Source organism: Furipterus horrens, unplaced genomic scaffold (assembly GCF_987537825.1).
Source record: "Furipterus horrens unplaced genomic scaffold, mFurHor1.1.pri manual_scaffold_6, whole genome shotgun sequence".
Lineage (NCBI taxonomy): Eukaryota > Metazoa > Chordata > Mammalia > Chiroptera > Furipteridae > Furipterus > Furipterus horrens.
Genome location: NW_028327176.1, coordinates 153450940 through 153523028, shown reverse-complemented (window position 1 = coordinate 153523028; position 72089 = coordinate 153450940). Strand labels below are relative to the sequence as shown.

The following is a 72089-nucleotide window of genomic DNA, read 5'->3' as shown; positions in this document are numbered from 1 at the left end:
CTTGAAAGAAGTGTTCCACACTCTACAGAGCCACATCATCCTGGTGGAAATAGCCCAGAGAGAGGAAAGTGTAGGAGGCCTGCAGATGCAGGTTGGCTAGGAGGTTGATGGCAGCCTCTACCTCGGTGGTATAATTCTGATAAATTTGGGAGCTCATGGTTATTCAACAATGAAGAGCTAAAGTCAAAAAAATGATGTTGGCTGGTCTCAGAGGCTGAGGTGGTGACGAGAAAAGAGGGTGGAGGGTAGTTAGAAAAAAGGGGTGTCCCTAGGTCTGTTCTGCCCAAACCCTGTTGAAGCAAGAGACAGATTGCAGGACCACTGAGGGCACTGTCGAATTTGAAATTAAGGAGGAAACATAGCATTACATGGATGTGGGAAAAAGTAAGGCGGGATTAGATTACAGGATAATTAACAAGGTTATGTGCTCTCTTGAAGGTTGTTATTTCAAAGGTATGTTAATGTAAATGAGCAGAAACAATGGATAGAACTTGCTTAGAGCAGAAAATAGAGTTTATGAAGAAGTTATATGCCTGGGGCATGACTACCCACTATGAACAGCCCAGTTAGGAATTTATGATCAGATCACTCTATAGGTTACTTTCTACAGAACCACCCCCATTTTTTGTCCATGTAATCTATCTAAAGGTAAACTGGAAAATATGGAAAGAGGCATACGTAAAGATCTTGATTGGAGAATTATTTATTACAAACAATTCAAATTTCTGTCAAAAGGAGACCAACTATGGTTACATCTACACAAATGGACTATTATATAGCTGTAAAAAGTGAAGAGTAATATCTCTATATACTCCTATGAGCTCCTCAGGATATATTGCTAATAAATTAAAATTTAAGAAATGATCACTAAAACAAACAAAATGAAAAATTGAACCTAGCTATATATTGAGTTGATGGTTCATATTTTGAGTGACTTTAAAACCTGAGAATTGAGTATAGATCCCAAGTGGGATATATCATCAGAACACAGGAAGTACTAACAAGAAAAAAAAATCTTTAAATGTTTTTAGTAATTATATTGTAGCTATCATTATTATGAGACTTTTGTATACATTTTGTGGGGTGAAACAAACAAGTAATTATGTAGGTGTTTTTGGGGAATCAGGATTTTGGGTATGAAAGGAGATGTAGATGTAAGATAGACAAGATCAAACAAAAGCCCTGTAGTCCTGAGCTAGAATTTGCATTGGAAACCTTAGTATAAACTTGTGATGCTTTGTCTACATCTATCTATCTCTAAATTCCTAGTTTTGTTCCCTAAAGAAGCCTAGAAACAATAAGTAACCCATTAGGAGTGAGCATTCCTAACACAGAGATTATGACCTCCTAAGAACTAGGGCTTTGTACCTGGAGGTCTGCACCAAGAAGTGTTCAAGATAGCCCTAGCTGGTGTGGCTCAGTGGACTGAGCACCAGCCTTTGAACCAAAGGCTTGCAGGTTTAACTCCCAGTCAAGGCACATGCCTCGGTTGCGGGCCAGGTCCCCAGCTGGGGGTATATGAGAGGCAACCATACGTTGATATTTTTCTCCCTCTCTTTCTCCTTCCCTTCACCTGTCTCTAAAAATAAATAATTAAAATCTTTATTGAAAAAAAAGAAAAGATGCTCAAAATAAACCTTAAACATCTGGTCATACCTGAAAACAAAAACACTATTGACAGCTACTATGATTGTGCCAAAAGGAGTCAGGAACCCACTTGCAGGGGGTTCTATTTGACTGTCAATGAAAATAGTAACTGCAGTCAATTGAAATGCATCAGCTATATTTAAATCTATGAATTTATAATGAGTATCCAAAAAGAAGTTCCCTGGGAAGTGATGTCAGTGTGGTGACAAATTCCAAGGCAGGTAAGAAACAGCCCAGGCGGTTCAGGGCAGCAGTGTGAGCATATCCGTGATGGCCACCAGGCAGCAGAGCAGGGCTCCAGGATTGACATTGGCGTGGCAGCAGCTGGCAGCAGGAGCCTCCAGGCAAGTGGCCTGGGACCTGGCCACTGTGCAGGAGGCCAAGCAGCAAGAACTGATGGAGATGGAAAACCACAGGTGGTCCTCCCCATTACGTTCACCTCTATGTGATTTTGTTCCCAAAGCTGTGGTGTGGGAAATTATACTTAGCGCATTAACATCAAGGCAATTGAAGTCAGTTACCCTGAGGATTTTGTATTATTGTAGAAAAATCTAAACACAGAATTTTATTATTAAAATCAATTGATTTTAATAGAAACCAAAAGAACTTTCTGCTCGTTTATTTCAACTAGAACGCTTGCCTGAAAACTAGGCTCCTCTGCAACCATCTTGCTGGGATTCCTTTCTGAGAAAGTGTTTTTACTCCCCAGTGGAACTCTCCGTAGTTCAACAGGAATTCCTCTTCGCCCCTGCTCTTCGAGAGCTACAAGACTGACTTGGCTCAGTTTGGCTTTAAATTGTAGATACTATCAGTCTTTCTGTGGGGGTCTTTCTGAGCAAGGACTGGGCTAAAGTTCCCTTGGCTCACAAGATCTGATCAATTTTTCCTGACTGAGGTGTTATGATTGAATTTATATTTTTTATGACTTCAGGCTTGTTTCCTAGTCTTTCAGATTTAAAGAAACTATTGTATTTAAAATAATAGACTTCCTTCTTCCTTGTGATTGAATCTATAGCGGTAATAAAAATAAATAAAGAACAGCTGTGCAGAGAGGTAACCATAACTCCATAATTTCTAGTCAACTTTGCATATCAACAAAAGAGTGAGATGCAGGAAAATTAAAATGTTCCTTGGAGCAAACATTCTGGTCAGCTTCAGTGTAACCCTTGTCCACGGTGTCCTGTATTTGGGAGAAAGCAGTGGTTCACAGAGTTTAAACCAAGAGACCTAGGAGCTGGGAGAAGCAATTGGTAGCATTTCCTATTATTTGAAATAAATACTCAATTTGACCTGTATCTAGTGGTGTGGCTTATTATACTGGTGGTACCTATGTCTTAAAAACAAGGTTCTGGAATGCCCATTTGGCCTGCATGTTTGATTCTCTGAAAGGCATTTGGGAACTTAAAGTCTGGCTCACTTCCCCACTGAACTCACCTGGTTATACATTATTTTCTGAAATTGAGCAGGGCCAATTTCTAATGTCTGCAAATGGTTTGTATTTACACAAAGGCTGAGAAGATTGCTGAAATGGTTGTACCCTGGGAAAGGTTTATGAGAAGATTTATGAGAAGTGTTTGATGAAGGAAAAAGATAGACAGGTGGAGAGGCCAGTGGGGGGTGGGGGAAAGGTTGTAGAGGACTTGGCATAGCAAGAATAGGTGTCAAGTGACAGGGAGAGGTAAGTGGAATTTCCTGGCTAGATCAGACATCTAGTCTATGTAGTTAGGTGAAGGGATGCCATGAAAGGGGCAGTGGGCTACTAGCCTCAGACTCGTGATTAAGAGCCCTAATTTAAAGCAGCGGGAAATTAACCACTTGGATTTGAGGAATGATGGAGTAGTAGCTGTTGCTATGTTCCTGAGGGAGGAATGACATCATCTAAAAAGACATGAGAAAAAGCATTATTGGCTTCTATAAGTGCATCTGGAGGGAAAGAGTCTAAAGAAGGTTGAAGCATCTACAATGGGGACCAGAGGACTCTGACTGGAGTCAGGCCAGTAGCAAGGGAAGGAGTGTGAGAGAGCAACTCCAGGGTTAGAGATGAGGCAAAGAAATATTTTGGCTCAAGGAAAATGCAAGATAATAAATCAAGGAGATGGTAGGAAAGTAATGCCACCAAGGACAGTGGGGGAGGCGGGAAGAGAGGGATTGCTGTGGTAAAGGGAATGACCTCTGGATGTGGAAAGTGACATATAACAACTTTTTGAGAAGTAAAAGTTAGCAGAAAGTTGTGGTGCATAAACATTTTGTTGATGTCTAAAAACTATGTTTGAATTTCATGTAGGTTATATTGAAGACTTCTCAGAAAGGAGTTTATTCTTGGTGTTTACATTACTGATGGCAGTTTTCCTCACAAACATGCCTGTTAGCAGTTGCTGGTTTCTTCCAGAGAGAAGCAGTTCCTTGGCCCTGAGAGGGCACATTTGAAGAATTGCAAGGACTTTAATGTGAGGGCATAAGGGGCAAAAAGTAAATGAAACTGGGAATGCAGGGAGATTTAAAATGAATGAGAGTATGTACCATTGAGGTTTAGATTTTTCTCACTGAGAACTGGAGAATAATTGATGCTCTTTCAAGCCAGGGAATCACATGGTTAAATGTACATGCTACCAAAACCCGACAGGCAGAAGAAATAATGAAGGTTTAAAGTAGAGGGGACCACACAGGTGAGACTACAGCCTAGAAGGGAATTATTTAACTAATCATTGGGTGCCATTTACTAGAAAATACTAATATTAATTATGAGGCTGCCTAAATGGGAACACCTATACAACATGGGCTAAATTGCCATGATTTTTAGACCTAACAGTGCTAGGTTATTTGCTGTATAGCTAGAATACTAAGGGTCATAAGATAGGTAGGAGTTAATTTGATTCAGAAATTGCAAAGAAGAAAGCAAGCAAGCATTTGAGTGTACAGAACCTTAAATGGAGAAAGGATAAAGAGTACTCTGCCTAAGACGGTAAATTATGGAAATTGCCTGTGTCCAGCCAGGTTTAGCAACAGAAGCAAAACTAGTAGGATGTGTGTGTACATACAAAGAGGATTGGCTTACACAATTGAGGGGCTCTCTAAAGCAAGCCCCAAGTCCATAGGACAGATAGTCAGAAAGGAAACAACTAGCCAGCTGGAAATCCATTAACTTGAGCTTGAGCTGAAGCTTGGAGTCTCTAAGCTTTAAGGAGGGCCTAATCACTTTTAAAGGGCTCACACTTGACTGTGTTAGACCCAACAAGGATGATGTTCTTTTTTTAAAATCAGCTTTTATTTATTTATTTATTTTTAGAGAAGGGAAGGGAGGGAGAAAGAGGAGAAAAATATCAATGTGAGAGAGAAACACTGATTGGTTGCCACCCATACGTGCCCCAACCAGGGACTGAACCCACAACATAGGCATGTACCCTAACTGAGGATCGAACCAGGACAACCCCCAACCAACTGAGCCACACTGGTCAAGGCAATGTCCCTTTTTTGATTAATTCAAAATTAACTGATGGGACTCTATGTCAGTCTAATCCCTTTATAGCTGCACCTAAATTAGTATTTAATTTAGTAATTGGGAGATGGTGTGTGTACACTGCAAAATGGCCACTGCCTTCTTCCTTCCTCTAACTCTCATGAGAGAATACCCCTGTAGTCCACCCTATCCAGAATGCACTAGAAAGGGAATGCTGGGATTATAAGAATGTAGTTCAGATTATCTATGCTGACAGATCACAAAGCCATCACACTATCATTCTCAACCAAAGACAGTTTTTCAGATAGAGAACATTATTCTGAAAACTTTGAGAGATGGAAATGAAAATTATATTCCCTCTGCTTTCAATAGTCGTGAGGCTTAACTTTCTCCATGTATTATTGCAGGCCTTTACTACTATGAAATGAGAACATCTTATTTCAGAAAATATTAACATTTTTATATATTTATTTTGTATTTAATAAGATATACACTCAATTTAATAAAGTAGAATAGCTATAATTCAAGTAAGGGATAGTCATATGATAGAACCAAACTTAAAATCAGGACATTAGATCTTCCATGGATAAGTCAAAAAGCCTCTATTTTCTTCCATGGCTTGGCTTCTAATTAGCTTAGTCACTAGGCCAAATCATTTACCCCAAAACCCATATCTGAGTTTTCTCATAAATAATATAAGGTGGCTAACTAGATGCAATATAAATTCTCAGATGATCTAGAAATCTACTGGCAACATTCATTAGAAAAAAATTAAATTATTTCTTAAAAACTATCTTTCTGAATTACTAAGTTACTTATATAGAAATCCACACAAATGATCCAATATCTCCTACTAAATTAGCATTATTTCCTATTATTTTTTTATGTATATAACTTCCTAAAAATTTGTATTTTTACCATGGATCCATGACTTCCTACAAGTTCATCTTTTTTTTTTTTTAATATTTTATTTATTTAATTTTTAGAGAGAGGAGAAGGGAGGGAGAAAGAGAGAGAGAGACATTGTTGTGTGAGAGATACATCAATTGGTTGCCACTGGTACACCCCCAACTGGGGACCTAGCCCACAACCCAGCCATGTGCCCTGACTGGGAATCGAACCTGTGACCTTTTGGTTCGCAGGCTGCCGCTCAGTCCACTGAGCCACACCAGTCAGGGCCAAGTTCATCTTTTTAGGGCAGTTTTAGAATACTTCAGACTTCAACGGATCAGAAATTTGAACTGCAGAGGGTTCTCTATATGAAGACTGAGCTGACAGTCATTATGCATCAGACGACACCTATAGAATAAGAGAAAACACCTTGTAGCTATTCCTATGTTCTAAACTACTGTACATCACAGATCAGATCATAACTGCTTAGACTTGAATAGTTAGTCTGTTGTAGTCAAGTTTGGGTGGGCCCTTTCCTGATTTGCTTCAGGATTTCGGTAATATAAATTAGTATTGTTTCCCTAGAGAGGAAGGTGCCTGGAAGAAACTTCACAGCTGATATTTTGGTTCCCATGAATCAATCTCCCCACCCCCAGGAGGCTATCTCTCCATCAGGGGCTGTGATCATCACTGTGTTTCTGGGATAGGCTCTCAGCACTGTCCTTGGTTGAGAGCAATTTCTTTCTTTTCAAACTCAGCCTATATTTTCATAAAATAAATGAAAGTAAAATACCAAGTCCGGCAACATATTAAAGATCTCAAAGACTAGACAATGTAAATAAGGATGTACAAAGCATGAGACTGCTGAAAGAAAAGAGAGGAGAAAAGAAAGAGAAATGAAAAGAGGAAGGGAAGGCGTCTAGGATAATGTTTGACTGAGTAGACACCTGGTTAGCTCTAGCTCTATTGCTACCCTCAAGTAGGTTGGACTTTTTATGAAAAAGAGTTTGAAATATGATAAGCAGCCCTTAACTTAAATTTCTAAAATAATTCACTCATTCAACAAATATTTATTGAGCCTACATTGTGTACCAGGCATATGGCATGTACAGAAGCTAGGGAAATGATAGTGAACCAAGGAAGACCTTGCTGGTTCTCTCCACTACTGTGTTTTTCCTCAGGCCTGCACATAATCTAAGAGGAAACATATATTTGAAATGTGAGATATTTTGGGCTCCTCGGGTAAAATAGAAAGATAAGGAAAGAACAAAAATTATATATTTCTGATGCTTCTATGTTTTTATTTTCATAGAAGGACGAGACATCTTTAATCAAACATTATATGGTATTTCAAAATCTGCTGATCCAAAAAAAGAAAAAAGAAATTTCATGTAGGTAACAAACAGACATCCAGTAATGATGTGATGATTTTTTTTTCCCAATGTCAAATATTTGCAATTGATAACTTCCCTTTTGCCTTCAGAAGTAGAATTTGTTTAAAAGCTTATAATTACTTTTCAAAGAGGCCCTGTCCTTTATATATATAGACTTAAATATTTACAGATAAAGTAATGTGCTGTCTGGAATTTTTCTCTAAATAATCTAGGGGACAGAAAGTGAGTATAGGACAGAGATGAAACAGGACTAGCCAAAAGTTAATAATTATCAAATTTGAGTCATGGGTACATGTATTTCTTATACTGTTCTGTCTACTTTATATATGTTTGAAAATTTAGTAAAACATTTTTAAACTATCATATATATATAATAAATAGTCCATTACATAACTTTGAATGCTTAGAATCAGAATGACAGATAAATTGAATCAACAGAATAAGAACACTGCCTGACACAATTGTTCCTCAACAGTGTATTCAACCCTCTGAATCAAATCAATGGCCTTTATAATGGTATTTCATATGTGATAGCCTTGAGGGTTTTCAGGGTATAAATATATAGACTCTTGAAAAAAAAATAAATAAGAAAAAGGAAAAAGAGAAAAATAAAAACTTGTAACATTTTCAGCTTTTTAACTAATTTGGGAAGAAAATAAACAATGGTGTTTAAACAGCCAAATTGAACATTTGGTGTCCATGAAGGAATGAAAACACTCTGTGAATTGAGATCATGGATACAAGACAAACAATATTACTTTCCAAATGGAAAATCGGGACTATGAGTTATCACATGCAAGTTTTCTAAGTACTCACTTGGTGTTCTCACAGACCATATGTTTAATAAAAGTATTTCTGTCAAGTGGGTCTATAAACACTGAGTGTATGAAGAACTGTGGTTTGTGAGACAATGTCTAGACAATAACACACACCTGAGTGGAAATTTTAAATTATAATCAATTTTGATGTTTTGGACCATCTGAACTTCTGGTACTTTGCAGTACTTCTTGTACTGGTAATTATTGGATGCTTGCTGTGCTTTAGGCCCTGTTTTGGGAGCTGGAAAGACCAGAAACAAAATAAGCAAAACTCCTGCCCTTGTGAAGCTTAAATTCTAATAGAAAAGGTTAGAGACCTAAGTGTTGAGGAACAAAGTAAAGCAAAAATCGGGAATACGCAGCAAGTATAGGACTTGGGGGAAAGGACGGTGTTGTTGTCAGAAGGGTGCTCAGAAAAGGGCTCAGTGAAGAAGAGCTGAATGAGGGAGTCAGCCACAGAGACATTGGGGGAAAGGATTTCAGGTGGAGAATAGCAAGTACAAAGGCCCTGAGGTGAAGTGTACCTGGGGTGCTAGAGAAACAGCAAGGAGGCCAGTGTGTCTGGAGCAGGATGAGCACGGGGCGGACTGAGAGATAAGGGCCTATGATCTGACTAGGTGTCTCGACATCCCTGTAGGAATCTCTGCAGCAAAGACTGCCCCTTAGAGGAGTCCAGGGTTAGTGAATAATGGGGAAGGCCCTGTGCCATCGCCCGATCTCTGGCGGGACCACTGACAGCCTGAGTTCTCTAGAGCTGAGGTGGAGCTCCATGAGCTCAGCAGTAGGAGGCTGACACAACCCACACCCCACAGCCCGGCAGCAAGTTCTTTCTCAAAGTGGTAAGCAGCTCCCATACTTCCAAAGGCAGAACCTGATTTCAATAAATAAAATGTCCAAACTAACAGAAATATCTCCAAACTCAGTTCACACTGAAAGCTTTAACCCTCCCTTGGCGAAGGCCTGCTTTAGGGTTGGAAGCCTGAAGGGGAAGAGATGAGAAGCTTGGCTGGCTTTTCTCTCCATTGCTCACCTCCTTCCCCACCTAATGAGACTAGCTCAAGAGGGGAAGGGGTTAGAGGAAACAAGCTTCCATCCAGTGTGGAGTTGGGGCCTCTGAGTTTAATGAGTGTTCACAGTGGACTGTCTCAGAGGCAGGGCCAGGCGTACGGAGGGGAGAGTGACATTTGATTCAGGGATGCAAAAAAACTCAATAGTCAAAATATATACTATTTTAATGGGATATTTTATATATAACTATACATATTTTTATAATATATTATAAATATAATATAAACGTGTCTTTATGCAAACTATTAAAAATTGATGAGTCTGGTAAAGGAAATACAAGAATTAGCTATACTATGCTTTCAACTTTTCAGTTGGTTTTAAATTATTTCAGGATAAAAGATTACAAAGAAGTCTAAAGTGATTAAAGTGTCCTTTATAAATTACATGTCAAAATGTAAAGCATATCAAACTATGCTCCAAAGACATCCCATTTCCTGCTTCTCAGCAAAATTCTGTCTGCACCCCATGTCTGAGAAAGTCTATGACATCGGCAGAGCAAAGCAAGGGAAAGATACCTGTGGGTGGTGTTTGAGGAACAGAGCTCCAGTGGGCTTGGGCGCCTTCTCTTAGATTGCTGGGTCACTGCACCAAGGAAGCAGCTTGGTGGTAGAAAGACTGCTTCCCTGTGACTCAGCCGTGGTTTGAGATTCCACCTCCCGTTCTTGGAAGCTATTGGCCCCCTGGGTTACTTAACCTGTGAGCCTCCTTTCATCTTTTGAAAAAGTGATAGTGTAATTCCTTGTTCCCAGGACAAGGGTAAGTATCTTCTTGGTCTGTCTTGTCCTGTGACTGGGCCTCAGTTTCTTCAAGGAGACCCTCTGTGATTTCAGGGCTGCTGACTATAGGAAGAGTGACCATAACCAGGTAGAGAGAGCCATGTGGGTGGAGAAACAAGCCAGTTGACTTTAAGTAGAAAAGAACCCTAGTGACAGTGACGTTCTCAGAAATGACTGCCTTGGTTATGGGGCGTTGATATGATCCGAAGCTCACATGCAAAAAAAATAAAAAATAAAAATAGAAATAAGAAAAGCACATGGTGAGGCAAGCTGGCTGGCTCACTGCAGGGACCTCAACCCTCCTCCACCTGCCGGGTACCCTCTTCCACTTTCCTCCATCCCCCTCTTCCTCACTTTGGCTGCCTCAGATCTCACATTCACAATGTTGATTCGTCCTGGTCTAAGGATGGTCCTCCTTGGAGGAATCCAACGCAGAACTATTGCTGCTCATCACCTTCCCTCCTCTTCTTTCCTCTTCACAACAGCCTGTCTCCCCAGCACTTACACTGTGCTCCACCGAGGAGGGCACTCAGCAAAGGTCGTGGCCCAGTGTAGCCTCACCTGTCCCAGGAAGGTGCAGCAGCCAGTCCTGATACAAACCTCTGGTGGGGAGCTTGTCCTAAATGATGTGCTGTCCTGCCAAGAGACATTTGCATGCTGCTTGTTCCCTTCTGGGGCCAGACTGTTCTCAACAGGCACCACTTCAAGTTTCTAAATGGTAAGGGAAGTAGCTTTTGCTGCCAAAGTGGGAAATTAAATTCTTGGAATAAAAAAAAAAGTATGCCATACAAAGGATTTTTAGGGCAGTGAAACTATTCTGCATGATACTGTAATGGTGGTTATGTGTCATTATACATTTGTCCAAACCCATAGAATGTACAACACCAAGAGTGAACCCTAATGTAAGCTATGGGCTTTGGTTAATTATGGCATCATGTCAATGTAGGTTCATCAATTATGACAAATGTATCTGTAAAGGGGGAGGCTGTGCCTATGTGGAATATGGAAAATCTCTGTACCTTCCCTTCAATTTCACTATGAGCCCAAAACTGCACTAAAAAAAAAAAAAAAAAAAAGCCATCTTCAAAAAAAGCAGGAAAAAAGTGTGCCATATATAAAGAAAAATAGTACATTTATAGCAGAGAGGTCTCAAGGAGATAAAAAAAAAAGTTGAAAGAAACCACTTAAACAAGTAGAGGTACTCTTGTTCTCCATTAGCACTTAGGAACCTTCTTTTCTTATCTGCAATCTAGGCCACCTACCTTTAGAGCCAGTTCTGTTGCCAGGCCTTCCTGTAGTCCTCTCTAATACCCTACTCCCCTTCCTTTTATCAATTGCAGTTTTTATCTTCACTCACTTTAAAGTACAAATACCCCCACATTCCTTGACTTTGCCAATTCCAAAGACAGGGTCCCCCACACCAGTGGTCATACACATTACTGTTCTTCAATGATTTTGGAGCCAGGATATCCAAACCCAAACATCTTTATCCACAGCTGTGTGTCCCTTGCCTTGTCCCTCCCCCACAACACATACACACACACACAGATACACACAGACACACACACAGAAGACTTGGCCCCTCACTTCCCTGATAAATTGAAAGCCATCCCACCATTGCTCTTCACACCTAGAAATTTTTAGTGTCCTCACCCATTTCTTTTTCTTTTATTTCTGTTTAAATGATGAAGTGTAATTAGGTCTTCTCATCACCCTTTTAAAAAGTAAACCTTTTCCTTTTGGGGTCTCCCACCACAACTTCTCCAAGATCTGGCTTTATATTTTAATCTTTCTTTCGGCAACTTTGCTTTTTCCCTCTCTGCTCACTCCTTTCTTTAAAAATGATAGAAATTCTTCTCTCCTTCAAGACAAAGATAGCATTCCTGTAACCACACTGCCCCCTCAAGCACCTGCCCTATTCCTCCTGTCACCACCAAACTTCCTTTGACAACAGCTTGTGTTGACGTCCCAGCTCTCACTTCCGCCTTTCCAACCACATCTCTGCTTTTGTGCAGTAGGGTTTTCTGCTAACAGCTGGGCTAATTTGATCTGGTATTCAGTGGACTCTTGCTTTCCTCCAATGAAAAATTTTATCCTAAATTCCCTTCCCATTTACACCATTCTTCTTGATAATTTCATTCTTTCCTTAAGGCTTCTAAGATGATCTCTATTTGTATCATTACATCTCCATCCCTGAATACTTTTCATAGGACATAGACATGACTCACAAATAACCAAAATGTAGTAATGTACAAAATTCATGAATCGAAAGTGTAGACAGATGGTCCCAGATGACAGATGGTAGGTATGATTAAGGCCCTGAGGGTGACAGAGGTGTGGAGGGATCCTGACCACCCTCCCCACCCCCATCTTGGCTCCTTCCTGCATCATATTCCCTGCCAAGGCTGTGTTTTCATTCTTTCCTCATCGAGATCATCCTTTTCTCCATTCTGTCACTTTCTCCCACATCTAGGATTTAGAAACTGCCTCAGATGCCTCTTGTACACCCTTCCCAGGTGTTATTACAACATTCAGTTCCACATGAACGGAACTAACTCCAGGGAAGCGCTGAGAAACCTGGCGCCACCCCATGGGACGACTGTGGGGAACCGCCGGCTCTGTGTGCAGGCAAACTGGAGGTGTGGAAGAGGGAATGATTAGTGCGACAGTTGTTGACCTGGAGGATGGGAGCTGATGGATAAATGCTTTCTATTGTCTTTTCCTGCATGGACACCTGTGAGCCGCATTTTATAAGGCTTCTCGGAATGCCCTATAGGACTGAGTGCCAGTTATCCACAGTGGTGGCCAACTGATAAAGCATCTGCCGGGCTTCCTCTCCTTCCTGTTCCTCATTCCTACTCTCTGCAATCATATTCCCAAATAAAGTGACACAAAGCCTTTGTTTGAAGCTCTGCTTTGGGGAAATCCAAGCAAAGGTATGAAATAAGAGTTAATATCATGTAGCCTGTAATTCTTGTTATGATAAGTACAGATTACAGTGAAAGCTCACAGGGAAGACACCAAAGCTATACGCAGGAAATTAGAGAAGGCTCCCAGAAGGAAGTGATGTCTGTGTTGAGAGTAAAGGATGAGTAGCCAGAGAAAGAAGAATGGAAATATAAGGGAGAATGAACTTACATGGAAAAGGATGTGTAAAACCTTGGAGTTGGTAAAGAATATGACACACTTTTATTAATGGTATCACAGTAGTCCCGGTAACTCAAGTTCAGAATGTCACTGTGACACTAAATTCCTCCTCTCCTCGAAGCTCTGAGTCCTATCAATCAGCAGTTTCCACTGTTGCTGCGTCCCTCACTTTTCTTGCACCATCTTTCCATCCCTGTGCAACACCCTTGGCGCAAGCCTTTGCTCTCTCCCCTTTGACCATCTCATGTTCCCGAACCAATTCATCATACACTTTGCAGTCTGAACAATAGTCCTAAAACTCTGACCAGGCCTCGTCCTCATTTGAACAGCTTCAGTGGCTCTCCAAATTTAACACCGTCATTCCCTCCAGTTTAACCCTCTCTCTTCCTCCTTACCCATTTAGGTACTGGCTCAGATTTCTATTTTCCCATTATGTCCCGTGCCTTCCATCTTTTGTGCCTTTGCTTAAGTTTTACAATTTCCAACCTTATAAACAGTTATTTTTTTGAATAGGTCATCTCCCTACATTTAAGGGAAATCAACATCTGCCTTCTACTCTCAACCTTCAGATATGCACTTCCCTTCCCCAGAGTCACTCCTCTCCCACCCCCCGCCCGTCAACCAGCTCCCTGTATATCCTACCAGGTGTAGATTTTGCCTTAGTACAAAAACATATAAATTATGTAGTATATATAACACACATAGTTTTAAATTATTTTATGTAATACTTTTTGAATGTGTTTGTATATATACATACACACAACATTTTCATGCATCTTGGATTTTTTTCTCAATAATATACTTTGGACATCATTGTTTCTTCTTTTCAGCCATTGAAACTATTCTATTAATGTACCATAATTTGTTAAATAGTCACCTAAAGTTGGTTATTTAAGTCTTTCTAAGTTTTTGCTATAAAAATAATATTGCAATGACTATCATTGGATTTCATCACTGCATACGAATGAATGTTTGATCAACAATTCAGTGACAAGGAAGAGACACGTTTGAGATTTCATTCAAGCTTTATGTTTGACTGAGACATCATGAGCTTTCTAGTTTTCACTATATAGCACTCTCTTTAGTTTTTCCCCCTCTCTCTTATATATGCTGGCTCATAGAACTAATTGTTTAAATCCTAAAATAGTTTTGACAGAAACAAACAAGTTAAACATCCCTGGCATCTTTTTCTTTATTTCTTTATCCTATTTTTTGATGAGGGTGCACTATGAAGTTCAGCAAAAAAAAAAAAAAAAAAACAATAAAAGAAGAAAAAGAGAGAAAATACAAAGTTCTGTGACTCCATACTCCATGACTCCAAGGTGTTTCTGTTGAATGACTTCTGGGACAAGCAACTACATGTAACTTTTTGAGTCTTGCTCTTCATATTTAAGACAACAGAAACACATGAAAACAATTACACAGAAAAAAGAAAAGTTGAACAAATTTTTAGTATAACATAATGGAGCAAAAACACAAGTTTAGAAACAACTTTGAAATTCAAACTAGATTTCCTAAGTTATTTTGGAATGGGTGAAGGCAGATGGCAAGAACCACACATATGACACACCAACAAATCTCCCAATTCTGTTGATGTTTTGAAAGGGAAGTGTGTGTGTGTGTGTGTGTGTGTGTGTGTGTGTGTGTGTGTGAAGAATATAGTGTTCAAGAAAAAATTATCAGGCCAACTGTGTATAATCAAATCTCTCCAAGTTCCAAGGATTTTTTGAAAAACTTTATTACCTCAGAATATCAAAGTCCCTAAGGACAAGCTAATTAGCTGAAAGCTGACCTCAGAGATCAGGTGTTTCAAATGCCCATTGCACAGTGACAAAAATGGGTATACGAACACCCTTTCTGCACTCCTCTGGATATTATTACCCCATGGTCAGCTCTTCAAAAATGCAACATTAACAGAGAAAGTTTCACATTTGGGGGTCACTTACTGACCTATCTCCAGACTCGGCCATGTAAAATAAAATGGTTCGTTGGACTGCTGGTTTTCACCTGGAAGAAAACTTTCTCCATGAAGCAGCACTTGCTTTATTGTCCCTCAGATAAATGAATATGTTCCAGGGGACTCACTTTATACTGCTTTCCTCAGACCTTCAATGTGAGCCATAGTGACAGCTTGGGAAAGCCCCCAAAGCATATAGCTTCTCAACATGGGGTGAGGTGGGAAGCCTGTTTGCAGGTGAGCATGCAACACTGTGGTTCACATCCTGGCATTCCTGGACTGGGACCAATAGAGACAAATAGATTCCCACCTTCTTAGTGCCCCTTTAGTTATCATTTCCACCCTATCCTCACTTTGATTTTCTGTGACCTCTAACTTGAGCCCTCTCCAGTCTGACACACTGGAACAAGTATAAGTTTTGCAATCAAGCAGATTAAGTCCTAAACTGACTCTGCCACCAAAACAGTGTGCGACGCTGGCCCATTATGTCATTGCCTAGAAAAGTTAGTTCCTAGCTCCTCTCTCCCTACCCTAAACCAAAAAAAATGTCCATATTACTATTTAAAAAACCTTGCATATTCATAAAGATAGTCCACATTGATATATAAGACACTCATACAGAGGTTACCTACTGGAGAGGCATAGGAACTGGGCAATCTGGGGGCAAATATGGAAAGAATACTTTTTGTTGTATATAGTTTTATATTTTTTAAGTTTATTTACTTATTTTTTGTGGCATATAATTTTAAACTTCTACTTTTTGAATCATATAAATACATTATCCAGTCAACAAAACTAGTAAGAAAATAAGAAATATATCTGTAGAAAAACATTATTTTATGCAAATCAGATCTGTCTTTTCCATAGATAAAATATTATAATAGGTTTATTTTGTTTAATGTATATTAGTTATAACAGGTTTTTTATTGAAATGGCCAAAAATATTAAATATAATAAACTGTATTGTATCTGCATTGTAGTATGACAGTAAATTTTTAAAAATTATATCACATCCTCTTTTTATTCCATCCAATGTATCATAAAAATCTTTTGAGTAAAATGTTAACATTTGTAAAGCACTTTAAAGTTTAAAAAGTCCTTCATATGCTCTGTATAATTATGATTCCACCCACAGAAGCAGCCAGGGCCAGCACAATTCCTCACTTCGCAGCTGAGGAAATGCATTCTGACTCGTTCAAGGGCACAGAGCAAGCAACTAGAAGGACTGGAATTTGAATCCACTTCTCTTGGCTCTGAATGATACAATAATGTTTCCTCTAATTTCAGGGCAGAATTCATACATGAAACATTTACATATAGCTTGAGATACTATGAAAATAAAAGTAAAACTTAAATAAGTCCCCTGTTGACAACACCATCATAATTCAGACATGCTGTATTTCACACTTCAGGGGTTTCATTTCTCTATTCTTAGACCTCCAGTGCTTTGCTAGGAACACTTGACACAATCTCAGAATCCAAAAATACATATTTTAAGAGTTTCCCTACTTTGAAAGGAGTTAAAAGAGAGAGCTGGAAATAGTTGGTCTGGATAGAAAATGTAAATCAAACTTTCTCTTACTCTGAAGAGTGTGATGAACTAGGATTGATACTGTAAATGGCTAGACACGATGTATAGGACCTTACAAAAAGAGGATACCAACTTCTGGTCAATGTGGCAGCATAGGTAAACATGGCTGGCCTCCTCACACAGCCACATCAAAATTACAACTAAAATATAGAACAACCATCACTCAGAATCATTATCAAGTTGGATGGAAGTCTGACAACTACAGAATTAAAAAAACCACATCCACCCAGAGGGCTGGAAACATGGAACAGGCTGGTTCCACATTAATGTGTGGAGGATAAAAATTCAGGAGGGGGTGATATCTTGGAGTGAGAAGTCCCAACCCTATACCAGATAGCCCAACCCAGGGTTCCAGTACCTGGAAGGTAAGTCCCCATAACTTCTGGCTGCAAAAACCAGTGGTGATTGAGTTAGTGGAAGAAATTTCTGGAGTCCCAATCAGTTCCTCTTAAAGAACCCACACACAGACTTACTCAGACACTCAGACTCATGCCTTCTGAGCTCCAGCACTTGGGGTAGCAGCTTAAAAGTCACCAGAGGCATACAGGAGGAACTGAAGTGTCTGACATCAGTGTGAGAGCTGGGGGACAGCTTTTTTCCAGACAGAAAGGGGGCAGAGGCCATTGTCCCTTTTTTGAACCCTCCCTGCACAGAGGAACAGAACTGGCAGTCTGGTGCCATATCTGAGACTCCATCAGCCTGGCTAAAACTGTTTGCCCAGTCCTGGAGTTCTCCTGAGACTCCTCCCACCCAAACTGTTAACAGTGGCTTTTCCATATGAATTGCTGGTCTTGGCTCAGGCTTCACAACTTCTTAAATCTTATCAAACAAGCAACAGCCAACCTCAGTAATTCCCTAACCCTTGTACCTCTTGCTAAGTGGCCTCAGGCCTGGCACTAGCTGGAGTCAGCCTATATTCTCAGCTTGGCTTTGCCTGGGAATCTCAAAGCCCAGCACTAGTATCAGCCATCTCAGATTGCTTTATAGCTCAGGGAGAGTGGCCATGGGCAAAACACCGGTGTGGGTGGGGTGTGATCTTGGCCTGCACCACCCTGAAAACCCCAGAGCCTGTACAGTCAATGGAAAGCTACAGGCTATGTTGGAACACCACCACCCTGCCCCAGCACAGCTGATCCTCCACTGACAGTAGAGGTTGGTGGTCAATGGTCACAGCCAGTCCTTACAGATAACTGGCTTGGGTAAATACCTCCCATTGATCTGCCGACAGCGACCAAGGCTCAATTACAAGAGGAGGGTGTACTCAGCCCACATGAAGGGTGCACCTTGAGTACCCAGCTTGGGTGATAGGAGAAGCTGTGCCACAACCCTATGGGACACCTACTACATTAGGCCATGCTACCAAGATACAGAGTCATAACAGCTCTACCTAACATATAGGAACAAACACAGGGAGGCTGTCAAAATGAGGAGAAAAAGAAACATGGCCCAAATGGAAGAAGAGATCAAAATGTCAGAAAAAGAACTAGAAATGGAGATAAACAAACTATCAGATGCAGAGTTCAAAACACTGCTTATAAGGATGCTCAAGGTACTTAGTGAGGACCTCAACAACATAAAAAAGATCAATATAGAAATGAAGGCTACACTAATGGAAGTAAAGAACAATTTACAGGCAAACAACAGTAGAGTAGATGAAGCTGAGAATCAAATTAATGGTTTGGAACATAGGGAAGCAAAAAACAACCAATCAGAACAACAAGAAGAAAAAAAGAATTCCCCCCAAATGAGGATAGTGTAACCAGCCTCTGGAAAAACTTCAAGTGTTCCAACATTTGCATCCTGGGGGCACCAGAAAGAGAAAAGAAAGAGCAAAAAATTGAAAAGTTATTTGAAAAAATAATAAAAGAAAACTTCCCTAATTAGGTGAAGGAAATAGTCATGCAAGTCCAGGAAGCACAGACAGTCCTAAACAAGATGGATGCAAAGAGGCCCACTTCAGGACACATCATCATTAAAATGCCAAAATTTAAAGATAAAGAGAGAATCTTAAAAGCAAGAAGAGAAAAGCAGAGAGTTATCTACAAAGGGGTTCTCATAAGACTGTCAGTTGATTTCTCAAAAGAAACTTTGCAGACTAGAAGGGATTGGTAAGAAATACTCAAAGTCATGAAAAGAAAGGACCTAGAGCCAAGATTGGTCTACCCAGCAAAGATATCATTTAGAATCAAAGGGCAGATAAAGAGTTTCCCAGACAATAAAAAACTAAACGAGTTAATCATCACCAAACCATTATTATATGAAATGTTAAAGGAACTTATTTAAGAAAGAAGATCAAAACTATGAACAATAAAGTGGCAATAAATACATATCTATCAATGATTGAATCTAAGAAAAACAAACTAAGCAAACAAGAATAACAAAGACAGAATTATGGATACAGAGGGCATTTTGATGGTTGCCAGATGGGAGGGGATGTGGGTGAATGGATGAAGAGGTGAGGGGATTAAGAAGTATAAATAGGTAGTTACAGAATAGCTATGGAGATGTAAAGTAGAGTAGAGGAAATGGAGTAGCTAAAGAACTTACATACATGACCTATGGACATGAACAATGGTGTGGGTATTGCCTGAGGTAATGGGGGTGCTGGGTAGAGTGAGGGCAGAGAAGGAAAAATAAGGACAATTGTAATAGTGTAATCAATAAAACATAATTAAAAGAAAAAATAAAGATAATACCTACATATTTAGTTTAATTTAAGGGAAAATGGTAAATTAGGTTTTTTGTGTATACGTATCATAAGAAATGTGAAGAAAGGAGAATTTTGCTGACATATTTTTTCCCCACTCCCACAAGCAATTCTATTTTTATCAGTAACTAGAGAAAGCTAGTTTTGTCTTGTCATTATCTTTTGGTTGAATACAACTGAGATTTTTAGTGAAAAAATTCCATTAGAACAATCTAACTGCAAGGATTAAATACACACAAACTATTATTCCCTAATGTGATTGCTTAAGGATTTTGGAGTCAGAAGGCCTGGCTCAAGCCCTGACCTAGGAATTCCTACCTGTGAGACTTTGTACAAGTAACTCTTCTGAAGACTCACTTCCTGCCTTAGAGTTATGTGAAAATCAAACAAGATAATGAATTTAAAGTAAAAGGTACTTCTTGAAACATAGCATTCATATGTTCATCCATCCATTCAACTAATAGTTACCAGTACCTTCTAGATGCAGGCTCTTACCTGGCATTGGAGATTTAGCTGCAAACATAACAGCCACCTCAGTTTCAGAGACATTATATTCTCTGAAGGGAAATCGACAATAACAAGTAAGGCAAAATTTTAGAAAGTCCATAAGTGCTATTGAAAAAATTATGGGGATAGAGAAGAGAATGTTGAAGGCACATTTTTAAATAGATTGATAAAATAATGTTGTGTAAAAAAAAGAAGTGGGTTTAATAAGTATTAGTTATAATTATTACTGTTGTAACATATTTTATATCATGTTTGCAAGACTTTGTGAGTAGACTAATGAATTGAACACTGCTAATGGCAAACATAGAAGATAATCATACACATATATTCACAATTGTCACACTCATCCTACTTTTCTGTAAATGATTTAATATCTTAGAATTATTCTAAAGCCTCTTATTATTAAACAGTTGATTTACCAAAATTTTGTAGCACATCTGTTGTGAAGGTTATAATGTTGTGATCAAAACTAGTCTGAATATGTCCAAGTAAATGTATAAAGTAGATCTACCAGCTGTGTGGCCCCATGTACCTTGGCCCCATGTAGCTTTGCCTCTATGAGTCTCAGTTTTCTCAACAGAAAACAACTGTACTTCGTGGTTAAAGCTCGGTTTATAAATTAGAAATAATATATGAAAAGTGCTTGAACCCTTGGCATTGCAATACAGCAACTGCTGACATAAACAAAGTCTGGAAGGACTGTGGTCAACTCACTTCATGTTCCAATAAATGTATTAATAACATTTCTTGAAAAGTGCTTGGCATACTGTAAGAACTAAAAATGAGAGTTGTTTTCACTTCATTTGACTGTTTTCAACAGCTTTCTCTTTGAGCCCTATCCTTTCTTTCCGTTCTGGTTTTTCCATACTTCTCTTTCTCAGTGTAAGATGAGCTTTCTCTCTCTCAGTTCTTTGGGTTCCTGAAGCAGCAGGTCCTTTCTTTTTGTGTCTAAAGACCCTTTCTTGGTCTGGGCACGTGTCAGCTGAGCATTGTCTTTCACAGCTAGGTGTTGGCAGTGCCAGGGCAGGAATGTAGGCTCCTTGACTATGGGTGTGGGGCCCTTCCTTAACTACACCATATGGCCTCTGAGAGTTCGTGTTTGATTTTCACTTAATTGAAATTCTTGTAGAAGATCATTGACAATAGCATTAGCAGTTACCAGCTCTTTTAATTATCAGAATAATCCTTGTCTGTTTTTGTGCAGATGTTGTCTTGCTCCCAGGGCAGCTGTGTGTGAACTCCTCATGATGTCGACACTGCCCAAATAGTAATCAGTACAGAAACCTTATAAATTACCAACAGATTACTGCTCCTGTCTGCCAGCACTTTCAATGTCAGGCAGCCTGGGGCTTTTTGTTTTGCTTTTGTTGTTTTTTTCTACTGGAATAGGCTGTGGTTTAGGGGAAGTCTTTGTGGACTAGGAATGAAAATATAGGCTCATACCCAATTAATAAGCTTTGACAAACTACAGGGCACATACATGCTATATTTGCAAGAATGAATGACAATCTCAAAACCTAGGAATTCTTTTTCCCCCTTTCCTTTACTTTAATAATTTAGGACAAAATTAATAAAACTCTGTCTTACCCACTTCATAATGCTGTATGTTGTGAAGAATGCCAAAGAAGTAAGTGAGAGTTCCTGCCTTCAAGGGAAAATATAAGAAGATTGAATCATGATGGCCACGGTCTGACTCATTTACCAGGATAGAAAAACCTAAACCTGAACATTTCTATTCACATATGCTTTTATCTGTTTTGAAGTCCAAAGGATATGAGTGACATAACCTCGTAGTTAGATGCGTCTCCCCAAATGCAAAAGTAAACCTCTTAGTCTTGCTCCTGCTTGCTGATACTCTCTGTCCGTCACTCCTCCCCATGATGTCTCTTACAACTGGCCCTCAATTACTTCTCTTAACTACATTTCATAGATTCTCCAAAGAATCCCTGCTTCTGTGAGGTCACCTAAACTATGATCCCATGAAATTAAAATGATGAGATGGAATAACACAGAAAGCAGCACGGAGAGCCATGGCACCTGGCCAGTCACAAGAGCTTTGGGTTTCCCAGGAGTCGAGGGCCTGCTCCATGGGATTCCTGCCCCACCTTCTACCTTAAAGGGACTGATAGTTGTTGTTGTTGTTTTTTAAAATAAGTTTAACTTATCACCATCAAAACAGCAGTTTACTATTGTCTCTACTCTGCTCTCTGTCCTTGTTTTGGATACATTTTTAAATTGCTTCCCCAAAATCCAGTCCCCTGTGAAGCATATATTTTTAAAGATTTAGATGAGTTTTGATATCTCTACTGATTTTAACCAAACAATGTGCTCTGTTATATAATGTGAATTTAGATTGAGTAGGTCAACTTCTATTTCCAGACTATGGAGTTTGGAAAGGATTCTAGAAGCCAATAAGAAACCAAGCATTTCAGGACGTCTGAGTAAGTCCCTTTACCTCTATTTTCTTATCTGTCATCAGGGCACCACTAACAGCCACACAGGTTCTGCACCTCAGAGAGCATCATCACGCCTGAGCAGCAGGGCAGCCTGTCCACAACAGGACCAGGGGTGGGCAAACTAAATGACCTTCAATGTCCCTTTGAGCTAAAATCCAATCATTATGGCAGTGTGGTACTCCCATTTTTCTCTACATTTTCTTCACATTTGCTTTCTAAAACTTTATTTTTTTAGCAGTTATTTTTAACATATGTTCTGGACTAAATGTGATTTAAAAATAGCTTTGAATTTAAGTTTGTGTGCTACTTTATGTAAAAATATGAAACAGTACTAAAATTTTTTTTCTTTAATCTTTATGGGCACTTTATTTAGGTGGTTGGCAATCTGAGAAGACAGTGGGTCTGCACCCTGAAAGACTGTCTTAAATTCCATTATAAAGGGACATTTTTTATAAGGAGAAAAGTGTAGGTAAAGGGTTTGAAATTCAGGGAAAATTTTAATCAGATAAAAGCTGCAACATTCTTTCATCTGTGTCCTGGGTGGTGATCCTCGTGCCCTGGGGGCTGGTCTTTGAGTCCCGGGCTGTGGACACCCTGAAGTACAATGGCTCAGATACCGTCTTGATTGCTTGCAGTCCTCCTGAGGCACAAAGGTGGAACCTGGAGTCAAGGTGGGTCATGCCTCCATTTCCTAAAACAATAGCTGTCTGGATAAGTATTTTTTCTTTATATCTTTGTTGAATTTCCATGCAGCTCAATTTTCTGGAACTTCTGGTTGTCTCCAGTTTTGCAGTAGTTGTATTCCTTCTTAGTTGTGAAAGGAGATGCAGCATGTCTACTCATGCCTCCATCTTGGCCAAAAGTCAGTACTAAAGATTTTTAATGCTTTAAAACTTTACAAATCCCACACAAATAAAAATTCTGTAACTCACATAGCACGCCATAGAGATCATCTATACAGTGATTTATACTGAGATTGCTAACAAATTTAAATATATTATTAAATGTCAAATGCTGTTGCTTTTAATTATAATTCAAATGTGTAAGGGATAAAGAAGCCAGTGACTCTCAAACCAGTAAGAAATAATTAACAAATGAATCATGGAAAAGGGGCGAGGAAATGATATTCTGCAGCTCCTCACACATATCTCTGGGATCAAAAGGAGGAAGATTGTCATCACCAAACACAGAGAAATGGGAAGATGCAGCTAGATAACTTTGCAAATAAGTTGGAGATAGACCTATAACTAGATTTCCCTAAATTAATCACACCCTGAGTTAAGTAGTTAATGACATTAGATTGTGAATCTGGATTAACCAGTAATGGAGAAACGGGAGAAGGAGAATGGTAGGGGAGCTAGCTGCATTAGGGAGGGGGAGCTATTTGCATTACTATAAAACCAGTTTCCTTTGTCTATGTGTGCTCATGCTCCTGGCTGGCTGTGTGCCCGACTCTGCAGACTCGTGAATAAATGCCTCGCTTTGCTGCTGAAGTCCTGTGTCCCGGTGTTTTATTGTGAGTGTTTCTTACAAGTGGAATATTTGCAGGGCTTAAATTTTGCCATAAACAGTGTGTGTTCTGGAATGAACATTCCTGTAAAGATGATGGGTTTTGGAACCCAACCAGTTGAGTTGAGTTACTTAATTGCTAACAAGAAACCCTTGATGAAATGATTCTCCCTGTTAAGTAGTCCTAATAGTGTTAGAATCCAGCTGTTTTTCTGTACATAATAGTATGTTCATGTGAAATTAGTATACCTCATGTTCAATCAAAAGGACACATTGAAACTTCAAAGTTTATTAATATCATATTGAGTAGTTTCAGGTAGCTTTTCCTTTCTTCGTGATTCCTACCTGAACAGTATTTTACAGTGTAATGAGCCAGACCAGGAAGTCCACAAACTCAAAGCACAGCCTGTCCTACTATAAATTAAACTCATTTCTTTATTGGTATAAAAAATACTTCATTATCACACCTCTCACAATCCCTCCATAGAATTCAAGACTCCTTGGTCTTCCTGTTCTTTATATCTCTAGAAAAGGACATTGTTAAAACCTCCACCATGTAAATGGCTTGGCTAGAATCTACACCTAACTTAAAAATTGGTCAGAGTATTCCTCTGATGTCTGAGTGCTTGCTCTGTACCTGGTATTGTTTATAGTAATGCCGTACTTTACATATATTATTACCCCATTTAACCATCACAACCCAGAAGTAGTTCCATTATTCTCATTTTACAGGTGAGGAAACTGAGGCACAAAGAGGTTAAGTAGATTGCCCAAAGTTGTGCCACTAGAATTCAGCAGAGCAGAATCTGTGCTCATAACCACTGCTCTGCAGTCCTTATTCCTACCTTTAGCTTATTTGTTTGGTTGTGAAATTTCTAATGCACATATACTTAATTGCCTTTAGAACATTCCTCTGGTAAGTAGTATTATCGAAAGTCTAAAAGCAGGCTTGCTCATGACACACACTCAAGTAATCAGAGAAAAAAACTATGCTCTGAATATGCCTAGCCCAGCACCATCTCCCCCTAGACCACTCCCACCCTGTCTTTTTGTTTATTTTGCAAATTGTGTTTTTGATGCTCATCTCCTTTTTTTGGAGTTAAATATATTGAATTTCACTTTAACTACTAGATATTGTCTGTGTAGCATTCAAAAATGAACTAAATAAAAATGAACTAAAAATATAGAGGTTACATAGAAAGCTACAAAAAAATTTAGACTAGATTGGTAACTAAAAATACAAAAAAAATCAATAAAATGACAAATATAAAAATAATATATTATTCTGAATTTCCCATAAGATTTCCTTAGGAACAGTTTTCTACATGCCATCCTCACCTCAACCACTACATGGTATAAATGTGTATTTTCAGATAATTGAGGCAAAGCTAATAATTTCAAAGTGATAGAAACCAAAACAAAATAAAATCACAGTTTGAAGGCTAAAGCCATATTTTCTATAAGTCTAAATGTTAGTGTTTAATCTACCAAAGACTGTCCTTGGCCTCTGAATTGAGATACAGTTCTTACCAGTGTCACTGGTGAGCTTTCCTTGGCTCACTTCTACCCCATCTCTTGAATGGGTTTCCAGTCAATTGCCGTAGATATTCTTGCAAAGGCCACTAAAGATAACAGCTTTTTTCACAGCTAATCTTTTCCCAAGGCAAATACTATTCAGGTTGAAAAGAAAGCTCTTGGCTAATTTATGTTGCTTAGAAAACCAAAACAGATAAAGGAATAGCCTTTAAAAATCACCACCATGCTGAAATATAATCAGGAACTGGGTGAATTCAACAATAGAAGGAAGTCAAATAGGCTGACCTTTCCCAAGTTGTTTTAAAACTGACATGTGATTGGAAGTTACTGCTGTGGTTTTGTTGCAGCTTCTGTTTTCCTAAGGAATTTGGAATTTGAGCAGGAAAATAGCCTGTTCTTTAAACTAAGAACAAAACTACAAAGAATAACATCCATCCTATTCTGGAGGGGAGAATGGGAAGTTACTCTAGCTGGGATTCATCACCCCCAAAATACAAACACAATCACTAATGAGCAACATAAACAAGAGTATTATTTATTTCTTATTATTGACCTTCACTATCCTAAACATTGGTAGAGATGAGGACAAAGATGCAAAGGAGTATTAGAATGTACTGAGTTCATAAACATTCTCTTCTGTCAAAAAGTTTAATGCCTTAACTAAACATTGTTGTATTTTGAGCATGTTTGAAAGTACTTAATATACTGGTCATTTTTTAAGTTATTTCTATAGTGTCTACATAAACTTTGATTCTTGAGTATTTTTTTAACATGGTACCAAAATACTGTGTCTATAGTATACTGTGTTGCCTTTCCTATAAATACATACATTAACAAATTACCAAAGAGCAGGGGCCATTGTTAAACCATGTGTTTTAGTTGGGAGTATAAAATATGGTCACTAGAATGATGCCCCAGTGTACTTATTCAATTTACACTTATCAGTCAAAAAGTAATACCCCTTAATAAAACAGTAGCAGTACACTTTTAACAACCAACACTAGAAGCAGAACCCCATGGTCAATCACTCCTTGAATTGTTCTTTCATCCAGAATTGTCCCACGTTGAAGTCTTCAGCTTCAAACCAATAATCAAATTATCTTCTATTTATCTAACTTCACCAGCCTTGCTCCCATTGCCACCCTCTGATTCCTCATGGGTGCCACTAATTTCTCATGGCCTCCTTTTACTTCTGGACTCCTGCCAGTATTGCATGATCTGTAGCTTTAACATCTCTCGTACCAACCTCTGTCCACATTCTCTTGTTTTTCTCCCACACCTGTCCTGTTTATGCTCAATCCTGGATCAGTTCATTATCTGTTCTCTTGGTATCTAAGTTGGCAGAAAAAACTCATCACTGCATTGATGGCAGTATTGCAAATTTACATATTTTTTTGACCTAGCTAATCTGCTTATTCTTGCTTTTACTCATTTCCAACTCATTGACACACAGTTTGACTCTTTCAGTCTTCTTTTCTATCTTTAAAAACTTATATTCAAGGAATGACCTTTCCTCTTCTTTTACATAAAACAGAAAGAAATGCCATCGGTATTGACCTCTCTCAATTTCTTCTTACTGCAACTCACCAATATTTTCAGGCCATCCTTTTGTTCTTCAAGCCCTAGCATTTCTTTGTGTGATCACCATGGGTCATTCTCTCTCAATGCTGGAAGTCAGTGTTCTGTTTTCTGAGCTCCAATTACATTATAATAAATATAATTGAAATTGAAAAAGCCGGTGTCCATGCTGCCTGTCATCTACCAGACCGAATAAGCAGAGACAGGGATTGAATCTTTAGGGCTCTTTATTCAGATGATCGGTGATCTGAGAAGACAGTGGGTTTGTACCCTAACAGACTGTCTTAAATTTCGTTATAAATGGGCCCTTTTTATAAGGAGAAGAGTAGGTAAGGGGTTTGAAATTCAGGGAAAAGGCTAACCGGATAATCGGATAAAAGCTGCAGCATTCTTTCATCTGTGTCCTGGGCAGGTCCCTGTGTCCTGGATGTTGGTCTTTGTGTCCTGGGCGGTGTCACCCTGGAGTACAATGGCTCAGATACCATCTGGATTGCTTGCAGTCCTCCTGAGGCACAAAGGTGGAACTCCTTATGGTTACCTGAAGTCAAGGTGGATCACACCTCCAGTTCCTGAAACAACTTTTTACATACATTGATTACTAAGCTTATTAGCTGTTACCTGAAACTAAAATTTTCCAACATTTGAGTCCCCCATCATAATCACTATCAAAATTACAGATTTTTAGGAATAGACTTCAAATTCTCTGTTTGTACTAAACATATCTTAATTTTTAGTGCAATAAATATAGACTATAATACTTATGTTATAATTTTTACGGTTTGCCTTTTTCAACTAGATAATAGATTCATATTGTACAAAATTTAAAAGATAAAAAGAGAAGTCAGTGAATAGTCTTCTGCTCTTGAGCCTAGCTACTGTTTCTTATGTATTCTCTAAAGATATTCTTGGACACAATAAGCAGTAAGTATATTCTCCTCCACCCACACTTTTATATACACAGATACTATCATATTATACACATTGTTATACACCCATCATGTAACAATGAATTTCAGAAATTATTCCAAATCGTATATAAAATATTACCTCTTTCTATTTTATAGATACATAGTTTGGTAGGTTAAAGATGATCACTAATTCTTTGTCACAAGAGATGGAGTCTATTTCCCTCCCCTTATATGTAGGCTGGCCTTGTAACTTATTTTGTCAACAGAATGAAGTAGAAGTGATGCTGTGTAACTTCCAAAGCTGGCCCTTAAGAGATCTGCAGTTTTGTGCCCTGGGAACACTGCCTCTTGGAAACTAGCCATCTTGCTGGAAGAAACCCAAGCCATGAGGAGAGGCCACATGGAGGTGAGCTAATGCTAATACACTCTGGTCAACATCCCAGTTGATTTTCTATCCAACAGCCAGCACTAACTGCCAGCCATGTGACTGAACCACCTTGGACAATACAGCCTAGTCGAGTCTCCAGATCACTGCAATCCCAGGCAGCATCACATAGAATAGAACTTTCCAGCTAAGCCCAGTCATACACAGAATTTTGAGGAAAAAATCAATAATTATTATTGTTTCGAGCCATTATATTTTTAGGTGGTTTGGAAATAGTAATAAATAACTAAAAACACATAGTATTCAATCATATAGATATACCCTAATTTATTTAACCCGCTTTCTTCTGATGGACATTCAGGTTGTTTCCACTCTTGCTACTCTTTTGCTATTACAAACAGTGAATGCTGCAATTGGTAATAATGTATAGATGTCATTTTTCAAATGTGAGTATATCTGTGGGAAGAGTTCCCAAAAGTAGAATTGCTGGATACAAGAGAATATGCATGTAATTTCAATAATATTATAAGATTGTTATCTCAGAGACTTCACCAACTTAGACTTGTAGCAATAATATATGACTGTGTTATCAATTTTTTTGATTTTTGCTAATCTAATAGGTAGAATATAATATAATTTTAATTTTTAGTTATATTCTTACAAATGAAGTTGAGCATATTTTAATATATTTGAGAGCCGCTTATATTTTCTCTTAAGTCAGCAGTCCATGTCCATTGCTCAGACTCCATTGGGATGTTGGTTTTTAAATATTAATTTATAAATACTCTTCCGGGAATTTAATCCTTTATTTATAATATGTTATAAATATTTTTCCCAGCTTGTTATTTTTCTTTTGACTTTGCCTAGAGTAACTCTTTCCATGTATAATGTGGTCAAATTATTCAGAGTGGCTTCTTTCCCATTCTGATAGAAATCCTGCCGTGGATCCTTCTAGCGCTTCTTTTTCACATTTGATTTTGTTTTCAGCATTTAAATCTTCACTAAGATATAGATCCATTTCCCCACCCCAGAAGGCCTTTTTTGTATTTCATAATGTACATACAACTCTTGTCCCTAGCTCTTGTACTCCTCAAGGGCAGGAAACCTGTCTCTTTTGATGGCTGTATCCTGAAAACCTAGCACAATAGCTCATACATGTATGAAATATTCTCACTAAGTATTGATAATCCTGTGAAAAAGAAACTTTAGTTCAGCACTGAGTTCCACAGATAAAACCACTTTCTGTCATTACCTGAGAGGAATTTGTTGAGAAAAACAAGGAAGCTACATTTTAAATTTTTATTTTTTTAATTATTATTTGTTTTTATTTTTATTTTTGGAAGCTACATTTTAAACAAGTATGTTGGAAACATGGACTTAAGGTTCAGTGATTTAGGAATAATTTTGAGCCTCTTTTTTCCAGCTATATTTCCATGTACTAGGTGTGACTGCTCTTTCTTCTGATGGCAATTAATTAACTTAATACCTCCGAAAAGTCTTATTAATCACTTTGCACACACAGGTCTCTATGAGAGGTCTGGAATGTTGGTGGATGGGTTGGTACTTAAACTTAATCTAACATCTATCACAATAATTAATTTTAGTTGCTTCCCACACTGGCTACATGATATCCCAACTTCTAGGCAGTGATATAACTTTGTAAAGAAACTGATTAAGAAAGGAGAAAAACCAACCCTGGTATGACCTCTTAAAAAACAGAGGTCAAATACGTTTTAAACATCCTATAACCAAATATATGATATTCAAAACAAAGGAAACATGTTGCTTTCATTGACTGTTTTCAGTGTTGCCCCTGTTCTCCCTAGAAATGTCACTGCCTTAAATTCTCCCTCAGTAGACAGTTGCTGCTCCTGCAAATCACTTTCAGATTTATCTAATCGTTTGCTACCTGATTACCCCTCTAACTCTAATATTCCAAGTGACTAACATTTTTCAGGTTCTCTGTGATCTCTTTGATATGGAAATACATGTAAGAAACATGTGTGCACTCAAAAAGTCTTTTTTTCCTTCTTATTCCTGTGTGCTTTAGTCAGATGAGGAAATGTTTTAAGAATGAAGGTTCAGTGAGAAATGAGAGAAAACACTGATACTGTTTGACGTGAGCTATGATTGAGGAGGACACAGGGGATGGCATGAAGTAGGTGATCTTTCTTTCCAAGTATAGCCACTTCCCCTGAAAAAAACTATTTAAGTAAGACAAATAACAATATTTTTAATAATTGTTATTAAATAAATGAGGCATTTCTCTTCCATGTTTAAAATATATTTATACATTGCCTTTCCCTTGATGTTTCTCAAAAACTACAAAAAACCATTCTCCTGAGAGGCTTGTATATGCCAATAACTTAATTTTTGTGCTGCTTTTTATGCTAGATGTACACATTCTACATAGTAATTGATCATATGAGAAAGATACAATTTTATCAGGGCTTAATGATATTTTTTAACTTTTAAAAAAATATCCACAGCAGATTTTATTAAGAAAGTATGAAGCTATTTGAAATTACCTCTAGTAAAGTTTGTTAAAATACAACAGATCCATCTGTAGAGTTGCAATCTTCCCATTCTCCCTGCCATGGCCAACTTTTTTTTAAAAAGGTCTTTTTATAAAGGTAAAGTACAGTGAATTTCCAATAGGGTAATGCTCTAGGAAGATGGTGTAGATAAAATCTTATATGTCCATCTCAAATGGCTTTATTGAATTAGTTATGTCTCAAAATTTTAGAATCTTGATAGTAATTTGTATGGCTAAAATATGCCATTAAATAATGAAATATTCTATAATAAACAATGGTATTTGCCATATGACCTTGATCATATGTATTTGTATCCAAAGTGCATCTATTTATAATTTATCAGTGCATAACAATATTTGAAGAATATTTCTTAATAAAGAGCAAGGAAGACAGAGGAGTCGATGGAAATTTTGATATTACTTCTACCCCCATCCCTTGTAATCCACAAGTAATTTTTTGTTCACATCCTCAATTTGAAGTCTTCCTCCACTGGGGATATAGCATATCCAATATATACTGTAGTGCTTTAAAGATGGTCAAAACTTTTTTGACAGTACATCCACCAAGAGGTGGTGTCCAGGTTCTTCTTTTCTAGAATCTGGATGGGCTCTCTATTTTGATCAACAAATTCCAAGAAATTCAAATCCCAGCAAATGCCCCACGAAGAAGAATAAGATCTAGGTCATATGGTCCCAATCTAGCCATATGTCCCAGCAACATGCAGCTATTCAAGCAACCCCAGCTGTGGACACAAACATCATGTATCAGAGACAAGCTGTCCATACTGTGCCTGCTCTAATCTCTGACCAAAGAATCATGGGCAGCATGGATATGGTCATTATCTTGATTTGGGGGATCATTTCACAGGTGTGTACATATGTGTACTTACACATTGTGCCCATTACATATGTACAGTTTATTGTATAAACTACACATCAATAAAAATGTTAAATTATTTTTAAAAATAATTGTTTTATACCATTGGGTTTTGTGGTGGTTTGTAATCTCACAATAGATAACCAGACTATGTACCTTCTATATTTTGTTTATTTTTTATGATATTTATTGTAACTATTAAAATATAAACAATATATCAATTTTAGATATATCAAATACTGTTTTTTATAATATCCAATTTGTTTTCATCTAATGTCTATGTAATCAAGACTATAAGATAGTTAAGTGCATTTGATACTTTTAAAAATCACATTATGGATTATTATTAGTATTTATATTATTTTTAACTCTAGTGATTTTCCCATCAGAATAGATTCTAGGCATGCAGTATATTCACTCTTATGTTCTTAGATCTCAGTTCATCCCCTGAATATATTAGGTGTTCAACAAATGTTTACTAAAATAAAAAAAGAAATATGAAATAGACCCTTAAATAAAAACCTGTCCTTTTTAAAAAACATCTTTATCTCGTACATCTTCATTAAAACATATTGCAAGTGATTTCAGGACACTAATAGAATATTTGAGTTAGATTACTCAATATTAAACCAAAAATGCAGACACTATAGCAGGTATAGAATAATAAGAGCATTCTCTGAATACTTCCCAAATGACAGACATTTGGCTAGATGCAGCTATCCTGGTAATTGGCACTCCTTTTATTCTCAGTTTTACACATGAGGATACTGAGGCTCAGATAGATAAAGTAATGTGCCTATTATTGTAAGAGGTTTGCAGGTGGCAGAGACAGATCTCTTTGATTCCAACACCTAAGTACCTAATCACTATTTCAGTCTTGTTAGGAAATAACCTTTAGCCTTCATTAGGAAATAACATCATGACAAGTCTAACCAACAAGACTAAGACATAGAACAAAAAAGAAAGAAAAGTCAATAATTTTTATTTTGCTCATTTTCTTTTTTATTGCAGGTCAGATGTGTATGATGATGATGATTACAATTACATGTTCTGAAAGATTAATTAGTAGTTAAAACCAAATTAAAGGTTCTCTCAGAAAAAAAAGTATTTTCTTTTTATTTTTATTGTTGACATTGTTGAAGATGTCCCCATTTTCCCACCCTTTGACCCCTCCTCCCAGTTCCTTCAAAGAATTTTAAGAGAAATTAATTTCTGATCACAAAATCCTCCTTTAACGAAATCTAAAACCTCACTCAACTATTCAGAAAGTACAATAATATTTTACAAAGACTTCCAATAGTAAATGTGGGGGAGGATGTGACAAAATTTAAAAGAGGATGCATTTTGTTTAAGAAATTTAATATTAATAATAGTACAGATTTATGCCTGATGGTATATTTTTAGATTTATACATATTTTATTTATATATAAATATTAACATAATGTAATTAATATGTAAATATAAAATACATTTTATTTATATGTAAAATATTAAAAAATTTTACTCTTTATAATTAATTTGTTTAATATATTTAAATGTATGAAATATTACTTGTAAGTATACTTTAGACAACAAAATTAGAATTCAGAAAAGTAACAAGTTAGGGAGGAAGCATGCTTTATCGAAAACTAATTTTAATGAGTCTTTTTGATCTAAACAAAACAATAAGCAAAACTCTGCATTCTCTCAATAAATAATTTTATTTTGTGTTTTAAGTCTAAAGAAGTTATGGCAAAAATGCTTGATAAAACAAATTTCTGCATGTGGTATTATGACCGTTTTACCAATTGTACTATTAAGTTCTTATTCGTCTACTAAGCATTAATAAACCTGAAAAAGAATGCTGAAAAATGTAGGTTTTCTCAGGAGATATAATAACTTTCATTATAGTTTGAAAAGGAATTCTAGTATTTGTATATATTTTTATTTTAAATAAATTCCTCACTGGAGTTTTGATAAATTTCACTTCTAGACCACATGAAATTTTAACTTTAGAAGCTATATACTAACAAATTTAAAAGATAACATTAAAATGGTTATTTTTAAAATTTCAAAATTCTTAGCAATAACTTATGTTTTCAATATATCAGGAAACATAAGAGAAAAGGAAAGTAAGACATGTGTGTACTATTGTAATCCAGTTTATAAATTACATAGCACACCAAAGACTGGAAGAAAATGACATTGTCAAGATAATTCATTTTTCCAGTAATTAATATTTTTATTATGAACTGACCAGGTCTATATGCTCCACTTTCTTTACTTCATCAAACGTTCTCAAATCTATTCAAATATTATCTATTTTAGATTATCTGTTGCCTTAGTCAATGCTTGCCAATCTTTCAAAAAAGACTAAAATAAGTAGCTCTAGTTGGTAGTTAGCTTAGAAAAGAATATTTTCTATGTCCACTTAGAGTTGACTTCCTGAAAACTTTTTAATGAAAACTGTCAGTTAATCCTGCCATAAAAGCCTCTGGGCTCTACAGTGAATTTAATTTTTTTTAAAAAGTGCCAGTTTCACTTACCCATTCTCCATCATAGGACTTTTAGTATTTTGCCAAGGAAATTAGTATTGCCTGCTGACCAACACCTCCTATTTAGTGTACTGCTTCATCAAGTGCCAACATGCATGTCTCCATGACTGGTGATTGCTGAAACTCCTCATCCTCATAAATTTTCAGACATTTTTATTACACGGGGTAAGGTGTTATGTAAATACATTTTGATGACATTTAAATATAATTATACAGCATTAATTAGAGGGTAAGAAAAAATTGCAATGCTTCCCATTTCTATGAAATTATGTACACAGAAGGTTTCCCAGCATGATGCCTCAACTAAAATTTAGGAATGTGCCAACACTTAAATATGTAAATCCACTTCATTTGAATAAAGTAAATAAATATTGAGTTTCATTTATCTTTTAGCACATTCCCTAGTAGCATCTTCATAAAGTGTAAACTGATTTCATTTATTGAATTCTATTAATTTTAAAAGACAATCTACTATGAGTTCATTTGAGCATCATATTGCTTGCATCAAATAAGTTTAAATCTATCAATGTATAAGAGTACTAAACAAAATACCATCATTGGCCACCTTTGGAGGATATAGGGAACCAATTCATTATTCTGAAAATCAGTAAATAAAGGGGAAGAATCAAACATTTATTCTGCCTTTCCATTCTGACATGTAGTTCAGGACAACCAAATGGTTGATGAAAGAGTTTCTCTTTATATAAATAAATGAACAAATTCATGAAAAAAGAATGACAATTATATAACACCATTTGGCAACCTTAAATTAATTGATGGATTTAAATAAAGATCAATGACTTCAAACATCACAAAAAGAGAAACGACCAGACATTATGTACTTCCTGACAGAATTATACAACCATCATCTGTATTTTCTTGAGCCTGAATCAGATCAACCTTCTAGATCAATTGATCAATTTACAGAAAATACAAGACATACAGAAAACACAGAGAAATATATTGAATGACAGCTTGAGGTGCAATTGGCAAAATTTATACTTTGGAAAATATAGAACAACTCAGTTTCTTGCACAAATAAATTGCAAGTAAAAAATAAAGAGATGGATAAATTTGGACATAATGTTATGGTATTTTAAGACAATATTTTTACTATTCGTGTGCTAAAGTTCGTTTTCTCTCAATTTATTAATCAAAAATTAATAAAGTTATAATCTACCTTTCTAATTTTTATGCTGTTGTTCCTCTCTTCTCGGGTAATAATAACAATAACAAAATACTCAAGCTAGAAAGCTATTTTTCCATTGAGGGACAAGAAAAAGCAAGCATGTAAATTTCTGTACAGATAATTTTCCCATTGTCACACTGGATTCCTGTAAAAGTTTGCTGGGACAGCCATGATAAAATACTACAGACGCGGGGAGCTTAAAACAGCTCGGAGGCTAGAAGTCCAAAATCAAGGTACTGACAGGTTTGATGTCTTCTTTGTTGTTGTTGTTGGTGGTGTTTTCTGAGGCCTCTTTTCTACAGCTTGCAGGTGGCCACCTGCACCTTCTAGTTGTGTCCTAACATGGTCTTTTCTCTGTGTGTGCCCCTGCTGTCTCTCACTGTGTCCTTTTCTTTGGTCTTATAAAGACACCAGTCATACTGGATTACTGCCTACACTAACAGTCCTATTTTAACTTAATCACCCCTTAAAAGGCCCTATCTCCCAATGCAGTCATATTCTAAGGTACCGGTGGTTAGGGCTTCAACGTAAAGTTTTGGGGATAGGGGGTGGAGACACAATTTTCAGTCTATATCAAGTCCATTCAGAATCTCACTGTATTTATCTATAACATCACCACCACGTTTAAAAGGCTTGAAATTTTAAAGCCAGCGTTGGCTCAAAATCTAAACCCTGTAAGTTCGTGGACTTGATTACACAGCTTCACTTCGCAAACAGGCTGTATCCCAACAGTCCTAGTCACTCCTTGACCATCAGTCTCAAATTCTCAACCGTGCTTTCCAATATGGTAGCCACGTGTAACCGATGTGCACTTGAATGTGGCTGGTCCAAATTGAGATTAAGTATAAAATACACTGAATTTTAAAAACTTGGTAAGAAAAAGGTAGGCTATTTAGTAATTTTCATGTTGATTCACACATTTAAATATTTTGCATACATAATTTTTATTTGTTCCTTTTTTACAAATGTGGCTACTAAAAACGTTTTAAAGTTATGTGGCTCGCATTTTATTTCCATTGGATAATGCATCCCAAATTTCATCTGTGTCATCAAAGACTTGCTTGAGGACTTTCTTAAGACTTCTGATTTATAACTTCCTGAGACTCCCTACCCTATTCTCACCCCCACTAATTACCTAGGGACAGAATTCTAGCACTGTATCCAGTCCTCCATTCACGTGTCAAACCTAAGGAGCACTTGCCCACTTATTAGGAAGACAATCTATGAGATTTGTTATATTCACTGAAATCCTAAATGACTAGTAGTCCTGTTGTCTTTTACCTTTCCCCAGATGAGTTGTAATAACAGTAACTGATTTTTTAAAAATTCGTAGTACTAAAAAGGCCTACGCTCTAATTTTTTCAAACACTAGAACTGTGATTACGAGGATTTCTAGAATTTTGCAGTAATTATTTTATATACTTGCAGCTGCTAAATCTTTTGAGGGTAGTTATTTTTATTTTGTCTTAAAGTTCACATTGATAACTATAGACTATTTCAGAATCAATAATTTTATCATTTTTCAGGAACATAAAATGAGTAACATTCACACCTTTAAAAAATATTTTCCGCCCTGGCTGGAGTAAGCTCAGTGGATTGAGCGCCAGCCTGTTAACGAAAGGGTCACAGGTTCAACTCCCAGTTAGGGCACATGCCTTAGTGGCAGGCCAGGGCCCAGTTTGGGGGCGCAGAAGAGGCAACCAAACATCTATGTTTCTCTCCTTGACTTTCTCCCTCCCTTCCCCCTCTCTAAAAAGAAATAAAATCTTAAAAAATAAATATTTTTTCCATTTTTAAAATAGCATTGCTGGGTGTAATTTAAAGGAGTGCTCAAATTTAAATCCCCAGCAGGGACTGGAACATTCAAAGATTGAAAGCCTTTTAAAATTCCTGTTTGCTACACCCTGCTTTAAGCACTTTCGTATAGCTGAGAGTGGAGAGGGAAAATGTACTCAATTTGCAGAGTGAGTAATTAGAGAAAAGAGCTAACAGTCCTGTTCTTAACCACTTTTTTAAATTTTCAAAGCTCACTTGGGCTATCTACATTTAACTACATCCAGCTCCCACTTGGAGCTACCTAAAATATATGCATGCAAAACCACCTTTCTTCCAAATCCCTAACCTTAACAGAAAATTTTTTATATTCATGAGGAAAAGTCAACAAATTGCATTTTCTCAAATATATTAAGTTCCATCATTACATTTTTTATCTGTGAGCCTAACTCACCTTCAATGAATAATTTATATCCAAAATATGTCCTTAAACTGAGGTATACTTACCATCAACATTTAAGATTTAAATTTTTCTCTAATACTTGCATTTTTAATTAAAATTTGTAAAAAATCCTATTTTAGCAAGCTTTGTTATATCAACTGGTAAAACTTTATTTTACAATAGGAATTGGATCAAATGATTATAATCCAGAGGAAGTATTTTATAACCAAAGCAAATGCCATTATACATACTGCCAATACAGATTTAATAGACAATACTGAACTGTACAAGAGTTATTTATTTTTCCTTAATCTCAAAGCTATTTTTAGTAATACAAAAAGCCATATTAACATTTTCCATTAGAAAACAATGTGATGTACAAAACTTTGGATGAAAAGATATATGTCAAATCTCATTTAATCACTTGGTGGAAAACCCACCACTCCATCAATACCACCCAAAGTGTTTTTAGACAATGAGTAAAATCAAAATAATGCATCTTAATAAATTCCAGCTGTTTAAAGAACAAACCTGCAATATAGTTGGCAACACAGTAATTTTGAGTACTCAGGAGTTACTTTTTAAAATCCATTTTTTCTGAATCCTATCACATACCAGGCACTGTACTTGGCCAAGCAGGTACTTGAGAAAAAGTAAGGTTAAAAAAACCTGATAAAAGTAGTCCTTTGGTCACCAGATTTGACTGAACTTTCAAACATCCTCCACGATCAAGAAAACACAACTGAAAGTACATACTGTTCCAAACATCACGATTTTATTAATGAGGAGGGTGTTTGATAAGGAGGGGTCATAAACTATTATTTGATCCATTATTCCAATTAAAAGCATATTTCAAAAGCTAATTTGTTACCAGTTTAAGATTTGGCATTCAGTTGGTACAAATGTGGTTCACTGATTTACTGTGAACCCTACAAGGCACACTGCTCAAAAAAGTAAAGCAGGTGTGCGTAGAAACTCTTTGTATTTAAGTAATGGTATTTGATACACATCTTTATCTTAAAATTCAACTGAGTTTAGGGTACAATATAAAAAAGAAATCCAGTTAAGAGAGGGATGGTAAAGAACAAAGGAAGTAAACTAGTAAGGATTATTACTATATAAGGAAGTATTATTAACTATCTTTTCCCTTGAGTAACAAGATGCTAATGCACTACTTTAATTTTTTAAAAACTGCTTACAATTATTGAATTGAGGCAAGTACTAAAGGCCCATAAACTGACAATGTCATCCATTCATTATCATTACTTCACATAAGCCTGTTTCCTAAGATATAACACATAATCTAAGCAATAATTTGGAAATTAGCCAAGCATTAAGCAATTACAATGGCAGGTAATACAGCATCAATTATTGAAACACATTTGGCCACTTTTCATGACCCATCTGCAGCTTGAATTAAATAGAGTGAGGCATTATCAATTTAAATTTCTAGATCTGCATGACAAAAAAATTAGTTTTATGAAATTTTCACAGACATTTCAATTGTCTTTGGGTCCCATCGCTTTTGTATTAAATGACTTATCCTGACATGCTATATAACTAAAATAAAAATAATTTTTCAATTTTTAAATGAAAACTAAATGCAGATAAATGGTAACAGATTTGACATGGAATGTTTTAAGATATTCCTGTATGTAATCTGACACTGCTGATAATTTGTTTGAAAACTTCAGATTAAAAACCACAAGATAATTTACTGTTTGATGGCATGCAAGATCTTCCTCAAAATTATCCTAAGACCTGGAAGTCTCAGTATTTTATCAAAACATAAAGAAACACAACAAATTTGTACATTTTATTCACATTTATTTTTCGCTTTTAGTGTGCTCACAGAAAATTAGAACACCTTAAGCAGGAGTTTAATAGCAATTTTTGTAAGCAAAGTTACATTCCATCTCTAAGTCAAATTGGTCAAAGCTTCTCCAGTATTTACAAAACATGATAGACAAGATGCTACACAAAACCATTGCATCTGAAGATTTTTTTCCGTTATTCTCAAAGACGACTGGAAAAGAAAGCATTGTCTGCTGTAATCAAAAACATACCACAGTATAAACAGTAACCATTCCACTTATCACAGCTTGGTTGAGTTTAAAATTTGTGTTTAAAAGGTCCAAGATGACTGCAGTTTTACAAAAATGGGCAGGGTGGGAAGTTGCAAACTTCATGTGCTTCTGGATATCAAGATTTGTTTTTATACAATAGTCACAGTTAAAAACACCCTGCTGGTAATACATAATTACACTTTATTAAGGTCATAAACCAGCAATAAACAATAAGCCTATACAACTTGTAGTTCTACTTAATCACTGACTGGTACAGCTAACATGAGATAAGTGAAAAGTTCCTATGGTTTAAATGAACTCCTAAGACTATGATCTTTTTAAAAATCTGGGTATCGGTGGTTTTTTTTTCCCTTCCCTCTTTCCTTCTTAGTCAAGACTTGTAGTGTTGTAAACCTGCCTCACAAAATACATCCTAATAACTTTTCTTAAAAAAAAAAAAAAAAAAGACTAAGCCTTTACACCATCCTTTGTAGTGGCACATTATCTTGGCAATGCTATATCTGTACCACTTAAATTTCCCCATTGTGGCCCCTATCACTTCATCAGATATCCCTTTTTTTGACCCACCCATCTCCTTCATATATATATGGGCACGTCCATAGACTGACAAAGAAAGTTTACATTTTTGATTAAAGATGCAAAGTATGCAAAAAACATTAATACTGATGCAAAAAATAAAAATAAGAGAAACAAGGCAGAGGAAGGTGTTTACGCTCTCCTCAACCTGTTGGAATGGTGGTAACAGAATGATCTGAGATGGGATCTGTGGGGAGGGGGAAAAACAAAATTTGCTGCTTAAAAAAAAAAGGAAAAAAAAAAGAGAGAGACTTCTTTAAAATCAATCCCTGGTTGTAGACAAGTTCTCCAAAACCAGTACCTGGCACCACTCCAACAAACAAACGGGGGGGGGGGGGGGAGGGGGGAGAAAAGTTCTTCGTTTATCTCAAAATATCTTGCCCTTTTACTCGGCTGCCTCCGCTGGGGGCGCTTCTGGACTGCACTCGGGCTGGGCCTCCTGTGAGGGGGCTGCGCAGGCTGACGAGGCTGAGACCGCCGCGGCCTCGTCCGCGGGGGCCCCCTCCTGCTCAGGGGCCGAGGCGGGCCCGGCGGCCGAGGGCGCCTCGCAGGCCACGGCGCTGGCCCCGGCCTCCTCGGCCTTCTCCTCGGCCTTGACGGGCTCCTCGGGGGCCCTGGCCTCCTCGCTGGCCGGCAGCTTCTCGGGCGCGAGAGCGGCCTCCTCGGGCTTTGCCTCCTGCGGGTCGCCACCAGCCGCCCCCTCCTCGCCGGCAGCGGCCTCCTCGCCCGGAGCCCCCACCGGCTCCCCGGAGGCCGCGCCCGCCTCTGCGGCGACCGCACCGGCGCCCCCAGTGGCCTCGTCCTTGCCGCCTTCGGCGGAGGCACCAGCTGCGCCTTCGGCCTCACCGCCCTCTCCCACCTCCTTTTTGTTCTTCTTGAAGGAGAAGCCGCTCAACTTGAAAGATTTCTTGAAGGAAAAGCGCTTCTTTTTTTTTTTCGGGGTCTCATTGCTGGGCGAGGGCGTGGCCCCATCCTCGGCCTTGGGCGAAGACGTCGAGGAGGCGGCGGACGCGGCTTCCCCTTCTGCAGCCGTGGGCGAGCCTGGATCGGCGGCGTCGCCCTCCGCGGGGGCCTCCTTCTCGGCGGGGCTGGCTCCAGCCTCGGGGGCGGCGACGGGCTCCTCTTTCTCGGCGGTGGCAGGCGATGCCGCCCCGCTACCAGTGGCCGCGGGCTCCTCCTTGTCGGCGGCCGGGGCGCTGCCATTGGCCTGCAGCTCCTCCTTGGCACCAGGCTCGGCCGCCGCGGGAGAAGCGTCGCCGTTTACTTTCACGTGGCCATTTTCCTGCGGGACAGAAAAAGCGGGAGCGTCACCGAAGCGTCCGGGGCGCCCCCATTCCCGACCCCATCCCTGTACTGGGAAGAACCAGCCCCCACCCCCCACCCTCGGGGCCCATCTGGCTCTGGAGCCACGTCCCCTCTTTGAGGAGGCGGGGTTAGATGCCCAGACAAGAGGAACTCTAGGAAGAAATGGTGCAGTGCCATTTCGGGCGCTCTAAAGACACAGCAGTAGCCTCAGCTACTCAACACACGCCCTACGATTTAAAAGGGTCAACTCCAAAATGTGAAAGCAGCCCTGGCCTCACCAGCTTTGGTAGAAAGGAGCCACGTAATACATGATACACCAAACGCCCTTTGGAAGAAGGCAGAGTCCGAGGCAGTGGTCTAGATTACACATCTCCTTTCTCCCTAAATTCCAAAGGGTTCTGGAAGACACCCAAGAAGTCCCAGGCGGGGAATCTGCGCTCCAGCCAGAAACTCCTGGGCTGCGCGCGCAAAGGTCGTACGCGCGTCTAGGGCCTGGGGTCGGCAGGGGGCGCTGCGCCTCCACCGCGCAGAGCTGGGCGCCCCGGCAAGCCCAGAGGGGCGGGGCCGCAGGCCACCCCGCCCCACACAGCCTGGCCCTGCCCGCGGGCCGAAGCGCCCCCGAGCCCTGATCTCGCAGCCCTGGAGTCCTTAAACAAAGCTCAGGTGGCTTGCTGGCATACTGGTCAGAATAAAACCAACAAGGCAGGGGGAAACCATTATTTCTAAGAGCTTTCCTCTGCTTCCACACCCACCTTCGCCCGTGATTCTGCTAAGCCGGGGCGCGGCTCATTTTGCATTTTTAACGGGTTCAAAGCCTCTTGGCAGAGCTTGTCTTCCTCAGTAGGTTAGAGCAGGAGAAGCAACAAGGCCTCTGCTCTAGGAAAAGAGGCGTGGTGGGTGCGCAGTGTTTGCGAAGCAGCCACCCATGGTCGACCTCTCGTGCCTACCGAACCGTAGCCATCCTCCTGGGCCTGGACAGCGCCGGGGCGTCCCCTCCGTGGTCGAGGAGCCACGCACGCGAACTAACAATAACGACCGAAATACACGAATTGCCTTTTCTTGACTACCTGTATAGCTTGTTCAAGGACCAACAGTCTTCCCATCCCCAGAGACACCATTTAAAAATCAAGTGGGTGTGTAACTCCAGACAGCAATGAATAAAGATTTAGAACAGTGAGAAAGCCTCATCGAAAGATAGTGAAACCCTCAGCCCAGCTCCAGCCAGCTGCCTTTCCAAGAACCCAGGGCACGCCGCCTCGGCATACAATTAAGACAGCACTTCCCTCCTTGCCTTTCTCCATCGCCATCCCATAGCGCGCCCCCACCTCCACTTTCTCTACGCATACACACAATCACACCAGAAATCTTGAAGGCGACTCAGTCCCGACAACAAACGCGAGAGCCACCCAAACACCTTTGAGCCCACCAAACACAAATGCAACCTGGCTGGGGGCGGCGGGAGTGGGGGTGGGGGGTAGCATCTAGGGAGCGGGGGGGCAGCATCTAGCTAGTCACGTTCTGCAGCTCCAAACACGCCATTTTAGACGATTTATCACTTCTTTCTTCCCGTCTACACAAGAATTCGCCAGGATTCTCCGGGAACCACTTCTCTGGGGCAGGGGGAGACCTCTCCTATGAGAAATTGACAATTTAAGCTATCGCTTTCCATTCAAGTTTAAGACTGGAATCTAGCCATGCTCCACTCCGCTGAATGCACCTCGGGAGCGACCAGGAGGAAAGGGGAAGCGTCGGACTAGAGAAAGACATCAAAGAAATAACCAGTATCACAGGTAGAATTTACCTGCCCATTCGCTTTGGAAGGCGACGAGGCCACAGCCGCCTCCCCGGGCCTCTCCGCGGTGGCTTCTCCCTTCGCAGCGGTCTTGGAGAACTGGGCACCCATGCTGGCTTCTTCAACAAAGAAACTCAACAGATCCAAGGGGGGAACAAAGAGCCTCGGGTTGGTGTAACGACGGGGCGAGCAGCAGTAGCGGCGGCAGCAGCGGCGGCAGCACACACACCGGAGGGAGGGGGGAGTGGGGGTGGTGAAGAGGACAGAACAGAAACGATTAAATACACTCCGGATAAAAAATTTTAGTCGAAGAGATCAAAAAGCAGTAGCACAGGAGGGAGGGGAAAGGGTGGAAAAGTCGGGCGCAAAAAAAGGAGCCCAAGTGTAGTTTTTTAAAAAAATAAGTAATAAAAAAATCCCAGATTTGTAGCCGCACTGTAGACAAGAGGAAAATGGAGAAATCTCCCTGGTTGCTAATAAGATGCGGGGTCCAACGCCCAAGTGCACAGATGAATGGGCTCGCGGGCGCTGACGCGGCCCCCGCGCGCGCCGGCCAATCCGCGCGCCGCACACAAAGCAGGGGGTGGGGCCTGCTCGCCAGGCGAACAATGGAGCCGCGCTTTGCAAACGGTTTGAAAATTAGCCTCGGACCGAGAATTAATGTCTTCCAAATAAATAAATCAGTTAAAAATACATGGCTCTCGCCTACCTCTGCTGAAAATAATAATACATCACTTGATTGGCTTGCTTTGTTTGTAATTAATTAACGCAGGAGGGGTGTACTTGTGGATGGGGGCGGAGAAAGCGTTAACTTGACTCGCTTTGACTCTTGTCGGTCTGTATCTGTGTCTGTCTCCGTCCACTTGCTTCCCTCCCCCATCTTCCCCGTGTGTTTATGTGTGTGGTGTGTGTGTGTGTGTGTGTGTGTGTGTGATAAAGACAATGGTTGAGATTTGGGTGCAGCATGTTTTCTTTCTCCATGGTCCATACTGGTTTCACAGGTACTGCACAAGGTTTGTTTTTTTAACGGTTGCAAATGTTAAATCGCTCCAAATTGAAAGGTATTTAAACCACGAAGATCGAATTTCATCAAACTAGATCGCGAGTAAGAATTAGGTCTGTAGGCCAGATGTGGAAAATGCAAAAGCGGCAGGCAGCCCAAGCCACACTCCCTTCCCTATACCACATTGGCATGAAATAAAATATTTCGAGATTGGCCTGCGGCACTCATCAAATACCTCTCTTGACAATTCCCAATTAATGATTCCCACCCCCAACCTGCCCCCCGACACACATATAGAATATAAAGTGAGGGCCATTTTCAGTAGATCGAAACGGTTCACATTTTTGTTACTGTATAAAATGACAATTAATTTTCCCCTGTGGTGAAAGGAGACACAGTCTCGAGTGTACGAATCCATATTTACAGTTGGGATGCAATTCCCGTCGATATGAATCGTTTCCAGCCTACTGCCAGGATCTGATGGACTCTATTTCTGAACGTGTGTGAATGTTCAGGCAAGCGGGTGTACTCCAGGAAGGGTGCAGCAGCGATAAAATTCTAAACAACCAGATTTAAGATTACAGTTCTAAGGGGAAACTGTATGTTGAGAGATAGCAAGAACGCTCCAAGTGTAACTTGGGTTAGGGTCCCTTCTATAAAGAGACACAGGGTACTTGTATCTGTACCTCTTGCCATCAAAATACCTACCAGACACTATTTGTGTGTGAAAGACAAGGCACTGATTTAAAGAAGAGGGTGGGGGTGGGGCAAAAAATTAAGGCTGTAGCCTAATAAGTGTTCTCCTACCATCTGCATTTTTTGCTCCCAAAGTTTTCACTCGTGTCCAAATCAAGACCACCTTTACTCGTTTACTTTTAGTGATCCTGAAATGGATCATCTTTCTCTTATGGAGGCGAGAAGCAGTCGAAGGAACGGTTCGTTTCTCCTGGTGCTTGCTGGCTCTTAATTCTCAGTTTTATTTTCTGCTCATTGTAGGGAAATGGGTCACTCTGAGTGAAAAAGATGGTTGGTTCAAGCCAATAACTCTTTGTTCAAGTATTGCTTTGAAAACCAGCAAACTGCAAAGTTACTTGAAGCCTCCTCTTCTTATTGTACACTTCCTTCAGAGGCATCATTCAATCACGAAGTCAAATTGTCCAGAGCTGATGGAAAGCCGTGCCCGTAGAAGTGTATCTTGCCAAACGCGCTATCTATCTTAAAGGAGCCCGCGGGCCTGGCCAAGGCCCCAGCCGCCGGGATGGACGCGAATCCCCTGAATAAGCGGAGCTCCAACTTGAAAAGCGAACCGGGATGCTATAAAACCACCATCCTGGCGATTTTCAGAAGCTAATTTAAGGCTGTTGGTTTCCCCCGACCAACAACGTGAATCACGCCCCTTCTTCTGTGCCCCAGCTCCCCGTTCAACTTGGGTTGACTGCTAGCTCGCTTTCAGATTTTCTCGCGGACGCGTCCTTAGCCCTCCATTTGGGGGCCACTTGTATTGCTTCTTTGTTACCAGGCGGCCGTGTAGCTTTTCCCCGCTTCTCCTTCTCGAACGCCCATTTGCCTGGTATCGGCCTGTCTCCTTGGCAACGGCGGGGAAGATTCGGAGCCCCAGGCTGGGGGAAGGGAAAGGGGCGGAGCGGGCGGGGAGCATGGAGGTGGCGGAGGGAAAAGGAGATGCGGACCAAGAGACAAGGAGATAGACAACGTAGCAGATGGCCGCGCGAGTGGGCGGGGTCCAGGCAGGGAGCAGGGGGACTCCAGGCATCCGGGGCGTCGGGGAACCAATCAATTCTCACAGGAGCTCCGGGACTAGAAAACAAATGTAAACACATAGACTCGATGTCCACGAGCGGTCTCTAGTATACAGTAGAAACGGTGATTTTCTTTCGCTACGAAAGCACGTTTCTAGCGTAGGTTGCAAAGCTGGACCGTCTCAGTAGCTGGCAGGGGAGGAAGGTTTGCGCGGCGCTGCGGGGAGGCGCTGATCGCCCGACCAAACCTCTCCCCAACCTCTTCCAGCCTAAGGAAAGAAAACCACGAATGTGGGAGAGGAGTAAAGGAAGAGGATGGATGAGGAAGGAAGAGGATGTGAAATGGGGAGAGGTTCTTCTACCTCGGAAGCTACAAAATGGCACGGAAGGGCCGCCAACACTACTGGAACCAGTACCAAGTTGTACAATGTAAAATATACAGTTTCTCAGGAGTTTGCTGTTCTCAGATCCAGAGCTAAAGGTTTCAAATAAAGTGCTAATTTTATAAATATGATTATTGGTATAAACCAAGAGGTCATAGTGAAAATGTGAAACTAACCAACTCACCAGTAAGAAACAGGCAGTTAGCCTTTATTTGTACCATTCACTGGGGGTATTTAAAATGATGATAATCTGTATATGGTTTTCCCTTGAAAAAGAATAACTTATTTAAGATATCCCAAAGTTATTTTTTTCATTAAAATGTTAGCACTGGAAGGAAATTTTAGGGATTTTTGCCACAAAATCTTGAGGACCTCCTTGTGCCAGACGTACTGATCTCATTTAAGCCTTGTATTCACATCAGTGGGCAAGACAGATGCAGTTTCTGGCCTCATGGAGCTTACACTTTGTAAAGTTAGAGTGAACTGGATCATCTAGTTTCATCCCCTCACTTAACAGATAGGCCCAAGGAGGTTGCCAAATTTTGTCAGATGCTAGAGCCAGGAATACAGTTCACCCCCTAGACGAGTTCAAGTCCGTAGCTTTTCCCCCTGCTGCATGACACTGTCTACCTTTCCTCTACTGTCGGTGCCATTACTTCACTGGATAGGTTGTAATTTAATTCCTAAATTATTCAGCTCCAGCTAAGAACCAGAAAGGGGGCCAGACATCGCTGACACTAGACAAGAACATGGACATGGTGTTTCCTCTCATGCAGCGTCTCCTTTGTATTACTACCTTTTAAAACTTATTAGAATGTGAAGAAAGAGAATAAGGATATTAACTGTGTGCTTAAAAGACAAAAAAATTTTAAAAGATTAAGTCCACCTTCTAGATTCCAAATTAAATATGCTTTTTCATCTGAAAACTTTTATTCAGCAATCACTCATAAACAAAATATAAGGTCCCAATGTGCTTTCGGTGCTGTGCTTCATTTTTCATCTTAGATTTTATATTACCTGAACTTTAATTCCACAAAAATGGATCTGTTTGGAATATAGTGTGGAGCAAAACAGACACAGCCTCTTATTCATTCAACAGATATTAATTGAATTCTTATCATGTGCTAGGCATTGGAACACATCAATGAACAAAAGAAACAAGACATCTTTACAGAGCTTACATTCTAGTGTGGGGAGAAAAATAAAATTAATATATTTCAGTAAGCAAATTGTGTATAACAAAAGAGGTCTGTAAGTACTGAGAAGAGGGTGGGAAATCAGAGCAAAGTAAGGGAGATGGAAGTGCAGGATTGAAATCCCATGTAGGAGGTCAGGAAAGGCCTCATTCAGTTACTGAGATGAGAAGATAACTTTCATCAGTCTTGAAGAGTTCAGGGAGTTGATAATGGTGTTTCTAACCTAGTCAGAATTAAACAAAAAGATTACAAGTATATATATGCTCTGAAGAAAAATACAGGGTGCTATAAATTAGTCTAATTTAATTAAGAGGGTTAAAGAAGGCCTTTTAAAGAAATGACATTTAAGTGAAAACCTAATGAAAGAGTAGGCATTAGTCAGGTGTAGAGGCGGAGAGTTGTGTTCAGATGGTGGAAATAGTGAAGCCCTTGAGTAGGTAATAGTTCAAATGGGTTTGGGAAGAAGATCAAGAAATTAGTTTGAATACATTCTGAGGTGCCTATAAAACATACTAGTGGAGAAGTGAAATGCTTGAAGAGATTAACTAAAAAACATAGATGCATAACCCATAGGGACAGGCAACAGTGTAGTGATGGCCAGAGGGAAGAGGGTTTGTAGGGCTGAGTGGAGGTGGACAAAATGAGGGAAAAGGGGACATCTGTAATAGTGTCAACAATAAAAATAAAGTTGGAAAAGTGAAATGCTCAAATATCAGAGTCTGGAGCTCAAAGACTGGTTTTGAAATGTAAATATAGAGTTGTGATCATTCCATATGTAAATATTTTCTGAAGCCAAGTCATAAAATATGCAAAGTACAAGAAGGTACTGAATTATATCCTAAGTACCTTCTGCTTTGGCCTGGCTGGTTTGGCTCAGTGGATTGAGCGTCGGCCTGCAAGCTAAGTGTCGCTGGTTCGATCTTCCAGTCAGGGCACATCAGAGAAGGAAAACTCTGACTCCAAAAAACCTCCGCTGCCTTGCGGCATACCTCTTCAGGGGAAAGGCTAAGGGAGTAAACCCCGACAGAAAATCCGGAGCCGGAGTCCCTAAGGCGGTTTGACGTTGTAGTCATCACCGGCAACTCCTGCGGCGCACCTGAAGCCAAGCTGTATCGACTCCGTCTTTCCCTTGGATCCTTCAGCTGCGAAGATAGGGGGGGTCTGCTGCATGGGTAACAGCAGACCCTCCATATCACCCTGCCCAGGCTCTGTAGCTTCACTGGAGAGGACACTCCAGCGTCATCGCAAGATGTCGATTCAACACGGAAGGAGACAGATACCGTGTCACTCCCGAGTCGGACTGCACAGCCATTCTCGGCGGTGCAGATAGACTCTTTAAGAAGCTACACCATCGTCTCTCGAGACGGACGGCTGCCGACGACGACCTTCTGCTTTAAGACACTAGGTAGATATTTGGCAATTATACCTCAATAAAGCTGGAAAAATAAACATAAGATAGAGCAAGGATTGGAAAACAAAATTTAACTAGTGTTTCAGCCATTGTCTATTGGGGCTTATCTGGTTTTAGAAATCTAATAAAATCTCAAATGGTTGTAGTAGCACAGTGGAGTCTATTATTTTGTATACAGTAGAAGCTTTATTATTTTTAAAAATGAGTACAATATATTGAAACTTAAAGTTAAATTAGACTTTGCTTTAGTACTATCCAATAGCACTGAGATTAAAAAAATAAAGATACTTTCATAATTAAGAAGCATCAGAATCACTGATTATCTAATCTGAAGATTCAAGGATGACACACCTATGATAGGAATGAAGTTTCTGGAATGTTAGATCCCCTCCAGATCGTCGGCAGCCGTCCGTCTCGAGAGACGATGGTGTAGCTTCTTAAGAGTCTATCTGCACCGCCGAGAATGGCTGTGCAGTCCGACTCGGGAGTGACACGGTATCTGTCTCCTCCCGTGTTGAATCGACATCTTGCGATGACGCTGGAGTGTCCTCTCCAGTGAAGCTGAAGCTACAGAGCCTGGGCAGGGTGATATGGAGGGTCTGCTGTTGCCCATGCAGCAGACCCCCCCTCTCTTCGCAGCTGAAGGGTCCAAGGGAAAGACGGAGTCAATACAGCTTGGCTTCAGGTGCGCCGCAGGAGTTGCCGGTGTTGACTACAACGTCAAACCGCCTTAGGGACTCCGGCTCCGGATTTTCTGTCGGGGTTTACTCCCTTAGCCTTTCCCCTGAAGAGGTATGCCGCAAGGCAGCGGAGGTTTTTTGGAGTCAGAGTTTTCCTTCTCTGATGTGCCCTCCAGATACCTAGATGGTTACTACAATACCACTGTCAGTATGTATGAGTATGTGTTTAATCACTGCTCCTCAGCCATAATAATTAGCAAGAGTTTTCATATTTGAAAAGACTACACTCTAGATTAGAGAAAGGTAAACAAAAAGCAGGGAAAAAATTTTTAAAGAAAAACTTTTTCCCAGAAGTTCTAAATCAAAGCCTATTCACACTTGGATTTTGTAGATTGCAATATTTACTTTCCAGGGACAGGCTGAAAACTCTCCATATCAGCTTTTGAAAACACTGAGTTGGAGGCCTGGATGGTATGGCTCAGTGGATTGAATGCTGGCCTGTGAAGCCAAAGCTCTCCATTTTGGATTCCCAGTCAGGGCACATGCCTGGGTTGCAGGCCAGGTCCCCAAATGGGGGCGTGCAAGAGGCAACCAGTTGATATATTTCTTGCATATCAGTGTTTCTCTCCCTCTCTTTCTCCTTTCCTTCCCTTCTCTCTAAAAACAAATAAATTAAGCTAAAAAATAAAAAGGGAGAAAAACTGAGTTGGAAGAGGAAGATAATTTCCCTTCCATCTTTGTTTCCAGAAGTAACAGGCAACTAAATAAAAACAATCAAAGTTTACTAAAAACAATAAGGTTCCTTATTTCACAAAATTACCTGATTAATTGGCAAACCAGAAGTGAGAGTAGAAATTTCACATGGAAAAAAGTTGACTCTTAAGAGTGATAGTGTGGGAACCATGCAAAGGGTAATTTCCCCCCCATTTTTACAACATTTCTATTTTCATTTACAGTTGACGTACATTATTATATTAGTTTCAGGTGTACATCAGTGATTAGACATTATGTAACTTACTAAATGATCATCTTGCTAAATCTCACAGCAATCTGACACCGTACATAGTTATTAGAATATTATTGACTACATTCCCTATGCTGTACTTACATCTCTGTTACTACTCTGTAACTACCAATTTGTACTTAATTCCTTCGTCTTTTTCACTCAACCCTCAACCCCCCTCCCAGCTGGAAACTGTCAAAATGTTCTCTGTATCTGTGAGTCTGTTTCTGTTCTGCTTGTTTATTTTGTTTTTTAGGTAGGTAGATATGTATTTATTGCCATTTTATTGTTCAAGTTTTTGATCTTGATATTTTTTCCCCTCCTTCTTAAAGAAGACCCTTTGACATTTCATAATACTGGTTTGGTGGTGATGAACTCCCTTAGCTTCTTCCTGTCTGAGATGCTACTAGGTAGAGTAATGTAGATTGTAGATCCTTGCTTTTAATCACTTTGATTTTTTATTATCCTCACCTGAGATCGTGCTTATTGATTTGAGAAAGAGGGGAAGGGAGGGAGGGAGAGAGGGAGAGAAACATTGATGTGAGAGAGAAACATTGATCGGTTGCCTTGTCAAACCTACAACCTAGACATGTGCCCTGACCTGGAATCAAACTGGTGACTTTTTGGTATACTGAACAATGCTCCACCCAACAGAGCCATGCTGGCCAGGGAAACTTTGAATATCTCACACCCATCCCTTCTGGCATGCAAAGTTTCTGTTGCAAATCAACTGACAGTCCTATGGGAACTCCCTTGTAGGTAAATAACTGCTTTTCTCTTGCTGCTTTTAAGACTCTCTCTCTTTGGCCCTGGCTGGTGTGGCTCAGTGGACTGAGCACCAGCCTACAAAGCAAAGAGTTGCCAGTTTGATTCTCAGTTAGGGCACATGGCTGGGTTGCAGGCAGGGTCCCTTGTTGGGGCACGTGAGAGGCAACCACACATTAATGTTTCTTTCCCTCTCTTCTTCCCTCCCTCTAAAAATAAATAAATAAAATATTTAAAAAGAAAGATCCTCTTTTTGTCTTTAACCATTGGCATTTTAATTATGACATGTCTTGGTGTGAGCCTCTCTGGATTCATCTTATTTGGAACTCAGCACTTCCTTGACTTGTATGTCTAGTTCCTTCACCAAGTTAGAGATGTTTTCTGTCATTTTTTTTTAAATAGGTTTTAAATTTCTTTCTCTCTCTCTCCTCCTTCCAGAATTTCTATGATGTGGATGTTGGTATGCTTGAAGTTGTCCCAAAGGCTCCTTACACTATCCTCATATTTTAAATTCTTTTTTTTTTTTTTTTTTTTTTTTTTGCTGTTCCAATTGGGTATTTTTTTTTTTCCCCCTAAACTGCTGATATGATTCTTGGCTTCATCTACTCTACTGTTGATTCCCTATAAATTATTCTTCATTTTAGTAAGTGAATCCTTGATTTCTGACTGGTTCTTTTTTATGCTCTTGGGTTCCCACTAAGTTCATTGAACATCGTTATAACCAGTGTTTTGAACTCTGCATCTCGTAGATTGCTTGAATCCATTTTGTTAGTTATTCTTCTGGTATTTTGTTCTGTTCTTTTTGGGGGCCATGTTCCTTTGTCTCCTCATTTTGGGAGAGCCTCCCTTTGTTTGTGTCTATATATTAGGTAGAGTTGCTATGTCTCCCAGGCTTGGTAGTGTAGCCTAATAAAGAAAGTGTTCTGTAGGGTCCAGTGGCATAGCCTCCCCTATTAACCATGCTGGGAACTAGAGGTAAACCCCCTTTGTGGGATGAATACAACCTCTTCTTGCAGTGAAGCCTTGATCGCAGTTGGCATTGCAATAGGAGGAATTTTCCCCAAGGCTGATCAGCTGCAAGGACTGGCTGTATATGACCACTGACCACTGCGGAGGATCAGCTGTGCAAGGGCCTACTCCGCGAAGCAGGGCATATTTCAGAGAGACTCTGGTGCCCATTGAGTCTGCCCCTTGAGTATGTTGTGTGTTGGGGTGGTAGGGTGGTGGTGTCTTGATGTGATCTGAAGCTGGCCATTAGGTGCACTAGCTCTAGGGTCTCCCAGGAGTTGCAGGTCAAGGTCAATTTCCACTGTGCCCTGCACAAGGCCAACCAGCATGAGCTTCAAAGTGGTCTGTAGATGATTGCTACTTGTGCTGGGCTTTGAGGTGGCCAGAAAAGGCCAAACATGAACCAAAGCTGCTACTAGTGCTAGAACTGGAGCCATTTTGTGAGAGGTAAGGGGAACACTGAGGCCAGTTGCTGCTTGTTTGAGAGGTATTAGGAAAATCCAAAGCAATAACCAAGACAGGCCATTTGTTTGGACAAACCATTGGAAAGAGCTTGGTTGGTTCTGAAATTTGAGTAGGATGGAGTCTCAGGGAGTTGCAGATGTGGGTGAACAGTGTAAGCCAGGTTGATGGAGACTCAGATATGGCACCTGCCAATACACGCTATCAGGGCTTATCAAAGAAATAATGGCCTCTGCTAGCACTTCTGTCTGGGAGAAAGCTTTCCCTCTCTCCCCAGTTCTTGCCCTGATGCCAGACAATTAATTTCCTCCCTGTATGTCACCACTGCCTTTCAAATTGCTGTCCCAGCACTGGAGCTCAGAGCAAGTGAGTCTGAGTAAGTCTATGTGCAGGCCCTTTAAGGGAAACTGCCTAGGACTCCAGAGCTCTCTGTCTCCCTCAGCCTCAATCTCTGCTCATTTTTACAGTCAGAATATATGGGGTCTTCTTTTTCTGGCACTAGAACCCTGGGAAGGGGGACTGGTGTGTGGATGGGACCCCTCATTCCTTAGGGGTGACCTCTGCAGCTGAGATATCTCTCCCAATTTTTACCTGCTACTCACGGATGTGGAACCAATCTGTTCCACATCTTTGCCCCTCCTACGAGTCTAGATGTGTCTTCTTTAATTTCCCAGTTGTAGGACTTTCATTGAGTCAGATTTCGGGGGATTCTGAATGATGGTTGTTCTGTAGTTTAGTTGTAATTGTAATTTTGATGTGGTCATGGGAGGAGGCAAGTACTGCATTTATTATGCTGCCATCTTGCCCAGAAGTCTAAAGGTAATTTTTTTTAAGTCAAAAATAGTTCCTGATAATTAAAGAGTAGATTAAATCTCTGGCTAAATTGAAATCTTGAACTAGTCTATGGGTCTGGAAATTAAAATATGTTATTATATTACACATTTGTCTTTATTCCAAATGATAATATAGCTTTAAAAGAAGATATGTTAAGCTTTAGGAATCAGTTGTTGCAATCAATAAATCAACAAGTTTTTCTATTCTTTTTTATTAAGCTACTGCTAAAGCAAACCTCAGTAATGTCCTCTCCAGTATGATGGAATTTTCAATGACTTTAGCGCTCTGTTAGATTTTCTGATGGGATGAATGTTAAGGATATTGACATTCATTTACTCAACAGATATTTTTTAAATATACTTTATATCAGGCTATAGTGACCTGCTTATGATACCTCATTGAATCCCCACAATAATGTTCTAATATAAAGACTACTACTTTCATTGTTCTCATAAATTAAGGCCTAAGGTTACCTAACATACTCATTCCTCCTAAGCGGTCTGAGCTAGGCTCTGAATCTCGTCACACTGTTTCCCTGGATACCACGCTGCCTTAGAGTAAAAAGTTTATGGGATGTTTCTAGTTCTTGTTCAGGTTACAAAAATGCCCAAGAGACACTACAAATTAACCAAAAGGTAACTTTATTTATGCATTGTGAGATAAATACTTAGGGCAACGTCTATAAAATGGAAGTTAGCATTCAAAAAAGCATGCACACGTTAACACACACATGGAATCTGACAGGTTAGATTCTTGAATCTGGGAACATCTTTAAGTAACATTATCCAGAATAGAGTCATCACAAATTATATTTCTGTGTAATTGAGTAAAACAAGTTTTAAGCTGTGCCCGGGACTTATCTGTACCATTCCTGGAAGCAAAAGTGTGCCTAAGGCAGAGTGAAGTCATTTGGAATGTAGGTAAAAATAAAGTGTAGAACTTGGAGAGGGATAAGGAAGTTACAGCTGGGTAGAAAATCCAGATGTGGGATGTGACTGGGAGGTGAGATCAGAGACGAGAGGGTGGAGACCTTTGCAGTGCCACTGTAAGAAGTCTGTGAGGATTCCTGGGAAGGAAGAGAATCACAAGAGAGAATGTATAGGATGATGACAATGGTGTATTCTTCCATTAAGGCTACAGCTGGAATTTGATTTACATTTTGGTTTTAGGAGTAAATACTTGTTAGTTTTTATGTTTAAAGCAGTTTTGCATGTATTATTTCACTTTATTATCACAGTAAGTCCTTACATTAATTAAGTTAATTCCTACTTAAAAGGGAATTAAATAATTTCCTTGGAGACTGAACTATAGCTGCCCAGACCAGCCAGTATCTCATGGTCTGCTGGGACAGGCAGGGACTTTCTCACTGCCCCATCTTGTCTCTGTCTTGTATAAGCATGTCTTCCACTCCCATTCTACTTTGATATTTAATAAAAGGTAATCATGCCACATTTCTAATTGATTCTGACTTTTATTCTCATTGCTTCAAATACTGCTTCTTTGCTCATGACACTAAAATCAGAATTTTTTGTTGTAACTACTAACCCAAATTTCAGTTCTGTATTTTCTGCTGCCTTCTTACTGATCTATGCATTGCTGGGTGTATATTTCTCACCACTCATTTTCCCATCCAAACCAGCATCACCTTCTGAAAGGATTTCTTTAGCTTTCTTGGAGACATTTTGACTCATTCCTCTCCTTCATTTTCCAGGCAATGAATAAGACCTCCTTAGAATTCAATATGAGTAAACACTCTGCTACCAGTTAGAATTAAAAACTAAAACAAATAATAAAATAATGAACTAAAACAAAGCTTGAATTTTTGTCCAATTTGGTCAGCACACAAACCTCTTTTCACCTCCACCATCTTTCTTCCATGTATTAGACACATGCTCCTTGTATTGCCCTTTAAAGTTATCATTGATTAGACTTTATGAAATATAAAAATAATTCAGTAGTAAGGAATTCTCACTATATGATTTATTACAGCTCAGAACACTGCATGGATTAACCTTGACAAGTTATGTTGATTCCCCCCACCCCTTTCAAACATCTTTGGTATTCCCCCTCCTTCCAGTGCTAAAACTGAAATTAAAGTTCTGGATGCTTTCTGCTTGACATACCTCCTAAGTAGTCTCTACCTCCAGGGCATTTTATACCACAAATATTTCCTCTGTAACTCCTCTGATCAAAATTGATGTTCATCTAACCTTCCTTGTCAGACTTACAAAATTCTTTATGATCTATTCCCATAATTTTTAGGCAAAGGACTGCTTTGGGTAACTGAATGACAATTTACTAAATTCTTTCATATAATTGTTTTATCTACTTCCTGGCAATGAACCAGTAATTATAAGTTTTTAATACAGCTCCATTGAAAATACTGTAAATACTGTATAAAACAACTATGGGACATTTACACAATGGAATATTACTCAGCAGTAAAAAAGAAGAAAATTTTACCCTTTGCAATAGCATGGATAGATCTGGATAACATTAGGTTAAGTGAAATAAGCCAGTCAGAGAAAGACAAATACCATATGATTTCACTCATACATGAAATCTAATGAACAAACTGGACAAACAAAATAGAGAAAGACTCATAGACAGAGAGCAGGCTGACAGCTATGGCAGGGGTGGGGTTAGGGGGATGAAGGGAAGCAAAAAAGAAAAAGGACTCACAGATATGGACAATAGTGTGGTGATTGCAGGGGGAGTGGGGTTATATAAGGGGCATAAATGGTAATAAAAAATACAATAAAAAAATTTAAAAATACTATTTCTTTAAGGTAGTTCATAAATTAAAACAACCTAGAAAGTCAATTCTCCACCAGATTCCCTCCGTAGGGGTGGAAAAAAAGCAGGTTTCAAGGAAATCGTGGACTTATCTCCCTTTCTGCTGAAAAGAGAGTCCCGACTTTGAACTTCTCATGCCCTTTTCCAATCTTGTATTTTTGACTCAACCATATCAACAATTCCACCAGAAGGAGAAAAATGTCCCTTTAAGAGGAACACAGGAGAAAATAGCAATTGGAAATAATAGATATTTCTTTCTGATTATTTAGATAAGATCAGTTTTTTCTTCATGATCAATATAATTTTTCATGTCCTTAATACTTCCTTTTCTCACACTAACACTTAATCTTTTTTGGCTGGATAACTGTACTTTATTTTTTAAGATATATTTTATTGATTATGTTGTTATAGTTGTTCCAATTTTTTTCCCTTTGCCCCACTCCACCCAGTATCCCCCTTTCCTCCAGGAATCCCCCTCCCCCACTTAATTAATGTCCATGGGTCGGTCATGTGTGTAAATTCTTTGGCTTCCCCATTTCCTTTATATTCTTTTTTTAAAAAGATATTTTATTTATTCACTTTTAGAGAGAACAGAAGGGAGGGAGAAAGAGAGAGAGAGGGAAACATCAATGTGTGGTTGCCTCTCACATGCCCCGTACTGGGGACCCAGCCCACAACCCAGGCATGTGCCCCAACCGGGGACCAAACTGGTGACCCCTTGGTTCGCAGGCCGGCATTCAGTCCACTGAGCCAGGGCTTCCTTTATATTAACATCCCCCTGTCTATTTTGTTCCTACCAATTATGCTTCTTGATTCCTGCAACTCTTCCTCCTTTTTCCCCATGCCCCGTCCCAGCTGATAACCCTCTAAATGATCTGCATACCTATGATTCTGTTTCTGTTCTGGATGTTTGCTTAGTTTTTTGTTTGATTTTGTTTTTTGTTCTTTTTAGATTAAGTGTTGATAGTTGTGAGTTTGTTGTCATTTTAATGCTCATAGTTTTTATCTTCTTTCCTTAAATAAGTCCCTTCAACATTTCATATAATAATGTCTTGGTGACGATGACCTTCTTTAGTTTTACATTATCTGGGAAGCACTTCATCTGCCCTTTTATTCTAAATGATAGATTTGCTGGATAGAGTAATCTTGATTGTAGGTCCTTGCTTTTTGTCACCCTGAATACTTCTTGCCAGTCCCTTCTTGTCTGCAAAGTTTCTTTTGAGAAATCAGCTGATAGTCTTATGGGAACTCCTTTGTAGATAACTCTCTTCTCTTGCCGCTTTTAAGATACTTTATCTTTAACCTTTGGCATTTTAATTATGATAATGTCTTGGTGTGTTCCTCTTTGGGTTCAACTTGTTTGGGACTCTGTATGCTACCTGAATTTGTATGTCTATTTCCTTCACCAAATTAGGGATGTTTTTCTTCATTATTTTTTCAAATAAATTTTCAATTTCTTGCTCTTTTTTAAAAAATTGCATTAATTTTTTAAAAATCCCACCTTTCTCATGGAGGGTTCAGATAGAGTAATGAGCTCTTTTTAGGCTTTTTTTTTCTTTTCCTAAGTGCTAATTAAAAATCTTGTTAAAAGCAATCTATTAATAATTTATTTATACCCTGAAATTTTTAGCAATATTTTGTTACCATATGCTAATTTATTTTTGCAGTTGTTGCTTTTCCCCTCCAATTTTGAAAAAATATTAAAATGAAAATTTATAACAACAATAATCTTCACAGTGATTATTATTGTCATAATGATTACAAAATGTGAAACATAAAAATATACCAGGCTTTGTCCGGTGTAGCAGTTAGAGTTATGGAATTGAATAAACCTAGTTTTGGTCCAGGCTTTGTGAGGTAAGAATTAGAGCATTTCCCTGATGGGATAATCACCAAAGCCTAAAAAGGTAAAGAAATTTTACCTACATCACACTACAAATAAGGAGCAAAAATTGGTCTCAAATGTCTGGTAACTGAGTTTAAAAGTGCCTTTTACCTTGCAGAACAAGAACTTTGTGACTTCATAGAAGATTGGTCATCAAATTCAAATTGTGTTCTCATTATGCAGAGCCACCAATATCACGTGATGCAGGGTTGATGTCTAGCCCAGAGCCTGCCTGCACTGACAACATCACTGGCAGTGGTAGCCCTCTGGGCTCATTGCATCCTCTAGGAAAAATTATGGACTTTTAGATCATGCCTATAGTGAAGGACAACTTTAAAAGTTGGCTTTGTGTATATTTAGAAAGGATGCAGAAAGATACTCTTATAAAAATTTTTCAGTACTTCTTTATTAACCTAAACTTTATAAAAACTAGTTATTTCCTTATTTTACAGAAAATAAGGAAAATAAATGAATGTGTAACAAAAAGAAAGCTTTAGACTTTGAGATTTTATAAGTCCACTAGTTTATCACATGACTAAGTAGTTCTGCATAAGGTGGGAGTTACGTTAATTAAAAATACTACACATTGTTAACTCCTGATTTTTCCATAGTTTTTAATGAGAAAAGCTATAAATGCTTGTTGAAATTTTAAGAAATGGAACAGGTGATATAAATTAACTGAAAAAGAAAACTTTATTTCTTTTTTTAGAAATTTCTCTACCCTCTGTGAACAGGCTGTGATGCATCTTTCTGAACTTTCCTTCTATTCATTTTTATGCTCCCACGCAGATAGGTGTGTGAGTTACAAATGGAATGGATGTTGATCACTGCCAGCACTTGACATGATAGTAGTTTTAGGCATTAGCAGTAACACCATGACTCTATCATCAAGTACTGCTACACCAGGATAAATCTGCAAATTTCAATAAATAAATACAATACTAGAGTTATCTTATCAGAACTTAAACTAAGGGCAGTAAATGAATAGATTCTGACTTAGTGATGCATTCAGACAACAATTTCTACAGATTGCTATTCAGATGAAAGCCTGATGCATTGGGTCCCATGATTATGCAAAGATCTCCAGCCAAATTTTTTTACAGGAAGTAGGTATGTATGCTAATTCTATATCACAAAGGAAAGAACAAAAAGGTTAAACTACCTCTGCATCACGCTCCCCTATATTTAAGCACAGCGCCTCAAATAAAGTGCCAGTCGTTTCCGTGAGATTAGTTCAAATGTAACAATGAAAAATTAAAATGTGTAGTTTAGTCAGCCCATTTAAATGGAGATCCGGTGAAAAAATAAATTTAATAGATGATTAAAAAATATGGATTGTTCTAAATTTTGAATACCAAAGTTTAGACAGGTAGTCACTAAAAGCATTAAAGATGAAGGAATCCGTGTGCATAGAACAGAGGCCAATTGTAGCAGTCAAGATCATAAAATAAGATAAAGAAGACGTGGAGGGTTCATTCTGACTCAGTGGGAATCTGAATTTTCAGCGCTTGTGAAGAGGGTCTAGATGCCTTTATAAAAGCAATACTGTATGTGAGGATGAGGGTTTTGACATCCTTTTTTTCAGGGGTGGCCCCAACCTTAATAATGAGTCTGTTTTGGACCTTCCTTGATTCCTGTTGATGTGCAGAAGCCACGTGGAATCTCCCACAAGTGAATGATGGGACTTAGATAAGCCTTACATTTTAGTGAAATCTTGTAAATCCAGACTAATTCTGGGAGGAGGTTAGTGTAGCTTCCACTTACTCTTCCGCCATCTTGTTTCTTCTCCTAGTGAAATCTTTATGTCACTATTCACCGGGGTCTCAGAATAGTTTGGCTTGTATTTTGGTGTCTGTGGCTCTTCTCTGTTGAAATGGATCCTAGAAAGACAGGGTGCAGAAGGTGTCCAGTACATTAAATACCATCCAGTACATTAAATCTCCTGTTGTTTGTTTTGCTGTTCTCCACCCAGGTCCTCTTGACAGATTTATTATATTTCAAAATGAAATGTTTTCATTTAAAAAATGAAAATGTTTATAATCATTAAATGTCAGTTTCAAGATCTCTACTATTTGTTCCTTGTTCTTATTGCCGCTCACACAAAATCCCCAAGTTGAATCTGGCCAGCCTCCCCACCTTCACTCTTTCACGGGGCAGACACACCTGGAATGACAGCAGTTGGTATCTGGTGCCCTGACAGGACCTGGAAGTGTCTGTCTCAGGACACCAGCGTCCCAGCTTTTCATTGAAGATTTGATGCCTCTTTGGCTGACCGGTATCTTCTCTACTAAAGAACATTTGGAAGGGAGCTTTGTGTTTTGTAACTTGCCTGCTTGGCAATTTTGTTTCTTTCTTAGCCAAGAAGTAGCAAGGGGCTCATCAAACTAAATTTGAACCTTCAGCTCTGCTTGAAAAATCATGGTGGTTGGTGTAAGAATCAGCAAAGGCTTTGAAGTTCTCTGGCATGTGAGGCAAAGTGTAATTTGGTTCTTAACTGAAATATGAGTTTCCTTTTGATTTGTCTGGTATTTCCCAGACTGCCACAACAAGAATCATTTTTTCTATTAAAATTATACATTAGGTTTCATCTTTCTCTCACTAGGTATGATTTATCCTTTATTTGAAAATTAGGCCAAGAAAATAAAAATCTATTCTTGAGTCAAATAAATTCAAGTTACACAAAAATTAAGTGATTATTGAGAAAAAAGCACTTTGTTGTTTTTATATCCAGTACAGCACCAGCAATGGAGATTCCTGTAATTAAATCTGATAGAAGTTCACTAAAAACCTGAATCTTCTTTAATTATTACCAATTAATAGAAATGGATATTCAATTAGTCAACATATGTTTATTGAGTGCCTCTGAGTTAAAAGGTTTTAAAGTACGTCTGTTAGACACTATGGTGATAGCTACAGTGCTTCTGGAAACCTGGAAGGGGGTGGCATTCTTGTTGTACGAGATTCAGGTGTAGCTATAGTGGATCATTCCTTAGAGAAAATTAACCAAATCACCTGCCCTGACACAGCTCCACTCCTGCCCTTAGTATGTGCCTCGCATACTGAGACATTGATTTTCTGTTACACTCATCAAAAAATAGAACAATGAGGTGCTCATAAACTTTTAAGTTGAAAAATTTATTACATTATTGAAATTCATACAATGCAACATACTAGATGATCAACAACTAAAATAAGTGATTAGTATTCTTCTGTGAAATTAAGAGAAACTCTAAGTTAAATAGAGCATGTGTGGTAAGAACTGCCCTCTCCTGTAATTGCTCTGTGGCCTTTTGATACTTTTATGCCCTTACTAGACGCTGGTTGAGCTGGCCTGGGGTAACTTACCCTACGTGAGAGTTTTCTTCCAGGGCACAATCCTCTATACCAAGAATAAAGAACATTTTTATTAAAAAGGCAGATATTGGGTTGGCTAAAAAGTTTGTTTCATTTCTTTCCGTAAAATTTAAGATATATTTGTCATTTGCACAAATAACTTTATTGATTTGGATATTTTGAGTATGTTGGCTATCTCCCACATGGCATAACATTGATTGTTCTCTTGATTTGATCCCTGTCAACTTCAACAGGTCTACCCAGCTGCAGAGCATTGTTCAGCAAGAACTCTCTAGCACGATTGCAAACCACTTTTGACACGTTCAATCAGTTACAGAACCTTCTCCATACACTGCACAAATCTTTTTGCATTTCAGTTGTGTTTTTACCTTTCTGACATTATAAAGCATAAAATGCCAAAAATGTTGTGTATTTTCTTCCATCTTCAATATTAAAATGGCTACACAAGAATTCACCAATTTTGATAAGTTTTTAAAAAATGCATGCTGATATGACAACTGTCATAAAACACTCTAACAAAATTGTTTTGAATGAAGTTAAAGACAACTAAGTGTTCTTAGAGCCATCTTTCGGAAACAAACAAACTTTTTGTCCAACTCAATATTTTAGATTTTGTGAATGTATTAGTTTCCTAGGCTGCCATAATAAAATACCACAAAACAATTTACTTCTGTTGGTGGTTTAAAACAACACAAATTTATTCTCTCACAATTCTTTCTGGAGGCTCTGAGGGAGAAACTGTTTCATGCCTCTTTTTGAGCTTCTTGTGGTTGCTTGTAATTCTTGGGCTAGTAGGTACTTCACTCCAATCTCAGGCTCTGCCTCCACATAAATTCCTTTCCTCTGTGCATGTCTGTATCCTCTCCTCTTCTTACAAGTACACCAGCCATTGATTTAGGACCTACCTTAACTTAATATGCCCTTATCTTAAGTTAATTTCATCTACAAAGACCCTATTTCCCAACATGGTTACATTCTGAGGTTCCAGGTCGACACTAATTTTTAGGAGATGGCACTCAACATACTATAAAGGACCATATGGTCACTGTTGCAATAAAACTCCGTTGTAGCACAAAAGCAGCCATAGATAATACATAAACGAATGAACAGGCTGTGTTCCAATAAAATCTTATTTATGGACACTGACATTTGAATTATATATAATTTTACATGTCATAAAACATTGTTCTTTTGATTTTTACCCAACAATTTAAAAGACTGCGTTAGTTTGTGGTCCATACAAAAAAGGTGGGGGTTGGGGAACAGGCAAATTTGACCCATGAATCAGAGTCTGCCAACATCTGATATATAGTGTTGATGGGCAGAGGTATATCAGGAACTTTTTCTTCCTTCTGCTCATAAACAAAAGAGTCACATTCTGAGAAAATCTGTTTGTGATTTGCATCAAGTAATTTTTGTTAGATAGCTTCAAGTTTCAGCAGAGAAGAAGTCAGACTGATCAGTGATGATGCCTGTTTGGCAGCATCATTTTTGGTGTGCCTGCCAAAATTTTGGTGAGGATTTTGCTGTCAAGATTAAGAGGTGATGCAGGCTTAAATTAAGAACATGACCTGGACTCCTTACATTGAAAGATTAGAACATTTTCCTCATGGGCTCATAGTATTCCCTATGCCAAATGTTTGAGTATACTTTTGAGGTGATTTTAAGTCAAACTCATTTTGTGACTTGATACTGCATGGTGTTCTGGTGAGATGTTGTCAATCCCTAGATACTCATTCAGATAATAATCTGCACATTTGGATAGTTTATCTTCTAATGCTAAGAGTCACTAAGTCATCCAGAGGCAAGATAAATCTAAACTTTCTGGCTTATTATACATATTGTTTCTAATAAGATTTATGTAATGTACATATTTTGAGGTTATTATTAACGATTGTGATTATATGTTTGCTTTTTGTAATTACAAAACTATCATGACTTTTGTAGAAAATAAAAATAATGCCAGAATGAGTAACATAAAGAATAAAGGTTTCTCATAATTTCAATTCCCAAAGATAATTTCTGAGGAGATTTCGAAGTTATTATTTTTATTTTTTTAATTTCCACCCCATGTAATTGTGGAAGCAAATGAAAAAGTACACTGAGAAGATATTTTACATGTTTTAAAGACATTTTGGGACAAAGTTCATGAACATAAAGAGCAAACTATGATTAGATATAAATACCTAATCATGTGTTAAACTCATAGCATACTGGTAACAGGATATGAAAAAGTCATATTTTCTGATCTTAAGGGATATATCTTTTGTTTTGTTTTTGTTTCTAATAAACACAGAATGACCCAGTATTATTAATAACTTACATATGTATATAGTAAAATCCTGTTATTCAGAAATTTTGATGCCTTGGGTTTGGCAATAGATTTTTTTTTTACTACGCAGAGACTCTAAATAAATATTCTACTTTCTCTGGTGACATCAACATCTTGATGAGGTTTTACTATTCATAACACACATTAGTAGGTGTTTTACCTGGCTGGGAATTGAGAAAATCCTGTGAACTTCAGTATGATTTAGGAAAAAGTTGATTGCCAGGATCTCAAGTGGATTTCAGTAATGACTGGTATGGTTTATGCACTTAGCAGCCTAGAACAGAACGGCTGAATTATCACTACACTTAGATGACATAGAAATCTTATATACAGAAGTGGTTAGATAATCCTCCACTTGTACACAAAAGTGGATAATCTTAACACTTACGATATGCCTACAAGATGCCAACATACTTTATTACCAGTGTCTTAAGGGTAATATAGGATTTGGAACCAGACAGATTTGGTCATGTATCCTAACTTTACGCTTTTTATTTATGGGGCCTTAAATTACTTAAACTGAATTTTGGTTTCCTTATCTGCAAAACGGAAATAAATTGTACTAACTTTGTAGGAGTGTTGCAAGGCATACTGAGCCAGTGTTTCACATTTAGAAGGAGCTCAAAAATGTTATTTCTTTTTATAGTTATTACTTGAAAACTATTTTTTTTAAGTAATTTATTTGTTTGTTGGCTTATTTTTAGAGAGAGGGGAAAGGATAAAGAGAGGGAGAGAAACATCACTGTGTGGTTGCCTCTCACTCGTGCCCCCAACTGGGGATCTGACATGCAACCTAGTCATGTGCCCTGACTGGGAATCAAACCAGTGACACTTGGCTCGTAGGCCGATGCTCAATCCACTGAGCCACAGCAGCCAGGGCTTTGAAAACTCTTTAGATGATCCAATTCAACCCTCTTATTTAACAGAAGAAGAAATAGGACTCAGAAAGCTTATTGCTCTTAGGTTACTCAGGTAGTTGGTGGGAGGATAATTGCACACTCTGGTCTAGTTTTTTTCTCCATCATTTACTTATTTGTTTATTCATTAACTCTATAATCACCATTTATTATGTAATTATTATTATTATTTTTTAAATTATTTATTTATTTGTTTTTTTGCTTATTTTTATTTTTAGAGAGATGGGAAAGGATAAAGAGAGGGAGAGAAACATCACTGTGTGGTTGTCTCTCACTTGCGCCCCAAACTGGGGACCTGATGTGCAACTTAGTCATGTGCCCTTACTGGGAATTGAACCAGTGACACTTGGCTCGCAGGCCGATGCTCAATCCACTGAGCCACAGCAGTGAGGGCTATTATGTATTTATTAAGTTCCAAGTATTTTGCTGAACCTGGAGAATAAAATATAGACTATCTTGAGAAGTTTATAGTCTAACTGAAAACAAATATCTCGTCGTCGTCGGCAGCCGTCCGTCTCGAGAGACGATGGTGTAGCTTCTTAAGAGTCTATCTGCACCGCCGAGAATGGCTGTGCAGTCCGACTCGGGAGTGACACGGTATCTGTCTCCTTCCGTGTTGAATCGACATCTTGCGATGACGCTGGAGTGTCCTCTCCAGTGAAGCTGAAGCTACAGAGCCTGGGCAGGGTGATATGGAGGGTCTGCTGTTGCCCATGCAGCAGACACCCCCTCTCTTCGCAGCTGAAGGATCCAAGGGAAAGACGGAGTCAATACAGCTTGGCTTCAGGTGCGCCGCAGAAGTTGCCGGTGTTGACTACAACGTCAAACCGCCTTAGGGACTCCGGCTCCGGATTTTCTGTCGGGGTTTACTCCCTTAGCCTTTCCCTTGAAGAGGTATGCCGCAAGGCAGCGGAGGTTTTTTGGAATCAGAGTTTTCCTTCTCTGATGTGCCCTGACTGGAAGATCGAACCAGCGACACTTAGCTCGCAGGCCGACGCTCAATCCACTGAGCCAAACCAGCCAGGGAATGAAAACAAATATATAAATATATAAATTCTTGTTCAGTTTCTTTGATGCTATAATGAAATTATTTTATATATACTTATAAAAAATGATTGGGGTAATTGTCTAACTCAGCTGTGGGGAACCATTAAGGCTTCACAGAGCCATTATATTTGAGTCTAGCCTTGAAGTATGTATTGAAGATTTCAAGGTAGATTAGTGTATGTGTGTGTGTGTAAGTGTGCATGTGTTTAGGAGGCATATGGTGATGAGAGATGGTAGTTTAGTTAGGAGCAACAGCCTGTGCAAAAGTTATTAAGGTGTTAAACAGTATGGCATATACATGGCAGCTTGAATAGTTTAATGTGGTTTGGGTAGTGGGAAGAAGTGAGACCAGAGGATGCCACACAGAAGGGTTGGTAATGTAGCACTACTTTTCCTACTGAAATAGTGCCATGTGTTGTGTGGTCATCAGAGTTATTAGTGGGCATCAATGTATATAAGGAGATAAATGAGTTTTTATGAACTGATTTGGGACACTCTCTATCATATATAACCCTGTTTTGGTATAAAATAAGGTCCAACTTCAAAGTAACAGGACCAAAATAAACATTTGGAATCCAAATTGTATAAAGAAACTACATAATTGTTAACTTACACATAGTAGACACTGAATAAATACTGGTTAAATATTCTTATGCAGTGGTTTTGTTATTCTAGAGTTACTTTTGATATAAAATAATAATTTATCCAATTCCTTAGAGTACATTAAAAATTTATTGACTTGTATTACAACTATACATCTTTAGTTATTAATTCACCATTATGATCTGATTAATGTTTGGCTCATTTTCCTGGGCCTTAGTTCAGATAAGTTTGATTTTGATGGTTGCTAATTGGGCAAGGAAAATAGTCTGTACTGTCATAACTATGTGTCCTTATTTAATTACTTCATATTTCCAAGTTTAGTTAAAATTATGTCTCTAGTGCTCTGTATTTTATTACTTTTATGCATGCCTTATATGAATAAATACTTCATTTTTAATTTTGTTAAAGTGATTTATAGAAATTTTTTTATGTGTGTATAAATCCCACCATGTGTATCTTTTTAATGAAATATACATGATCTCATCTTTGGAAAAAATATCTGTTTTTAGTCTATTACTCTAGGCCTGATGTGCTAACATAACCATATTTCCACATTCCTTTGTATTTTGTTGATTAAGTGGTTTAATATTTTTCTTCTGAGTTTTTATTTTTTTCTTTTTTAAATATATTTTATTAATTATGCTATTACATTTTCCTAATTTTTCCCCCTTTGCTCCACTCCACTCAGTACCTCCCATTCACTCTGGCAATCCCCAACCTTAGTTCTGGTCCATGGGTCATGATTTAAGTTATTTGGCTTTTCCATTTTCTGTACTGTTCTTAACATCCCCATGTCTATTATGTAACTCCCTATTTGTACTTCTTAATCCCTGCACCTTTTCCTCCATTCTCTCTCTTCCACTTCCCAACTGATAACTCTCCAAATGATCATATTTGTGATTCTGTTTCTGTTCTGCTTCTTTGCTTAGTTTGTTTTTTAGATTCAATTATTGATAGTTGTGAATTTATTGCCATTTTAATGTTCATAGTTTTGATCTTCTTTTTTAAAAATAAGTATCTTTAACATTTTGTATAATAAGGGTTTGGTGATGATGAACTCTTTTAGCTTTACCTTGTCTGGGAGGCATTTTATCTGCCCTTCCATTCTAAATGATAGCTTTGCTGGGTAGAGTAAGCTAGGTTGCAGATCCTTGCTTTTCATCACTTTGAATATGTATTGCCAGTCCCTTCTTGCCTGCAAAGTTTCTTTTGAAAAATCAGTTGACAGTATTATGAGAACTCCTTTGAAGGTAACTGCTTCTCTCTTGCTGCTTTTAAGATTCTCTCTTTACCTTTAACCTTTGACATTTTAATTATGATGTGTCTTGGTGTAGTCTTCTTTGGATCTAGCTTGTTTGGGACTCTCTGTACTTCCTGGACTTCTATGTCTATTCTTTCACCAAAGTAGGGAAGTTTTCCTTCACTATTTTTTCACATAAGTTTTCAATTTCTTGCTCTTTCTCTTATCTTTCTGGTACCCTTATGATTGGAATGTTGGTATGTTTGAAATCGTCCCAGAGGCTCCTCACCCTATCCTTATTTATTTGGATTTCTTTTTCTTCTTGTTGTTCTGATTGAATGTTTTTTTTCTTCCTTATGTTTCAAATCATTGATTTGATTCTCATCTTTATCTGCTCTACTGTTATTTCCCTGTAAATTTTTTCTTATTTCACTTAGCGTAATCTTCATTTCTGCCTGGGTCTTTTTTATGCTCTTGAATTACCCAATTAGTTCCTTGAGCATCCTAATAACCAGTGTTTTAAACTCTGCATTTGATAGATTGCTTATTTCCATTTTTTTAAGTTCTTTTTCTGGAATTTTGTTTTCTTCTTTCATTTGGGCCATATTTCTTTGTCTCCTCATTTTGTCAGCCTCCCTGTGTTTGCTTCTATGTATTAGGTGGAGCTGCTTTGACTCCTTGTCTTAGTAGAGTGGCCTATTGTAGAAAAGCACACCCATAAATTGGATGTGGCAGAGCCTTAGGTAATTGCCTGAACAGGGCAACCCATGCGAACCAGGTTGGTGGAGTCTCAGATATGGTGTCGCTGCTCTGTGGCTCTGTGGAGGAGGGCTCAGGAAAGGGACAATGGCCATTGCCTGGACTCTGGAGTTCTGTGTGGGAGGAAGCTGTCCCTCACTCTAATGCCAGACAATTCAGTGTCTCACCATATGCCACTGGTGCCCTTCCAGCTGCTGCCCTGGTGCTGGAGTCCACAGGGAGTGAGTCTGTGTAAGTCCTAAGTCCATTGCAGGTTTCTTAACAGGAGGCCCCTGATAATCCCACAGTTTCTTCCACCACCCTAATCCCCACTGGTTTTTACGGCCATAAGTTATGGGGACTTACCTTCCGGGCCTGGAACCCTGGGCTGGATGGTCTGGTATTGGACTGGGATCCTTCGCTCCCAAGATATCCCTCCAGATTTTTATTCACCACATATGAGTGTGGAGCACCCATTTTGTGTCTTGGCATCTCTGCTTTTCTGAATCCCTGAGTCTCGATGTCTCTACATTTCTGTGTCTCCTCATCTCCTCCCCTCCTATCCATCTGGACGAATGTGACTTCTTTAATTCTTTGGTTGTTGGACTTCCATACAGCTTGATTTTCTGCTGACTCTGGGTGATAGTTGTTTTGTAGTTTAGTTGTAATTTCTGCTGTGGTCATGTGAGGAAGTGAGCTGTGTTTACCTGTACCTCCATCTTGACTGGACTCTCGGTTTTTCATGGAGTTATCACAGGGGCATGTTTGTTGCATTAAATTTACTTAAAAGACCTTATAACTTTGTGATATAAGTCTAAATATGATCTGATTGTACAAAGTCTAAGTTTTGTTTTGTTAAAAAGGATTTCTTATTTACATCCTCTAATGGGTATCAGTCAGGACTATGCAATTCAGAAATAAGATAATCTTGTTATGGTGGAGGGAACTGCTCAGAACTTTGCTATGTTAAAGGGTCATGGGGTAGGTAAATAGTGTGTGAGGAGGGCAGAGTAAAGTGTCAATTTGAGGAATTAATTGAAAATAAATCAACTAAGGGGGTCTCTGATAATATTTGTGCAATTGGCTTTTAAAAACAACCAAAATACTCTTTACTTCCTGGGTCACCTTTAGGGACTCTAAGTCTTACAGGATTTGCTTTATTCTTTGGTTCTATTAGTTGAGTAACTTTTTCAGATAAAATAATAACTGCATACAAATGTAATGTTTTGAAGTCTCAAAGGTCCTCTGAGCATAGGAGTAGCTATTCCCTACTCAAGTCACTGAAGAGATATTTCTGGAAATTTCTATAGCTATGGAAACCACTTTAGGCCAAGGTTATCATTTAGCTTTTGCTGCATAACAAACCACTCCAAAACTTACTGGCTTAAGCAAATAACATTTATTGGTTCTCATGTTTCCATGGGCTGGCTTGGTTGAGGCTGGCTGGTTGAAAATGGCCTCACCACCCTCATCTGGGTGGCTTGAATGATTGAGGTATCTGAAGCCCCTCTCCATGTGGCCATAATCCAACAGGTTTGTCTAAGCTTATTCACAATGTCCGAGGAGTCAAACAAGACGAGTCTCAACGTGCAAGTCTTTATTAAGCCTCTGCTTGTGTCATATTTTCTAATATCCTATTGGCCAAAAAAATCATATAGCAAAGCCTAGATTCATGGGTGAAAATAGAAACTCTACATCCTGACTGGAGAAGTAGCAAAGCGGTTTGTCTGTGGGGCTTCGAGAACTTTGCGGTCATTATGAAAATGATTCCAGTCACTGTAGAAGTTTTCCTATGTGTTCAGTAAGAGGTTATAGCAGTGAGCACAGCTGTCTATGGCTTCAAAAATACCATACTTACATAAAATATTTATTGCACGCTAAGTCTATAAAACTTCTTAATAAACCTATCAATTTAAAAGGTTGAATTTCAGAAGGGAAATATGAAAGCCCACTAGCATTACTTCACATTTTATAAAACATGTTCACATAGATTGCATTTAAAAAAAAAGCTTTTAAGCCTCTTTCTGAGATAAGAATTAGATCATTATCCTCACTTCATAGATGTGTAAACTGGTGCACATGTATGTTAGGAGTCTTACTCGGAATTCTTTACCTGGTTTTTTTCATGGTAAATCTTGTACCCACACTTCCATGATGCACCCAGGAGTCTCTGGTGGTGCTGCATTGGTCATTTAATGCAGCAAGGAACAAACAAAGGTAATTAGTAGAGATCTCATAATTTTTTTAGCCATACCTCTGATATGCATCATGTTCTCATTCAGCAAAACATCTGGAGATATATAATTTTATTTTTTATTTTTTATTTTTTTTTATTTTGGTTTTTCAATTACAGTTGTCCCCTTTTCCCCTAATTTCTCTCCCCCACACAACCCACCCCCTCTCCCGCAATCATATCCCTCCCCGTTGTCCATGTCCATGAGTCTTTTATACGGGTTCTTTGACTAATCCCTTCCCTTACTTATCCCCCTTCTCTCCCTCTCCCCTCCCCCCTATTGACTGCTATTCTGCTCTTTGTTCTATTTAGTTCCTTTGTTTGTGTTGTTCTTTAGTTTCCTGTATTAGGTGATATCATATGGTATTTTTCTTTCTTTGCCTGGCTTATTTCACTAAGCATAATTCTCTCTAGTTCCATCCATGTTGTTGCAAATGGCAGGAGTCCCTTCTTTCTTTCTGCTACATAGTATTCCATTGTGTAAATGTACCACAGTTTTTTGATCCACTCATCTACAGATGGGCACTTAGGCTGTTTCCAGCACTTGGCTATTGTAAACAGTGCTGCAATGAACATAGGAGTGCATAAGTTCTTTTGAATTGGTGTTTCAAGATTCTTCGGGTATAATCCTAGTAGTGGAGTCGCTGGTTCAAAAGGCAGTTCCATTTTTAATCTTTTGAGGTAATTCCATACTGTTCTCCATAGTGGCTGCACCAGTCTGCATTCCCACCAACAGTGCAGTAGAGTTCCCGTTTCTCCACATCCTCGCCAGCACTTGTTGCTTGTTGATTTGTTGATGATGGCCATTCTGACTGGTGTAAAATGGTATCTCATTGTGGTTTTTATTTGCATCTCCCCGATTACGAATGATGTTGAGCATTTTTTCATGTGTCTATGGACCTTCTGTATGTCCTCTTCGGAGAAGTGTTTGTTCAGGTCCCTTGCCCATTTTTTAATTGGGTTGTTTGTTTTCTTGATGTTTAGTCGTATCAGCTCTT

General features: G+C 38.8%; 1 protein-coding gene and 1 pseudogene across 1 annotated transcript; both read right to left on the bottom strand.

Moving 5' to 3' along the window:
• The window catches only part of LOC150007636 (ferritin light chain pseudogene), a 552-nt pseudogene extending 395 nt beyond the window's left edge, over nt 1-157 (bottom strand).
• Nucleotides 158-37962: 37805 nt separating this feature from the next.
• MARCKS (myristoylated alanine rich protein kinase C substrate) lies at nt 37963-43972 on the bottom strand. Its single transcript, XM_090279772.1, has 2 exons — nt 43454-43972; nt 37963-41629 (listed from the first exon to the last, which is right to left on the bottom strand). The coding sequence occupies exons 1-2, from the start codon at nt 43553-43555 to the stop codon at nt 40733-40735; spliced, it is 999 nt and encodes a 332-aa protein (XP_090135898.1). The 5' UTR covers nt 43556-43972; the 3' UTR covers nt 37963-40732.
• Between the last annotated feature and the right edge of the window lie 28117 nt (nt 43973-72089).

Excerpts from the sequence above, each read along its gene's own strand:
- MARCKS (XM_090279772.1), bottom strand. The coding sequence starts at position 43,555 with ATGGGTGCCCAGTTCTCCAAGACCGCTGCGAAGGGAGAAGCCACCGCG. Across the intron at positions 41,630-43,453 it reads CTTCCAAAGCGAATGGGCAG|GAAAATGGCCACGTGAAAGT; the intron begins GTAAATTCTACC and ends TCTGTCCCGCAG.